Below are 71,093 nucleotides of genomic sequence, written 5' to 3'. Positions count from 1 at the left end.
CATACGCACAGGCACTAAAAAGTAGGTTTTCATAATATGACCCCTCTCAGATGAAGCTTGTTCCTCCGTATCTCCAATCCACACTGGGATACGAGCACTGCTGTTTGAAGTCCGCGATTGTGTTTCTCTCCAGCTTCTTACATTAATAATTTTTGAATTCATGCAGGAATTGTGCTCTATTAGCTTTGTACTCCTCCTCTATTTGCATGGATCACAATCAGCTGAGCACCCAAAGTAGATTTTTCTAATTTATCCCTCAAGTGAAATGAGCCCTTAGGTGCCATATGTCCTTTGTGTTTAATTACATTGAGCAGCAGACACAAATGGTGCTTTTCTTTCTGTGTCTTCTTCTTTTCAATCCTCCTTCCCCTTGTCAGCTTCATTCTAAACACAGTTTCAAGGTTACCACACCAAGCCCACCTGATTGATTTATCAGATGTTTCCCTCCAGACCTCCACCTCCCCTCCCTCTATCTCCTCTCCTGCATACATTCTCCCAGCCTTCTCCTCTGTCGTTATTCTTTTTCAAGGTTTGTAGGGCAGCTCGTCTGCTGGCGCTCCTCAGCCAGATTACTGTGGCAGGCTGGTGTGTATCAGATTGAGCTCAGCCGTGTCTTTCCATTGTTCTGAAATATTACAGTGCTCTAAAAACGCCAAGTAGGTCAAACTGGAGAGCTGGTAAAATCTCACAGAAATGAGCTAATCATTTCACATTAAATGTGTTGTGACTTGGGTCTGACGATCAGGCTGCAGGGAACAAATGCTGTCACCTCAGCACTACCTAATGAGGGACCCAGAGAAAATAAAAAGAGAGAAAAAATTTTCCACCACGTCATTGCTTAACGACATCGTGGTATTTTAGAAAATTAACAAGCTGTCTTGCTGTGTGCTTCAGACTTGTTCAAACATGTTAAATCTTTCATTTATTTCGTTACTTCTTTGTGGCTCCAGCCATGTAAATTTAGCTTGCAGCGAACAGCAATTGACAGCTAACAACAGCAAAACTGTCCAAAAAAGGTGAGTTTCCAAACTCTCGAGCACGTCGTTCAGTAGAATCTGCATTTGTTTTTTATCTAGCTGTATGCTCAGTAACTCACAAATACGCGGTTTAAGCTAAATACAAAATAACCACGACGCTTTCGGTTCTGCAGTGGTGTGAAGGAGCCAAAACAAGAGTGCAAGCGAGTCCATCAACTGGTTCTACTGGGCGTGAATGACCACAGAACAAAACTTCAGAGAAATCGGAAAACAAAAATCAAATTGATGCATGTTTCTGTCCATTGCTGCAATGCGATACCAAGTCACATGCTAAAGAAAAGCACAAAGCCTCAATGTAAAAAAAAAATACAATGTGCGAGACGCGATGTTTCAGCACGAATAGCAGACTCTTAGCTGTGGAACACTGGAAATTCCAGGTTTCACCTCTGCCATAGTTTATTTGTTCCCACTCTAATTTGTCACATTCAACTTTTACCAGCGTTCGCTCCTCATATTTTGCATTGTTTTTGATTTTCTTTTTCATAGATTACATTTCCAATGAAACTAAGTACATTTAAACATATCTAGAGTTACCTTGTCACTGTTAAAGTGTCTGTAGTATCCATAATCATCTAACTGGGATTATTAAATGTGTCACAGGTGACAAAATGTCGATAAAATGGTTGCAGGAAGAGTAGAAGCTTTCTATTTGAATGGACAAGAGTATAAACCATTTTCTGTGCTGATTCCTGGGAGCTCTGGGGAGCTGGTGACTTTTGCCAGAGAGAACAGCAGAGCCATTTGTGGATGCAAGAGGATGGAAGCTCTCCAGTAATGCTGCCAGCTTATTTTAGCTGCAAATAGGAAATATCCAATTTGCACATGGATATCTCTGGTGCAGTATCCATGGTGCCTTTTTACATGTGTGTTAGCAGGATGATGGCAAATTTCGTTGAACCTGGTGGAGAGGTGGAGCACGGGCCAAGAAAGGAACCATTACAGTTTAGTTTGGATGTGTTAGAGGGTGGATACACAAACCAGTTTTGCATTTGATTGAGATCCCCGGTGAGGGTTGTTTCACTGTTACCAAAGCTGTCTCTTTAACTTGCTTTCGTGATCATAGTTTTCTCTCGTCGGAGTCTTTTGGCCACAACAGAAAAAAACCCCGTTTTCAACTGGCCAAAAAAAATCTGCCAACATCAACTCATATCCTGCTTTTGTGGGCAATGGGGAAAGAATTAATCGGCATTCACTGCCAGGTCAAACGACCCTGCAGGGGACATGGCTACAGTATTTAGCAGCCCCAGCGCCAATCAGCATAGTCATTTGCAGCCGGCTTCAGGCGGACCCACATATGACGAGTGACCAGAGCTCAATTATATGAAAAAATTGAGCTTGTTGTGTCTGCTCGAAACTTCTGTTACCATTGTCATGTCGACTGCAGTTCAATTCATCTGAGATCAAGCAACCGCAAAACAAAGGCACTTCTCATGTCCTTGTACTGGCGACAGGAAAAATTGGCTTTTTAAAGCACATTTACTCGTGTCAAGTCAAGTCGAGTCAATTTTATTTGTGTAGCGCCAAATCACGACAAAAGTTCTCTCATGACACTTTGCAAGCAGAGCAGGTCCGGCACCAAAATCCTTCAATGAATTTACACTCAATAAATTTCCATGAGCAAGCACATCCTGCAACAGCGGCGACGAAAACCTTCCTTTGAGCAGGCAGGAACGTGGAGCAGACCCAGGCTCAGTGGGGACGGATGTCTGCTTAGACTGGATCGTATTTGGAATACTTCTGGGTTCATGAGTGTGTGCAGTTGAGAAGGGGTTAAAAAAAAAGGAGCTTTTCAGGAGTAGAACTGCAGTTAGAGCCTCCGAACTGAGCGAGATCAGCTGATTAGTCTGCTTCTCCCAGTCTCTGACAAACGCTTGATTGACATTTCGGTCAATCTAACTTTTCATGTTCTAAAAATAAACACATTGTTCCCTCAAGTATTACTTTGCCCAGTGGAGTCTAGATTCTTGCTGCTGATGTTCATTTTGATGATGGGACCAGTCAGCTATGTATTAGTACATGGCAGCTTGTCTAAAGTACAACATAGTAAACTCAAACAAAGACACGTCAAGCAGTAGCTCATGATATGTTTGATTTCTTAAAAAAATGGAAGCAAGTACTTACTCTTGTCTCATTTCCATTCAGTTTCATTTCGCTCTATAATAAGGGGTGGCATGGCTCAGAGGTAGAGAGGCCGTCTAGCAACCGAAGGGTCGCTGGTGCGATCCTCACTTCCCCTGGTGACCATGTCCAAGTATCCGTGAGCAAGATACTGAATCCCAAAATTGCACCTGATGAACCTGGGATGGACTGGAGACCTGTCCAGGGTGAACCAAGGGGAGGTCCCGAGCCTTAACGGATAAGTGGCATAAAAGTGGATGGAAAGATGGATGGCTCTTTAACGGTTATATAAAGAAAAGGTGGAGCTCTGCGTTCTCAGAGTGCTCTCGTAAATGGACAGATAAAAATATTTGTCTAGTCGTGAAATCCTGCTTAGATTAATCAGGATGAAACATTTCAGGACAGGATATTTTTCCATCCTTCTGACAACAGTCTGGCCTGAATAGCATGCTGAGCAAAATTTGTGTTGTGCTATAAATACACAAAAGAATCCTCTTTGGTCCAATGACTCATTGGGTTCTTTTGATGAACTCTTTGAAAAACAGTTTCATGTGAGAAGTGTCACTTATCCTTGATAAAAATAAACACAGGTCACCCGTGGACAAGCACACTTAACCTCTTCAGTGCCATTGGTGAAAAGTAAAAAAAAAGCAACATAGTATTTGATTGTGTGAGGTTCAAGCACATGTTTTCTCAAACTGATGAGTGACAGAGTTTCCAATCATCACTTTTCTGATTTCAAAACAACATTTCACAAGACATATTACAAAGGGAAGCATGAAAAAGATCTGCAATTATGATCTTGTCAAATAACTGAAGATCTGGATCGCTGAGAGGCTTTTTTTTTGGGGGGGGGGGGGGGGGGATACCTCTGGTTAATCCTTATAAAAACCATACATAAAAACAAAGGTAGATTAATTACCCTGAACATGGCCCGGGCTCTTAGGGTTAAAAATTGTTTCTTAGGTTTTTGGGTTTTTTTTTATGTTGGCCTTTGTTTTTTTTTGTTTTTCCCATAGTCTTAACACAGATGTATTTAGTGGCCTTTACAGTATGTCAACCCCCCCCCCCCCACACACACACACACACACACACACACTACAGCTAGCACCGATGATAACGCTGTCAGAAATGTTTCAGGTGGTTTGGACAGTGGACGCAGTCTTCAGCTGATGTTTGCGTTCAGCAAAGGGGGGGGGGGGGGCGACGACAAAAAAAGTCATAAAAATGAAAATAAAACACTGGTTTATTGTAATGGAGGGGTTTGGCGTCCCCCCTGACGTAATTGTGCATGCTGGGGGTACACATGCAGCAGTTTGGAAGTCATGGCAGTGTGTTATTCACCAGTCTCATTTAATTCCGTTTGTTGAGTCTAGTTCTCATAAAACACCATATATTAGGTCACGGGATTTTCAGCCTTGGTGGAGGTTTGCTGTCTCAGAGAGTTATTAGAATTTAATAACTTTGGGTTTTGTGACAATTCGAAATGTGTCGAGCTGCTACCTTGGATTCTGGGAATTTGTGAGAGAAGCGAGATTTGAATTAGTACTTCACTGTTCTCATCAGACCAGGCCATGATACTAAGAGTGTGTTTGGTGTTTGGTAGGGTTTGTACCCGGGCTCAGACGAGGGCTGGCAGGTGTACAGCACAGCTTCAGATCCTGACGGCAGGTGTGTGTGCACGGTGGTTGCCCCAGCACGAAACCTCTGCAAACGAGACCCTCGGAGTCGACAACTACGCCTGTTGACTGAACAGGTCAGTATGGGGGTGTGTGTGTGTGTGTGTGTGTGTGTGTGTGTGTGTCTGTGTGTGTTTAAATCCCAGTATGTTTCAGTGGTCAGCATTGCAATGCAACAGAGGGCGAGGCAGCGTACTGGAATGAAATATTCACTGGACTGTCTCTTTGTTTTGACACTTACAGCCACACGCACACACACACACGCACACACATGCACACACACACGCACACACACAGAGGCTTCACTGACAAATATATTCCTGATACATCAGACATTGACAGACATGTTTCTACATTACAGTTTAACTATTTTAATAAAAATTTGTATGTTTGAACATATGTATATACAATATATATATATATATATATGTATGTATGCTTGCATGTATGTATTTATGTATTTATGTATGCAACTTTGATGTGTGACTGTGTGTTCTTGTGTGCATATGTGTGAGTTTTTGCATATGACTGCATAAGCACATTTCCGTAATGTATATATGCAGCCTGAGAGGGAAATAAAAGTGATTTATAGCAGAAGTTGATGAATTATTGAACACCTTCAGGCCAGCAAACATTTCTCAGAACACGGCACAACTGCAAGGCCCCCCTGTCAGGATATACATCCTGTATTCTCACCAAAGTAAAAGTCAACAGCACAGGTTTTATGACTCTTTCATTCACTGCTGGTGATACATCTTGTATTCTCTTCACACAAAAAGAAAAAGAAACGGGAAAGATTCATGAGCACAATCAGAAATAAATTCCTTGCCTCGTTCTGTTCCTGTTGAGAGGCTTCTGTATTTATGCATCATAATTCAGCGCGTCTCTGCAAGTCACACCTAGATCCCACTGTGTGTGTATGAGTGTGTGTGTGTGTGTGTGTGTGTGTGTGAGTGGGTTTGTATACGTCTGTTTATGTGTGGTGTGCTCTGAAATTTCCTCTTGTATCCGGCCTTCCCAGCATGTGACACTGTGGTAAATGTGTGGGTGGGTTTGTGTGCTGTGAGTGTTTGTTTGTTTGTTTGCATATCACTTCTGAGTCATTTTTTAATGAGTTTTTTTTTTCCCCACTCTTGTTTTTCAATTATCTATCAAAGGAGTTTTGAAGTATCTGGTAGCAACTCAGGACAGTTAATGAGATGAAGTGCTTGTTTCTGTAGAAGTCAACGCACTGTAGGTGAGAATTTCATGTTTAAACTGTTCTAAATGAACCCACTTAATGTCTGTCACCTCTTCAGTCAGAAATAGACAGACGCCCTTCTCTCTTTTGTGCTGCATTGGGAAGCTGGAGACACAGAGATAAGCTGGCTGTTTGTTAGCTTGTTAGTTGATGGGCAGGCTAGCAAATGAAGTCATCAAAATAGGTCAAGTTCAGGATCTTGGTTGGTGCAGATGTCAGCCATGCTTAGGAGTTGCCGTCTCGCTTCAAGTCGTCAGCGAACGTTTTTGGGGTAAAAAGAAAACTTGATGACATCTGACAAAGTACGCTAACCTGCCATCCTGCTTGTATTCATTGTGCTGAGCTAACTAGCTGTTAGCTGGTCTCTGCTCCCAGCTGCAAGCACAGAGAGAAGTGTATCTGGCTTCTTGTCTGGCCCCACCAAGGATGGCATTTAAGCATATTTTCCCAAGGAGTTAGCTCGTGACTTTAATCATGGGCTAGAACGTTTCATCAGCCAGGGTAGTTTGGGGTTTGCAGCTGACATTTAAAAACTACAATTTTTCAATGGTGTAAGAAGCACAAATGAAATTCCATCTCCCCACCATTGTGACGGGATAAAGGCCAATATCTTCCTGGTAGGAAAAAACAAAACAAACTTTACATCTGCATGTCACAATGAGATCTAGACAAAAAAAGAATATCTAATGTAATTTGGGGAGAACTACTGTAGCCGTTTAGATGTTTAAGCCAATACCCCATCAGCCATATTGGTAGGAAAACAACAGGTGTTTGGAAACAAATAACAGGTGGCAGTAATCAGGCATAACAGCCAAAACCATTCACAAGCATTTCTGACAATGTGGAACACAATAATCACTCATTATAGGCCCTGAAAAAGCGAAGGAAAAGCAAGTAAGTACTTAAATTTAATGGCGAAGACTTGGTGTAACATTAAGTGGAGTTTATGGTGAGGGTAAATCTTCACTTCAATGTGTGTGTGTGTGTGTGTGTGTGTGTGTGTGTGTGCTTGTGTGTATGTGTCAGGTTCAGAATGTGAGCCAGTCCATGGAGGTAGTCGACCTGCGGACATCCAGAGACCTGCAGTATGTCCGAGACTCTGAACCACTACTGAGAGGAGTGGATGGACGTTTACACACTTATGTGGCCAACCCCCGCACTCTGACAGCTAAGGGACTGCAGGTATACACTCACACACACACACACACACACACACACACACACACACGTACACACACGCGCACACACACACACACACATACACACAGCGTCAAGACACCCAGACACGCACACACACAGTGTAGCTGTTTGCTGTAGGGAAAGCATAACCTTTGGTGTGAAAACATTGATTTCACGCATGCCAAGCTGAAGTTTCTTGCCTGCTTTCAGACACGCGAACATCCTTCTGAAAGGGGATAAAATTTGTCTTGAAGCTGTCAATTGGCCGGCTTCGTGTCCACTGTGTGAAAGTGTCACATAGCCTTGTGGAGAAGGTGCCTGAAACTCTGCAGCATCCCTGCACAATCCCAACGTACAGCTGCTCCTTCCCTGACGATTATCAGATATGACTTGAAAATTGAATGTATAGGATCAAACCTCGATAACACTGACGCAAACCTTCTCTAGTTTGAATTTGAAGAGGAGACGATGAGATTAACTCACTGGGTAAGTCTTGGCTTTTATTGAGAGGAAGCTAAATGTATTTTACTTCTTAAATTAGGAGTAGTAATCGCATCAGCTTGGGTGTCTTCTGTCATGACGCCACTGGCAGGCATCAGCTCCAAAGACAAAACATCAGGCGAGAGGAAGATTATCTCAAGGGCGGCAGAGAATGATGGATCTGAGAAATGAGGAGGGAATGATCTTAAAAGTTAAATCAGCTGTGAAAGAGCTGATTTCATGCTTGCAACTGGCGGCTCAGGATCCATAATGACACAGAAGTGAAAGATAATAAAATGTACATGGCCGACAACTACAGGCAGAAGCGCTGATCTGGGGATTTGTTCCGTTTCTGGAACTCAAGGTGAAAACTGGGCTAAATCTAGCGAATGAGTGGATGTTTGTAGACATTTAATTTACATGTAACAGCTGTTTCAACAGAAATGAACTACATTTAAGCTGATTGTTGGAACCTAATCACACTCATGAGGTGGTTTTTGCCTTTTTTCAAAAAAGAGTAAATGCACAAAATGGGAGATAGAAATGCCAAATACACGCTGATGAAGCGAATCTGCAACCTGCGTGACTGACCAGCTGCTTCCCTCTGCCATTGTAGTTCCCAAACTTTCCCTTCATCTCCTGACAGAGACAGAATGTACAAAACTCACTGGCACCACAGGACAATTAGGACTTGTCCAGCTGAAGGTAATTCCTCAACAGTTCTCTCCATATTTTACGATTAAACGGCGGTAAATGGCTAAAACAACAAAATACGCACTATGTAGCTCAGTTTTTTTAGCCTCACAGCTGGAAACAGCTCCAACTTACATTTCCTCTTGTTGCACTTCTAAAATTCTCCTAAAATTCACTTGTATTTTGGAAACATGACCGTTGATGAGGTTGTGCAGATCATGTAAAGAGGAGGTGGGGTGGAGGTGGTTGTGCGTGACGGGTAGGCGAACCAAAGCAGCTTAAATAAGGCGTCTCGAATGACATTTTCCAATGGGCGGGCGGGCGGGGTGGGGGTGGGGGTGGGGGTGGAGAATCCACTGGGCCGTCCCCTGACTTGGATCATCAGCCGATCATCAGTGATATAGCCGGGTTCAGCTTGACTTGCTGGCCTGCCCGAACTAATGCGATGGTTCACAATGACAGCACTACAGCTGCAATCTTACCCTGCTGTCCAGGTCATCTGGCAGACTTTTATCAAAGGAACTAAGATTGTACTTACAAACTGAGACTGTACTTACGGCTTTATTTTGGCAGTCCGCCTCAACAGACTCTCAACAGCTGCTCCAAAATCCTATCAAAGACAAACTCAAACAGATAAGTATTTAGTTAGCAGAATAGTTCAACGTTTCTGTGAATATTTCTCTTTCTCTCTTGTTGAGACTTAAATTAGGAGATTAATACTCCTCTCATGTCTGTATGCCAAAAATGAAACTGCCGCCAGCAGCTGGCTAATTTAGCTTAGCACAAAGGCTTGGAACAGGGGGAAGTAGTTCAAAGGTAACCAAATCTGCCTTCCAGTGCCTCTGAATCTCACTGATTAACAAGAGGCAAGAGGGAAACTGTGTAATTCCAGAAAAAAGCAGAACTATCCCCATAAAGTAAATACTAAAACACACATAAATGAATAAATGGAGTAAAGAAACAATTTGATAGAGAAAAGTATCCAGTGCTTTAATGAATGTGATGGACAGGGGACTGGTAGGTGGTACACAAGCACTCTTTACGTGCCCATATAGAAAGCATTACCACCACCCCATAAATCTATTACCCCTTTCATCTTTTGCTGAGCATCTTCTTAACAACATCATAGGGCTTTAGGGGGTGTGTGTGTGCGCGTGTATGCATGTCAGTGTGTGTGTGTGTGTGTGTGTGTTTGTGTACACATGCGTGGGTTGTTCCCTCAGGGAGCCCACAGTCACAAGCCTTTGCTCTGAGAGGCAGTGCTGCTGAATATTCATGTAATATGCAACTACAGTAAGTTTATCAATAACTTAACAGTATTTTCATCTCGGGGGGGGGGGGATGAGGGGGGTCAAACAGAGATTAAGACTCTAAACAGACAGGTGACAGATTGAAGCGAAGAGGGAAGGAAAAGGAAATAATGAGATATTTAATTGCACACTGCAATTTTTCCCTGTGGGGGGTTCGGATGAGGGGAATTAGCAATGGAAAGGAAGGTCAGGGGGAGGTAAAGGCCAGGCTAAAAGGGAGGGGGGTGGTTGAGAGGATGTAACGGGACGCAGGAGATTTGAGAGATGAAGGAGGAGGCGTGACAGGGGAGGAATTAGGTAAAGTTTCTCTAATCCATCTAACATGTTCTATGAATTGTTAAAACTGCTTCTAATACATAACTTATGAATGGATTGAAAAGGTATGCAAATGATGATAAAAGTAAAGGGTTGAAATTAAGGACCACCCAAGTGGTTTAAAAAAAAAAAATCCCCACTGTGTTCGTCTGACTCTGAAAACAGTCAAGGGAGGCGTTTTTAACTGATGTCTGAAGTATTTGGTCCTGATTTCAAGATCGCAGCAGGATTAGACGCCTAACATCCCTGACTGACTGCCAAGTCTGTTTCCTGAATGTGATGTTGTGTTGCGTGTGACGGTGTGAGATGATCTGAGGAGAACATACTTTTTTTTCCCCCCCCTTGCTTGACACTTCCTTTAATTCTTTCCTTCTATATTAAATTCAACTCCCTTGCTACCTCGCAGATAGTTTTGAAGACATCCAAGTGTCAAAGCGAACAGGAGTTTATAAGGATAACCTTTTACTCTCATCCTGCATCGCAGTGATAAGTCATACACATACATTTTACACTAAATATTGATCTTTCTTCAGGCAGATCTCTGAAAAAGTCGTATTATCTCCGTCCACGCCGGCTCAAGTGTTAAAGCACTTTTAAAACGATCAATTCTTCTTGGTCTTCCCTGGTGGGTTGAATCCAGGGCGGCTGGACTTGGTAGTATATTTATTTCACCCCTCATCCAAGCAGATTTTGTCGAGGGCTGTGTATCACTCTCACTTCTCAGCATGTTATGTTTCGAAGCATATTTAACTTCTGACTGACTGACGGGGAGTCGTAGGTATCGGCAGTTATTGGTCTTTGGAGTCGCTAAAGCTGAAAATACACAGGGTTTTTACACAGAATTCATGCCAAGTCTCTCCTAGCCTGCACCTGTCTGCACTAGTTGAGGCTGGTCGGCTTTGCACACAGAAATCTGGACATGTATGAGGGATACAGATGCTAGGCATAGTTGGGTCGTGTATCTGTGACCAAACCAACTGCAATCGCGTACCATTAACAGCCAATGAAAACGGGACGCTTTGTCATTAGTTTGTGTTTTTATTATTTCTAACATCTCATATGTCACACCTGGCCTGCATAGCCTAGCCCACATAACATAACCCACATAGCATAGCCTATGTAGCCTAGCCTACATAACCTAACCCACATAGCATAGCCTACATAGCCTAGCCCACATAACCTAACCCAAGTAGCATAGCCTATGTAGCCTAGCCTACATAGCCTACACTTCATAGCCTAGCCCACAACCCTTCCACCACTTCCTCCAAATCTGTATTTCCTCTTTTTAAATTTTTTTTTAAAAACATTTTTCAGCACAGGGAGGAATGCATACAAAGACAGCTTCTAGCTCTTATGCCTCAATATTTATTCACTTCGCACACCTTTGTTCTCATGAGATTTTGATTCTGATTGGCTAAAGTCGGAGTGACAGGTTGTGCGGTCTTCGATGCCTAATCTTAAATGTGTGATCCTCAGTTTTTCTGTGGTCATGACAAATCTGCTGCAGCCAGTCAGTTAGCGTTAGTTAGCATCTTCTCATAATCTGTTAAGATCTTGAGTTGTCATCAGGACATTAAGGCAATGAACAAACAGCAATCATCAGAGTATTTAGAGTCACATGGGGCCAAATGTGATAATGTTAAATCTTCTAAGAAGGGATGAAATGATAGTTGGCCCTCTGTTGGACATCTGAGCAGAGCAAATAATTAGTGAGTGTGTTTTGTTATCAACACAGCAGCGTCACGGCTACTTGGTTTTCTGCCTTTTGAGAAAAATGAAATAGCCTCTTTCTCTACTTTCTTTGCTTACGTAGCACAAATTAAAAAAAAAAAATTTCTGGCTTTCAGCGTCGACAGCACAATTTCATGAAAAGACCGTCTTTTTAGGGGAGATCTATAGGTCTAACAATCTTTCACATTTGGCCTCAGCTCACTCCAACAACTCTGCTGACTGTCATTCCAACAGCCCACAGCAAACGCACAAAATGGCACCAGTGACCTTGATAACAAAAGCACCTCCACTCAAGCCCTCTCGGTCAATTTGAAGACATCCCTTCCAGCGATGAAATGTCTGCAGTTATCACGTTAAATCATGAGTAAAAGTGTCTTTACAATAGATACACTTGAGCCGGCCCAGATGGATATAACAGGATATAGTTTGGTGTTGCAGGTCCAGGATCACCAACCACATTTAGTCAAATTCAGTGCGACCCTCTCAGATGTACTGCTCTCAGGCTTCATCCTCTGTTGCTTCCTGTGGGATTGTGCTGCATTCCCACACCAGATGGGATAGCCCCTCCAGCATGTTCCGAGGGCTGCATTTCTGCTTCCATAACTTGGTTCCTCGCTTGACCCTCTTTAGCGTGTCTTCCCAGCAGAGTTGCAAGGGTGGAGAAAGATTATATGGCAACACCTTCCGTGTCAAGTGTGTATGAGGCAACAGGTAGGGTAACAACAGGTGTGCTGACGAGCTCCAGCTCTGATTATAGCTCTCAGGGTCTGGAACAATGTGAGCAATAACATAAAACCAATTGTTAAGGGCTAGTTTTAAATTAGGACCCAGAACCAGACTCGGGAGGCAGATGGGGCAGTTAAGAGGTAATTTATTGCAACCCAGCTGTAATTTAAGGCAGGTAATTAAAGTCCAGCAGACCAGGTGGGAGAGATTGGTGAGATTGGACTGGGGAAGGCAGGCAGGCGGGCAGGCAGGCAGGCAGTCATCTGTGGCGTGGGCCGGTCAGGTGACACAAATCGATCTGGTGTTGCAGGGTTATGTGAGCAATAGTCCTCTGGGGGGCTCGGAGGACTTACGGAAATATGCATCAATATCGAGGCATGGAAAGTTGGGTGAATTTTCAAAAAAGGAGGGATTTTAGAGCTGGACCCTGACAACCGGTGGCTGATGGAGAAGGGATGGAACCCCCTAAACCTGAACTCCTTCAGGAAAACCAGACTTAGGAAGGTCTCTGTTTGTTGTCTTGTGGGCATTTGTGACAAAGGATGCCTTTATATTTATCAGTCCAAATTCGTACATTGCTCTGAGCCTTTTCACGTAGGAATTACAACAAGCTCTGTTCAGTTCTTCCGTGCTCTTCATCTTTCAAGCCAGGGTTCAAAAAATGCAGGTCATACGTAGCGGCCATTATTTTTTAGTTATTATTAGTTATGTGTTATTCATCATAACACTATGTTCTGATATCCTGACAAATACAAACCTGCATGCATAGACTGCATCTATGATTCCTCTCTCTGAGCTCCTCTGGGAACCTCCTCTTTCCCAACTCTTGTGAGAGACATTTACTGTAAATTTCCGGGTCACACGCTAGAGAACAGACGAGCAAGGACAGCAGAGACATAATTAGCGGATGGGAAGCACTCTGAGTCTACTCTTGGGTCTTCTTTCAGTTAAACGAGCCCAGAATCCATCCACAGAAGTCCACAGAGTATCCTCATCACACACATAAACTAACTCAAATGGCTGTGAGGCAGCCAGTTCTACTCTGAGTTACCTCACCCGAAAACGTTAAAAAAAAAAACCACATTAGTGTTGACTCCCTCCTCTCTTTCGCTCATTTTTTCCTCCCTCTTTTTAGGAGTTGAAAGGACAGATGTCCCAGTTACGGCCCCTTCTGTCTGTGGTGGAACAGTACAGATTGGACCTGCAGACACTTGCCACCCTGCGACTGGAGCTGCTCAACCTGTCAATCATCCTGACAGCCATTCAAGAGGAGATCGGAGCTTATGACTACGAGGAGCTTCAGCAGAGGGTTCTGCTGCTTGAGACCCGGCTCCACAGCTGCATGAATAAACTGGGTACGTGCCGGACGGGCAGTAAGTCCCGGTGATAAATGGAATAGCACAGTTTTTATTTGTGCTGCCTTCAGCAAAAACACACGAGGTCGTGTTTTTTTTCCCACATGGATTTCAATTATTTATTCAAGTACTACAAAAATAAAGTTATCATCAGACTTAGAAATACACCTCTGTCCTGTGTCTGAATGGAATCAAATACAGTGCAGCGTGTTTGGCCAGATTTTTCCAAATAAAATATGTGTCATATTTTTGATGATAAAGGTGCATAATGCAATGGAAGCACAGGTGGGCTACATTTATTCGGTTCTTTATGAAACCGCCCTATTCATCTGTAATTTCTTATTTGGTAAAATGATGTTTTATCATTATGAATAAGAAATACTGTAACAAGGGAGAAAAATGGCACATAAAAACTAAATTAAAACGTGTAATACATAAAAAACCACAGTATTTAAGGCCAATCTCTTAAATGTAGTATAAATGGCTTAGAACATAAAGCGTCATTGTAGGAATTTTGGCACATTAACAGTAGTGGTTATTTTAGAACACTAATGTGATTTTTTTTAATGATTTTTGCATTGAACTACGAGGCCATGAAGGTGTATAAGACACAATCATTTTTTTAGATGGAGGAAAAACGGAACAGACAGAACGTTGCTGTCTAGTTGCATTATGGGAATTGCAGGCTCCGCTGTTTTGTTGGGTTTTTTTTTAAAGTCTGTCACGATAGCTTAGCTGCTTTCCTACGAGGGCCCCTCTAACAGAGGCCATAGCAAACATGAACCCCTGCACTGATAAAACACAGTGACTCACAGAATTGAACAGTTGATGTAGTACAAAGCAGGAAAGACCTTTTTTTTTCCCTGTTCAAATAACCACAGCAACACTATTTCATTTTGCAAAACAAACACGAGCAATGTGTTCCTCGAACATGCAGGGATTATTAAAGCCGCCTGAAATTACTCCGTACCTGCTTTTCAAGGACACGAAAATGTCAGATAATGGTTACGTTGAAGGATATTAAACTAATTTGATGAAGAGGAGGTTTATGTTTTCCAGTGGACGGGCGCTAGACTGACAGGGTCATGAACGAGGATAGAAAACAAACCTTGTTATTGAGTACTCACACACTGAGCTTCTGGATGGACGATGCAGAGGGTAAATATGCCGCAGCAGCTCCAAATGTTGCTGTGGGTGTTTTGAACAGTTTTTTTTTTTTTTTTTTAATGCCGTGCCTCTTATGCTCTGCCCGTATGCTATGAGCTAGAGGCGTTATGGTTTTGGGTTGTCCATCCGTCCATCTGTTCGTCCCGTTCTTGTTAACGCGATTCCTCAAGAATTCCTTGAAGAAATGTCTTCCATTTTGGCATAAATGTCCACTCTGACTCGAGGATGACCTGAAAATGATTTTGACGGACAAAGGTCAAGGACACTGTCACCTCTCTTGTTGAAAAATATCTGATCCATTCTCATAGCCACCATATCACAGGTACACTGAGGACACTTCTTAAAATTTGGTGTAAATGTCAACGGAGATTTGAGGGAGTTCTGAAAAGTTCCGGTGGTCAAAGGCCGTCTTGACTGGCACACGCTGCAGAGTCATACCGCTGCAATGCAGTATTTCTCAATTCTGTTGATATTTGTCCTTGTAGTGACTGTGAATGTGGACTGACTGAAGCTCTCACTAAAATATCATTTGCGTTTAATAAATGAATAAAATTAGAAACCCTGGACTCAAGTTGTTGACAAAGTACGGTTGAGGAATCACTCAAATGTACTTCTTTAAAAGTTTGATAAGTGGTCAGAGTCAGAGATAAACAGCCTCCATCGCTCCTCCTCAGTTCTGTTCTTGTGGTGGGGAAACATTTCATGCTCCATGCTTTATTTTGATAGATGTCATGAACTGCAGGTGATAACAAGCTGTGACCTCAATAACCCACATTACTCACTGCAGAACATGAAAATAAAAACTTTTCCTTTGTCTTTTTCATTTTTTTTTTTCAATCTTCTTTTCATCATTTGTTAACAGGTTGCGGTCGTCTGACAGCAGTTAGTGGCCCGATCACAGTGAGGGCCTCTGGGTCCCGATTTGGCTCCTGGATGACTGACGCCATGATTCCCAGCTCCGACAGCAGGGTAAGTTAACAGCGCATGTGTGCGTACGTGCGTACGTGCGTACGTGCGTGCGTGCGTGCGTGCGTGTGTGTGTGTGTGTGTTTCTGACAAATGAAGCAGGTGTTGTCAACTTGGTCACAAGGCAGCCACGCTCTGTATTTCCTAATGTATTTCTTTCTTTCCGGCTTACTTTTAACATGACTTCTGGGTGCACTCTCTCTGTCACTACATGTTTCACCCATTTCCAATACACACACACACACACACACACACACACACACACGCTCTGTTGAGGGAGCACACATTAAGTTAGTTGTCAAGGCGACTGTCTCCCAGTTGCCAGGTGTGATTTATATCGCCATGGTGACCCTTGCCTGTTCCCCATTAGAGCTTCTCCCCAGTGATAAGGAGCTATACACAGCAGCAGTATCCCAGTTATCGCCGCTGTTTCCCAGTTACAAGCGTGACGGTTGTTACAGTAATGAGGTTATGAGTCAGGGCTCTCTCTTGTCTGTTTGCATCTTTGCGCGGGGTTCCAGAGACCTCAGTACACTGCATCTTACCAAAACACATGCAAATCCACAGAACACAAGGACAAAAACGTTTCAACGTGAAAGACGCGCACAACATTTGGAAAATGCACTGCAAATTAAACGGCACACTTTGGAAATTCAAAAAGAAATTTTAAAAAAATCACAAATGAGTTCATTTTATTCGGTTTAAATAAGTAATTACATTGAATTTGTGTTGTGTGGTGATAGAAGACTAAGATGAGTGTTGGCTGCACTCTTAAGTGTTGGTTTAGCCTGCTTTGTCATGCTTGGATGGTCCGGGTGAATACATGTAATTGGCTGCAGCGTGTCTATCAGTTCCTCACATACCAGCGCTCGGAAAGATTCAGTTATATTCAGGAATATCTCTTAGCAACAACCAAGATGCAGTCAAACCCTTTGATTATTGTATGTACAGTACTGAATGTAATCCATCAGCGCCTCATCTTCTCACTCTCTTGAACTCAGCGTCATAAATTATGTATTTGTGGTGTCAGAACTTTGGGAAATAAGGTGAGCTCAGTAAGTCCTCTATTTTCAGTCTCTCTCCTGAAAACCCTGGTCTCCCTTAGCGTTGGAGTCTGTGGGGAAAACACGTAATTCTTTCTGCTCACATAATCACATTCTGGATGCAGCCTTTTTAAATCCTGTGATTGATGATTTTTTTTTTCAAAAGCATGAAAAAAAAAAGTGAAATAAAAACTCACTCTGAGAGATTATGGCAAGAGACTAGACTGGGAATCTAATTGTAGAATTACGCTCATAGTGTAAAGGGAGGTGCATAATGAATATTGCTGAAGAATGAATACTTGGAAGTGTATGAAGCAGGTCCACTGTAGCGCCGTACGCAATTCATGTGCTGATATTTCAGGTAATTTCTCCGCTTAATTTATTTGATGCAAACGTGTTGACATACAGTGGAAAAGAAAAGAGCCTCATCAGGCTCTGACTCTGTGCGACTGACTGTTAGGATGATCACTCTCACGATGAGAGGTTGAGATAGACTCATGTCATCATGGCTGCCAAATATCTTAATGTGATCACTTTCATTTCTGGTGTTATTGCATTACTGCCTCTGCTGGGAGCCCATCTCTAATATGGTCGACCACAAACATTTAGCCCTGTTTAATCTCCAGTCTTTCAATAACGCACTGTCATTCAGCATTTCCAGATATTTCCTCTTCCTATCTGACATTATTCTGTTTTTTTTTTCTCTTTTTTTTTTCTTTCTTCTTCCTCTCTCCGGTTAAGAAACTCACAAGCCTCTTAAAGTCCTCTGCTCAACTCCCCCCAGTGGTTTTTCACCTTCGGAGCTCTCTTAAGGGCTAAGATGCTTTGTGAATAACTTGTCTTCGCCAGCATCTCGTCTCAACTCTGAGAGGAAATCCTTCAAAAATATCAGATTTTGTCCCTCCGAGCAACTCTGTTTTACCCTGGAAGCTCTGTGAGAACAGCCCCAGGATGATATTGCCATTCTGGATCTCTCAAGCGTAATCTCAAAATATCACATTCCTGTATCATTCATCTAGTTCCCAATTTGTTCACAATGTTTAACTGCAATTGTTTTGACTGATACGAGTATATGATTTGTAATATTAGGGGGAATATAAATTTTTGCAATATCATTCTCTTTTTTTTTTTTTGGTGTGAAGATCTGTATTAAACAAAGTTCTGTCTGAATACCAGGACACCAGAATATTTGATTCAAAATTGTATTTTTGACCCAAAATTATACATCAACTAATGCTGCGCCTCCCTGTGATTTGCAAATTGCAGTGAGCTATACTGCTGTTTCAGTTACATTGCAATTAATTGTGCAGCCTTATCATATTCATTATAACCTTGCACGATAAGAAGTGGTGTGTTCGCCGGTCAATTAAGGAGTGTCAAATAACAGTATCATTATACTTCGATCATTCCAGTATGGATGTCCCACCACATCCTGGTCTCCCTAATCACATGAAGACAGTGAACCCAAGCGAGCCAACAAATAAGTCTCATATCAAGTGACTCATTTTGAATAATTAGGAGATACAACTGTCATTCGCCGTCATTTGCTTTATTCATTCAGACGTCCTCACTTCTCAATGTTGTCCTGAAGAAGAACATCTGTGTTCACAACCACGTGAAATAACCGCAGTTTACCCTTTTTTCATCAGCATCATTTAGTTTCTGCTTCTTCGGGTGACATGGCAGATATTTTCCCTCCAACAGAGAGCGTGGGTAGAGGTACTTCTGAGGCATGATAGGCTGTAGGTTTTGTGTTTACATTTCAGCACTGGCATGGAAATGACACACACACTTGCTGCTCTAAGGGCTCAGTGTCAGTAGGATTCCCTGGTGCACTGACCTCTGACCAGCCTTCACACCTGGAGCGAGCTGCACTGAGCGCTGTCTATTCATCTGTAAATATTAGCTGCTAGCGCTATTTAGAGTCATCCTCCTGCTCTAACTGCAGCCATGATGCTGCTTCGGTTGTTATTTAGCAGACGCGAGACAATCCTCTGACGGAGAAACATCTGAACCGTCTAAAATAGAAACCCTGCTGAAACCAGGCATGGGGAAAATGCTTCCTGTCAGTGAGACTAAATTGAGGGTTTAAAAGAACATATTAGTGCACAAGAACAAATTTGTGCACAGGTACATTTAATGAATGAGGCCGACTGTGAGTAAAATCCTCCTCATACATCCTTTGGTATCCATGACTACAGTGTCTACAGTCTACAAAAGGTCCCGATTTGGCATTTATGAATTGTTCATGAACTCAACACCCGTGTGTGTGTGTGCGTGTGTGCGTGTGTGTGTTCCTGTACTATATTTTACACACCTGTCGCTGTATCTGAGAACAGCTGTTGAGGCGTGGAGATCCCCTGATCTGTCAAGACATCTCCACTGATAGGGCGAGAGACACAGCAAATAAGACTTAATGGAGCCTGCTGGTGAAGAGGTGAGAAGCAGGAAAATGAAAGAGAAGGGGTGGACAGAAAAAAGGCAGAAACAAAGAGATGCAGGGGTACGTGTGAGAATGATAATCAGATAAGCAACAGCCGGTGAAGACAAGCATGACGGGATGAAGGAAGCGAAGGATGTTGTGAAAAATAAAAGAGGAGGATGTGACAGGTCAGGGCTGGCATTATGTGACACGTTATAGCACGTCAGAGGTGGATAGGGTTGGTGGATGAGTAAATAAATGAGTCGATTAATTATAACTCATATTCAGTCTTTTAGGGTGTGTGAGCCAATTTAGCCTAGCCTAGCCTGTCTGAGGGCCCTTTAGCCCCATGGCTATGCTAGCAAGGCTAAAATAAATGCTAACTCTGCTAGATATGATGCTGGAAGCCTGGAAGCAGATGGCGGTAACAGTCAGGACCTGGTCTTCAGCTGATGATGGTTTTATGATGATGCTCTCCTGGCCGAGGTTTCAACAATTTATCCATATTTGAGTAAGTTACGCAACATTTTTGGTGTTCTTTTTTGGACCCAGAGGAAATGGATATTGGCCTACTGGAAGTGCATCCACAGAAGCCCCTCCCACAGCCCTCCTCTGCTTCTGATTGGCTATTGCATTGAGCCTTAAGGAGTGTGGAGTGACATAGATCATGGTCAGCGCCAGTTCGAAGAAGAGAGAGTGGAAATAAATGAATCTTTTTTTTTTTTTAACCAAAACATATAAGCAGGAGGCCTCACGACTGCAATTATGGAAGTTGATGTGAAAGTTAACTGCTCTTAAAGCACATCAATTTGAAAGCCCAAGAGGCCTCTAGCTACAAGTTAAAGTGATCATCATAACATCAATGATTAACGTTCCACATGAAAGATTTATGCAGCTAACATTAGCCAGCAGTAGAGATGCTGCTCCCCCTCCTAGCTGTCCTAGATCAAACTGGATCAGACGAGTTCCAACAATTTCAAATGTGGCGGCTTACTGGTGTTTTCTCACAGCACGAAGGTGTGGGGTTTGCACGCGTCTGCGTGTGGGATTTCTATGGGTGCTCCACTTAGGAAGTCAACGCTCCTGTCAGTGTCCCCGGCTAAGGCGCAGGAAAGAAGAACTGGGGTACTGCTCTGTAGGGGATGGGTTAAATGGGGAGAGGTTTGCCTCAAAGGCTTTCTGCAGGATAGTAGAACACAGGGTAGAGGACCTTTGTAACATGTGGTTGACATTGTGAAAGGTTCCACTGAGCCAGAACTATGAAGCTGGTTTCTTAGGGTTCATTATTAAAGGTTAGTTAGTTACCATTTACTAATTGCGTTCACATTCATTTTGCATGCTACAGCAAACAGGGCCCTGTTCTCTATTTTATGGGAGTCGTTGCTGCTGATCTTCCTGTCGTTGGATTTTTATACTCATGGAAGTACACGGAGGTCCCAGAACAGGGCAGTGCAGCGTTTGTTTAAAAACGTGTGTGTGTGTGTGTGTGTGTGTGTGTGTGTGTGTTATGAGTCATTTATTATTATGTTCTAATATGTTCTCAGAGTCTCTATCAGTTATGAGCCTATTAATCGTCCCTCTTTTACAGCTCCCCTACTCACCCTGCTGACAAAGCTTTGATTTTTAGCTGACTTTAATTAGCTGGGTGAAGCAAGAAAAAAAGGCAAGTGTATGTGTGAATGTGCGACTTAAGCCACTTTTAGGGACACAAACCACACTTGTGACAAGTTAGTTAAGGATGGTCGGAACAACAGGGGACAAAATCTGTGTCCCCAATCAGTAAAACCCTAATTCTTCTTGGCGTGTTTCTTGTCTAATCAGCACCTGGAGTCTTTTCCTTTAACACGGGATAAAGGACCAGGTGTTCTCCTATTAAAGTAAGAAAGATTCATCAGATGAGCTGGTGAAAAGAGGAAAAATGGATGAAAATGAACTATCTATAAGAAAAAAACATAAAGAAAAGGCAAAGTTGAGGGTGGAGAGAGTTTCTTTGTTCAGTCTGCGCTTCAATTAAGCACGGAGCTGCTGGAGGCCTTCAGAATCACTGCAATCAGCTGCCTTTGTCTGAATGTTTGTTTTGTCAGTGTGGACTTCAAAATTACCTCTAAAAATGTTCTCTCCTCCTCTTCTGTCCTTCTCTCTCACTAATTCCCTCTCTCTCTCTCCTCTCTTCTCTCAGTACATGGTTTATTCTCAATTCCTTTCCCTCGCCTCCTCTCCTGGCGTCTCTGTCCCTCCCACTTGAGATGCCTGTGGAGGAGGCGAGGAGGAGACACCAGGCAAAGGACATTTAACGAAATGAGACATCCGTGCATCGGAGTCGTCATTTTAAAGAGATGTCAATTAAATATGAGGAATGGCGCCGTTGCATCATCTGTCTGCTGGTTTGTTCCAGCCCACAGCTGTATTTTATGCTCTCTGTCAGATGAGCGCTCATGACAGCTTATATGTTTACTTTTGATTTAATTCACGAGGCAGCGTGACAAGAATGTATGGACGTCATGTACATGATTTATTTTATTTAACACACAGCCACGTGCCCTTGCTGCAGGCCGGAGAATGTCCCTATTGATACAGCACCGATGCTCACGCCTATTTGTCCTTATGACATCATATCACAATTCCAGCAGCAGCGCAGCCCCTTCAACAATAATCAAGTGTCATTGAGGACTCCTAACAAGACACTGCACAAACGGTGAGAGGAAGAAAGTTGATCTTCTTCCACGATGGTAAATACTCTACGGTCCTGTCCTCTCTCTGCATCAGAGAAGGTCAGCGGCCATCAACCTGTCTATCGTGATCGACTTGCTGATCCTTGAGACAATTAAAGCACATCTTTAACCCTGGAAGTTTATTAGGTTCAATTTACTTCCATGTACTGTAGGTACACCAGTTCCTTTTGTTTATCATCTTCAGTGTTGGCAGCAGTGCACACTGTCTTTACTCATGTAGCAATGAGATACTCTTGTTTAAAAAAAAAAAAAAAAGACTGTACGGATTCAACCCGCTCAATTAAAAGTAAAGAAGTACTCGGACTCTCGGAATAAAAGTATGGAACGTTGATGTGTGTCCGGCTCTCGTTCATCCGTGTCATCACCCGTGTCGACCCTCCTTCTCCTGTCCTGTCACAGCACCGACATCACACTTCATGGTTTCTGGAAATACATCAACAAAAGAATACTCGCTCATGGCTCCACTAGAAAGCCGCCTCTGTTCTCTTTCAGACAAATGACACACTGGGATCGATTTGCAGGTCACAGGCAGGAGGACGGAGGAGACGAGGAGGCACAAATTAGGGAAATGAGAAGAGCATTCACCCTTTTTCAGAGGGAATACCAAGTCTCTCTTTTTTGCTCCCACTAACTGGCGCTCTCTGCCTCCTTCCATCCATCTCACCTCTCGTCCCTCTCGGGGTAATTAATCCTCCATGCTGTCGGCACTCAATTTTCCTGCCTCTCATTTCTTCTTCCCACATCTTTAATTTGTTCTGTGTCCATTTGCTTCTTCAGTGTTTTTTTATTCTTTCAGCATCATCCCTTCTCCTCTCTGACCTATATTCACACTTCCTCTCATTATCCTCAAATGATCTGCTTTTACTCTTCATCAGATAGTTGTTTCCACTCAGCTCAGGCTTGGAGAGGGTGGACATGACTTCTACCTGTAGAAAAAAAAGAAGTATATTTATATGTGTGTGTGTGTGTGTGTGTGTGTGTGTGTGTATATGTATATATGTGTGTGTGTATATATGTATGTATATATATATATATATATATATATATATATATATATATATATTTGATTTAAAGATCATAAAAGTACACTTGTAAACAACAACAAACATGGCTATTGATGAGACATGACAAAAATAGAGCAGTGAAATGATTAATTGAAGCACGGGCAGCTAATTTTAAAATGGCAATTAATAGTAATTAGGTCAGAAAAAAAACCAACAACTAAGGAAAAAGAGACCTGGATATTTTCTTGACTTGGAAAACACGTTGCAGGATGCAAACTCTCGTCAGGTTTCCCACCTTGCAGATGCCTCCGTTGGTTTCTGTACAAAAACCTAACCAGGCTGGAGGCAACATAACAAACAGCACCAGTGGTGCCACTGGACTACCAGGGTTCCCAGCGCTACCGTGTCTGATAAACTATCACCTGTATCCAACAGCAGGTGCAAGAAACTGGGCAAGATGAAGAGTACTACTTCATTAAAAACCAAGCCTTGCATGTCAACATGGAGTAAAAGAAAAACAGATCTAAATATGTCTAACTATCTTTGTGAAATGGCTTTTTCCAAAATTAAACACAGGGTCACAGTTTTCCACGGATGATTACGTCTCCAATTACTCACCTGTGAACACACGGAGAAGTGTGGAGGGGAGAGTTGGCTGGCAGGATGCTACATGGTGGGGACAGACATACCGTACAAAGCTGGTTCTAAAACAATGGCATGATATTATGAGGACAAAACGTAAGGAATAATCATCAGGTGCACTGACACTGGGTGTGTTTTTGCGTTGAACTATGTGCTGCATGATCTCCTGGCCGTCATACCTTAACAACCAGGTTGAAGACATCACCACACCTGATAAAGAGATTGCCCAGCATATTCAGCTTGTTTGTTTCACTCTTCTGCTTGCATGGATCAGCAGTGATTGTCTCTGTGATATATGCAGGTGTTTGTCTCATTTCCTCAAATGATGTTTTATCGTCTACCTCTAGTCACGATAGAACCACCACTGTTGTTGCTTTTATGGATTGCTCTCTGTAACATATCAAGTCTTTGGACGTTAAAGCGGTCAGCAAGGTAACGTGTTTCCAAAAAGTAATTCTCCAAACCCTGTTTTCATTTCTTGTCCTCACCAGGTGTGGTCGTTGGATGGCTACTACAAGGGCAGGCGTGTGCTGGAATACAGAACCATGGGAGATTTCACCAAGGGCCAGAACTTTGTGCAGCATCTGTTGCCCCACCCTTGGGCAGGAACTGGTCACGTGGTCTATAACGGGTCACTCTACTACAACAAGCACCAGAGCAACATCCTGGTAGGACTCAAGCTAGAATACCAGTATATACCAAGGAATTAGTAGCTCAGTTATCAGGTGTCCTGATCAGATGTGCTTTTCCAGGTTCAGTATCATTTCCGCTCTCGCAGCGTGTTGCTCCAGCGGAGCTTGAGTGGAGCAGGATACAACAACACCTTCCCTTACAGCTGGGGAGGATCGTCCGACATCGACCTGATGGCTGATGAGACGGGATTCTGGGCAGTTTACACCTCCATCCCAAACGCTGGGAACATAATGGTACAGTCTGCATGTGCATGTGTGTGTCTTTTATTATACCTGTAATTAAAAAAGGGCTGAGAATATTAAATTGATGTTTTGTTTTTCATTTAAATTCAGGACATTTATGTTGTATCCATAAATAGGGAAGACATAAACCTGATGATTTATTCATTGTACTCTGAAGCTACTGTTGTCAGCAGCTTTGCTTTACATTCCAGAAGTCATAAACCTGCACAGTTTTTAAAAATCACTTACGACACTCTCAGAGACGCAGTGCTTCATTGCATAATTTAATCTATCATGATTCTAGTTTTTCAAACATGATTTAATATCTAGAATGCAGCTAATTTGCTGTGTTAGGTCTGTAGTCTACAGCTGCTCGCATACATCTGGAGAACAAAGGAGACGTCATTAAAAAAACGGACACATTTTTAAAATAGCACCACAAACATGGAAATTACATAAAAAATGAATCTCTACATTCAATGTGGACATTTTTAAAAGCCCCCTGTAAAGTGCATAAACTGTTTTTTTGTTGTTGTTTTTTTTTACACTAACAGCTTTTGGTTGATCACAATATGCTGACAAACAAATCTGACCACTGTGTCAGTCTTTCTGATGTCATCCTGAAATGGTTCAAGTCCTACCCTCATCGCAGAGACGGTTTCATGTCAGTTAGCAGATATTTTTCATTGCACCTCCCAGAAACGTGTGGCATCCCACAAGGATCTGTTCCTGGACATTTGTTATTTAATCTGTTCAAGCTTCCTTTCACTGATATCATCAAGATTTTTGCATGTCATTGCATGTCACATGTATGCAGATGACACACAAATATATAGCTGTGTCGCCCAACAATAAATTAATTATAAAACTCACACTATAAACATATGCGTTACATAAATTAGACATGATTTTTAATACTCGCCTTAGATAGATAACCAAATCAGCCTTTGACCACCCTGGAAATGTCCCCAACACCAGAGACCTGATGCTAAAACAAAAGAGAAACGCTCATATGCTTTTATACCAGGCTGCCTGAATAACTGTCTATAACAGCTCTCAGACACCATCAGCAGGTGCCGAACAGCTCAGCTAACTGCAATTACTTCATATTACAGCATGACCAATATTGGATTTGGAGTACAGTACATCAATCTGTAGAATAATGTGTCTGCTAATCCGTACAGGAGGAAAAAAAAAAAAAGTATAAATCCTACATGTGCTCCAACATGACATTTCCACATTGGTTGACTGTTAGCAGACTAAGCTGTGGATGGATTGTGATGGAATTTTGTTGAAAAGAAATTCAACAATTTGAATTTGGAATCGATACGGATCTTGAACTGATCACGTCATATCTGATTTCTTGTCGGATGTATGCACTCTCCATGTTCCCTCTAGGTGTTACTATCAGCATTTAAAGCCAAAGAACTTCATAGATGTTCCATAATATTTGTCTGTTGCTATCTGTGACAGCTTCAGGCAGCATGGCTCTAATAGGTGTTTTTGATTTTAAAACATTTTGTGGTCTGCAGGTAAGTCGTTTGGACCCTCGCTCGCTGGAAGTGCTCCAGAGCTGGGATACAGGTTTTCCTAAGCGTAGCGCAGGTGAAGCCTTCATGATCTGCGGCACGCTTTACGTCACCAACTCCCACCTCGCTGGGGCCAAGGTTCACTTTGCCTACCACACCAACTCCTCCACATACGAGTACACGGATATCCCCTTCCACAACCAGTATTCCCACATCAGCATGATGGACTACAACCCCAGAGAGAGAGCGCTGTACACCTGGAACAACGGACACCAGGTCCTCTACAATGTCACGCTGTTTCACGTCATCCGGAGTGATGGATAGATCGATGATGGGGAGTGGTCAATGGAGGGAATACTGCAACTTAACACACACACACACACACACACACACACACACAAGTGCGCATACATACACACACACACACACACTGACCGTTCAACAAGAAAATGAGCGTTTGAATTTCTTCAGGACGGCGAGAGATCACTGAGCTAATAACTAGATACAATACATGGTTGTCAAACACAGTCTAAAGGTCATAGACAAGAGTTTCCATCAGAGCAGGGATGAAAATCAACTGCCTCTGCCACAGGGACTCTGAGAGAAGCAAGTCAGACAGTTTGAGCTCATCCATATTCTGTTACGTTTCATTCCACTCATGTCTCAGAAGTTATTTTGGAAGTTGATGTCGAATTGTTGAAAAACGCAGCTTGTGAACTGAAATTCAACTCCCTTCAAACATGGAGTTACGACAACATTCCTGATGGAGATGTTCTGGGTTTGTGATGTGATTGTGGATGTGTTCAGTCAGCATGGTTGTTCATTCAATAAACATTACTGTCAAACCTCATTAAGACTCTGTTGTTGTCTCTGTGTTGGTGAAGGGGAATGGAAAGTTCCTCAACTTTTCCTGCGTTTTTTTTTGTTTTTTTTTTAGGACATTGTGTGTCCACATAGGAAACATGAATTACTTAAATCAATCAATAATTAATGCAAAAGATTAAAAAGGCTTTCTCTTTGAAGCCAGCAGTGCCAGTATTCTTGTGAGCGATGATGTTTTGATTGGTTCTCATTGATTGAACTCAGCGGTGTTCTGGATCAACTGAGCTCATGAGAGGATGTTCTCATTAATGCGGGTCAAGCTGCAAAGGTTAGAATGCTATTATGAGCTGAAAATGGATGTCGCCATCCCAGAGAAGAGTAATTACCGAGCCCAGCAAACTCACCTGAAAACACAAATAAACATGCTGAAGCCACACGCCGGGCATCCGTCAAACACGCGAAGGACATAAAAAGAAGCAGACGGGAGAGATGAGGTGAACAGTCAGTCGACAAAAAGCAATGGCTTATTATAACGAAGCTTGGCTGTATGTGGATCTAATTGTAGGAAGACAACAAATGGTTATGCAGTTGCCATGGCAACTATGTTGATGCGCTTTAATGCATCAAGTGGAGGTCACTGCTTTGACAAACTTGCCTCCTCCACTTATTTTCTTTGAGACTTCCATGCGCCTTCAGACACTCGTCGTTCTGATTATCATGCTTGGTTGCAGACAAAAACACAAACAAGTGGACTCCAATGATACCTGAAAGGGTAGCACTGTTACTGCTGACTTCATTTGTGAATTATATGTTCACGTCACTAATACACAGAGAAACACTTATTGGGAATTCTATTCGGAGAAGGAAGAAAATAACATGTTACTGGGATTTTCATCTCACTGGCGGAATGCCCAGTTGACCATCTCCATCTCACGTACTTGCAGAACCCCTCATCTGTGTGAGGGGCTGGATGAACGGGGTCCTGGACCAGCCGGGTCTCTGTGAGGTAGACCATGTATCAGTTCCTGATATCCAAAACTCAAACAATTTGAGATGACGGCCCGTCGTATGGGCACGAGTGAGCAGGCTTCCCTGAATGCACCAGAACCTCAGTGACACAGGATCTGGGGTCAAAGAGGTCTGGACAGGGGTGAGTTGTCTCCTGTCTAGTATTTAGTGACATTGTAGGTGATTCCTGTTGCCTGTGAATGCAGACCGAGGGGCCCGAGGATTTCAGAAGCCCCTGTTGTGTTCATAGCCTGTTTCCACAACCCTGCAGAGACCAAAAGACCATCATGATGTTCCATGTCGTCCTGTGTATTTCAATGTCTCCCAATCACTGATTCATTATGGATTTTTTTTGTTTATTTCTTTTTAGCCAGGTCACTGAACAGTCAGCTTATGGATATTCTGATTATCACTGATTCCTACTTAAAAGCAATAACACAAGATAACCATTGAACCCAGAATATGAACATTTCAGTCTGTAACTATGGATGTTACTATACCGAAAAAATTTAAAAAAAAATTGGCCTTTCAAGTATACTCATGTATGTCTTGAGCTCGCTACTACGTTTTTTTTCTCTCTCTCTCTCTTTTGAATTCTCTGTGACTCCAGAATGCAGGAAGAGCCAGCTACATATATTTAGCCTGAGGCTAATTTTTGGGTGAAGCGACACTTCAGTCTGAAGTTTAACTTCAAGCTCTCTTCAGCTTGCGTTTTCATTCCAGAGTGTGACGAGTCGAGCACTGATAATGTAATGCTCTGTTAACGACAACAGTTATACAAACATTTTAACAAGTTCTTCTTTTCTGCGTTTAGGTTGTAATGAAAGGGAGCACTTCAATGACAGAACTGGGTTACTTCAATGCATCAAGGTGCAGGCACATTGTTCTTCTGTTCAGCCTTGAACAAAGACAACAGTTGATGCGGGCAATAAGTTGAGTTGCGCTGAGTGAAAATAGACTGTAAGATTCGTTTGTGAGCGTTGCTGCAGTTTAGAGTCAGGCAAAGTGAAATCATACACAACAAGGTGAATTTCCCAAGACCTGCCCCCCAGAAACGGTGGTGTGTGCCTGTATGTGTGTGTGTGTTAGTGTGTGTGTGTGTGGGGGGGGGGGCATATTTGATTTCATCTGCAGCTGAGGGGAACAGGAGACAAAGCAACGACTCACAGGACAGAAATGACACTTTAGCAGCATTCAGTCTGTTATTTGAGGTAGGGAAGGCAACTAAGGTGGGATTTCGGAGTTCCTTTGCCAACCACAGCGTCTTGTAGCGCCGCAAAATGCCAGTAAACCTAAACAAAGAGCTGAAAGGTACTAAAACGCTGCACAGAGCTGAAGGAAAAACACTCTAGGGGGCATCTTCTCACCTGTAGCTTATCTGAATCGCTACATTCAGCATCTTCTCTGCTTTCCTCTCACACATTTAAAACGTCAAAACGAAGGGGTGAATCAAAAATATAACACAGTCCGCAGTAAATACTGGCAATGTGATGTGATATTTTACTAGTTATGTTTCCTCGACAGACAGAGACAAAACACTTTGTAGCCGGCTGCTCTGCTCATATTCAAGATTATTTTTACCTCACAACTTAGAAGTGATAGTTTACTCTTGGAAAGCCTTCCTGGCCTGCATGAAATGCCTGATTGTTGTATTTGATGAGTTTTTACTGTTGCTGTTGTTGTGTTAATATATTCTCAAACCACCCAAACTCTGGAGGGAAGCACCCCAAACGAGACGTATGTGAGGACACCGCAAGATTAGGAAAAATTATTCTGTGATACTTTTAAGTCAAACAAACAACAGAATTATCCCAAAAGCACACTCAGCTTTTCCTCCCACAAAGTTAATGGGATTTTTTTTTTACTGTCAGTGGTGTCTCATTGCAGTCTATTGCACCCGGTAAAACACAAGTCTAGCATTGCAGTTTGTGATGCTATCCTTGCAGACATGTTACATAACAAGCTGGCACATATTGTGACAGTGCTTTCTGGCACAAGCCAGCATATTGTTGGGTTTTCTTTGCAAAAAAACAAACTCCATAGACTCTATGAAAACACACTGCATCCCCTCTTTCCCTCTGGTCTTTATCTCCCTCTTTCTCTCTCACTCTCTTTCTCTCTCATCTTTATTTGTCCCCCCCTGCTGTCTTGGCAAGGCCTTAGTTTGTTTGTCCCTGCTGCAAAGATCCTGTCTCTCCATCTATCACCGCCATTGGCTCTGATTCTGAGCCTCGTGGAAGTGCACCTCCAGAAGACCCGCTGGAGTCTCACATTGGATATATCTATACATATATACACATGCATACATGCATACATACATACATATACATGCATATATACATATATGTGTGTGTGTATGTATACTCTATATATACACATATATAGAGAGAAAGAGTGAGAGATCGATAGATAGATAGATAGATAGATAGATAGATAGATAGATAGATAGATAGATAGATAGATAGATAGATAGATAGATAGATAGATAGATAGATAGATAGATAGATAGATAGATAGATAGATAGACAGATAGATGATATATTTATAGCTGTGCAAACCTTGCAAAATGCTACTTAGCATGGAGAGGACACTGGATATATCATTTTTACCTTTTTATTTATTCATCTCTATCCGTCCATCTAGCCATCTAGCCATTGGCTTTTGTCTCCTGGGCGGATATCAGCCTGATGAATAATTTACTGCCATTAAACAGACCACCTAAGGGGGTTGGAAGAGGGAGGGAGCAGAGACGACGAGAAAAGGTGCAGACTTGACTAGAAAATGAATTCCTGATATGGTAGCGGAGACAAAAGAGGAGCAGAGGGATGCAGACAGCGGGAGACACATGGCCTGTGATCATGTTTAATTAATGATGGATGGAGTGGTGTATTAAACAAGGACACAGGCTGAGAGACTATAGCCTGGGAGGGAGACACATGCGGATGGGGGGAAGGAGGTCAGGGCGGTGGCAGATACTTTGCTCTCCCTTGTTGTACACACACAAAAAAAAGTGGTGTAAATGAGAGAGGATGTGGGGGTTTGAGAGAGAGAGAGAGATGTTCCACCCGGCTCATCTGCTGCTCTATTAATAGCAGCCAGGGCACATTGGGGAGGGGACACCAGCCAATTAGAATCAAGCGACACCACCAGTGGTAAACCCTCACTCACTCATATGCACACACATTGACAGAGCTGTCACACTGGCTGTTGTCTTATCGCCACCTGGATCGCGTCCTCACAGTCTTTTTGTCTGACGGTTTTGCTGCTGATTAACAACTCCCCACTCAGGTGAAGTGGCCGAGCTCGGCGCAGGAAAGCTGCAGCAAAAGTTGAATTTCCCTCTCCTGAGCCCGAGGGGCTATGATGCATTTGGGAATTATGTGGCAGCAGCAGCAGCAGCCATGTTTTGAGGAATGAAGTAACAAATTGGAATACAACCTCTGTCATACACACACAATGTTGTCTTTTATTCATTCGGCTGGGTGAAAAATGAAAGGAAACCAATGTTGAGGGTCTACAGAACGGTGTCAGAGCTCCTTAATATGATTTTTCAATTTTTTGCAGGGGGGAAGAAGACAATCCTTTCAGTAGATCTAATTTTTTATTCTCGCAGCCCAATCTCATAGAAATGCGAACACAACCCCGCAACCTCTTACACTGATATACACCGGAACATGAAACTTCAGTTATAATCTACTCACGCAAGTTTTTAATCCATAAAAATATGCTGGAGTTTCATAGGTAATGAAGGTGTTGCAATGATCTCCAAATGATAAAAGTGAACAATGAATGTAATAAACAACATAATCAGACAATGCAATGATTCCACTCTGCTCATCAGCATGCGGGGAAGGATGCGATGACTGAAGTGTCGTGTTTGGGTGAGCTGTCTCTTTAACGGTGCATAACTGTATGAAGTCCTGGCGCAACTTTTGTTTAAGTTGCACGTATGCCATTAAAAAGTAACATCACGGTGGAGATGTGAAATCTCAATTCAACACGATAATGGCTGGAAACGGTTTCGTAGTTTAAAACTCTTTATCTTAGCTTTACATCCTAACAACAACTTCTTGTATTCACCTTCAGGGTTGGAAAATAATGTTTTATGAAGTGTCAGTATAGTTAAGGTCGGCCAAGAACTTGATTTAGATCTGGAACTCGGTTAGCTTAAAGTTATGAAGCTTGGTGTTGTAAATGAACTTGAGTAAGTCTCGCTGAAAATCCAGTTTTGGTTTGCACAAACCAGCTCAACCTGCTCCTGGTTTTCTTCCCATGGTTTGACTTCATGTGCCTGCTGCAAAAAAAAAAAAAAAAAAATCCTATTTATGTTCATTTGCATTGTTTGTGCGGTGCTGCCACATGATTTGAATTTCATGATGTTCCTACACTCAACTGTGAGTTTGTACGTGTGTCTCAAGATGCGTTATCTGCGAGATCACTTTGGGTAATTCACTGTTTGGTGTCTTGAAGATGCTGTGTTGCACACGTTTGGTCCAAACTCTCCTGTGGCTGCTCAACTGGGTTCCCACGTGGTGAAAGCGAAGGTCACTGCATCTGATTATTTTCATAAACGAGCAGAGAAACAGATTCACTTGTTCAGGTTTTCGTGTTTGTAACCTTTCTGTATTTTTTAACACAGGTTAATGATTTTTGATCAACTGCGGCTGTTAGAATTCCGGCGTCAAGGTCGAACTGGAATTCATTTCCTTTCTCTCAATGTACAGCTCTCAGCGTATGACGCATCATAATTGCTCTCCTTCAGGAGTACAGCACTGACCACTTTAAAGAAATAGACTCTAAAAGGGTTGTAAATGGGGGTTAAATAAGCTATTACAGGAAACACATCATCCTTTTAGTTTTCTAAATGGGTTTTTTTCTTCACAAAACCCTAAAAACCACCAACATCAGTCAAGAGGTCACCTTGAAAATTTGGGCCTGTTTTGTCACCTGTTACAACGGTTTAGCACACGACAGAGTTTGAAAAGCAATGAAACTCTAATGACAATGTAAATGTTATGCGTTCATAAAATAAACTACCTACAGATTGCACTGCGAAATGGCCACCGTAATTGACTGCGATATTGTCCTCCCAGTGATGATGAAGTTGAATTCTGTGTTGGGCATACAAATATTCCAAGCATGTGCTTAGAATACAGCTCGATTAGTGCAGCGAGCTGACGCGTTTTCAATACCACAAAGAGACTCTGGGCAAAGACAGACCATCACATCTACAATAAAACCTACTGTATGAACTGCAGCTCTACAAAGTAAAACGTTCCGCAATTTTGGAATGCTTACATGCTAATTATTGAGCTTGCTTATCATTTTGCGTGAACAAAGAAAACTGCTTCGCTAGATTTGTTGAAAACTAACAAAATCTGACCACCAGCCTCTCTGGAAACAACACTTTCAAAGACACGTGCAAGATTTCTTACTCTAAATTAAAATCTTATCGAATTAAATTTAACTTGATTATCACAAAGTTGATTAAATTCTTGATGTGCCTGCCAAGATAAGTCTGCCAGTTCCTCCTGAATTGCCCCTTCTTTTATTTTCTTCACAAAAACTGTGCAATTATTGTTCTGCTGGAGGAAACCATAACACGGGCAGAGTTCACAACGCTGTGCCAAGTGTTAAGTGGGGGGGTTGAAGTCAATGCGAGATGTGATTATGCATACGACGGAAGTTAAAGGGAGCAGGAACAGGAGTGCAGAGCTGGCCAGATGATCTACTTTGTTGTAAACGTTTATCCCCGGTCCCTAAGGTTACCTTTCAGCCCACATTATTGATTCTCTGCATTACTCTATCCTCTCTACCTTGTTCCCTTTCATCCCCTAATTTGATCGCCCTCCCTCCAAGTGTCTCTTCATTTAGATGCCGTCCCCTTCACCACATCCATCAGAGCAGTGCCTCCTCTCCTCTTATCTCATTACTTTCTAATTAGCCTCAAATGAGCCCATAGGAACCAATAACACGCCCTCACTCACGCATATCAATGAGTTTCATACACACATCACTAAAGCCATTTTTTAAAAATGTTTTATTTGTGTGTGTGTGTGTGTGTGTGTGTGTGTGTGTGTGTGTGTGTGTGTGTGTGTGTGTGTGTGTTTTACATGCAATGACGCACAGCTAGGCAATCTGGTCCCCATCAACCATTTATTATTATGTTTAATATGTTTTCAGAATCTCAGTCAGTTATGGGTCCATGAATTGTCCCCCTTTTACAGCTCGCCTCCTCACACTGCTGATAAAGACATGAGTTTTGGCTGTCTTAAATAATCAGTTGGGTTAGGAAATAGAAAAGGGAAGCGTATGTGTGAAGGAGCAACTTAAGCCACTTTTGGGGACACAAGCTGCATTTAATCAGGGCGGTCTGTGCTATTGAGGACAAATTCTGTGTCCCCAATTGGTAAAATACTGATGTAGGCGTCTTTCATAAAAATATTTCTTCAGAAAGTAAATGTTTTGCGATAAGAATACCCAAAAAATGTAATTTTGTCTGTGTGTGTGTGTATGTGAGTGTGTGTGTGTGTGTGTGTATGTGTGTGTGTGTGTGTGTGTGCATATGCGCGTGTGCGCGTGACTTGCGTGGCCAGCTTGTATCTCAGCTGGACACAGGAAATGGGGAATGTATCATCAGGAACAGATGAAGGTGCAGCCCGCTATCCCAGGCAGAACTATGTACAGGGAGGTGGCTGGCAAACACACACACACACACACACACACACACACACACACACACACACACACACACACACACATACACGCACATACACACACACACACATACACACACACACACACAGTGTGAGTGTTACTATTTTCACGATGACATCATGCTCTCCCCAGCTACTTCGAAACTTAAAGGGATCGTTCAGGTTGAAAGGGTTGTGGGAGGTACTCATCCATGGGGGGGGGGGGGGGGGCGGTCATACTCTCAGGAGATTCAGGTCTTCAGGTTACTGTACTTGTATCAGAAAGCACTGCTGTGTAGTAATACAGTGCACAACAGAAATATGGAGCAAGTGCTATGGATGAAAAGGTAGGGCCAAAATAAAGGACTGTCCGGCGGTAAAAAGTGAATTGAGGAAAATGTTAGAGACACAGACTCCATGTGATCTGATTTAGAGTTTTTAATTGCTTATCATTTGTCAGTTAATTTCAGATTTTCTGCAGTCAACAGTAGCATGTGCTGACCTCCATCTGCTGAAGTTAAGACCCCCAGTTCCACCAATCCAAGGAGCGAATCAACCATCTCAACTCACTCACTGACGTTGCGTCTAGCTCGTTGCCGTTAGTTAGTTAACGCCACCTAGTGGTTAAAGGAAGTAAGCCTGATGTAACAAATAATTAGTCTGCATCAAAATCGTTGTGTCAGCAGCACTTGATGTACAGAAACACACTGTAATCTACAGCAAGTGTATGTTCTCCAGCGCCACCTTGTGTCACAGGAAGTGATATTTGCACCACAGTACATTAGTCTGCAGCTTCCATGGCATCGTTCTGCCCCACAGAGCAGCCGCACACTCTGACGTGCACGAGGTGCCGAGGTCCTGCGCATCGCTGCGTGTTATAACATTTGGGTTTGTCTCTCGCCGGCGGAGAGATGAACTCTCCAACTGCCCTCTACTTTCTGTTTCATTTCCTCTCTGTCAACAAAAGGTGTTGCTCCGCGGACTAACAAACTCCCCCTGAAGGCAATAACATGAATGAGCATCTAAATGAAAGGAAAGGTATTATGCCCACATAGCAATAAAAGTCAACTAATAACAAACACACACAAACAAGTGCAGATCCATTCATGTGCATTCACCCTGAGTCAGAGTGCAGCTAATGAGATTGTTTTGTTTTGCTTTTATGTAACTTTGCACAGCTATAGACTCTATTATTCTCTGTTTCCAGCTGCAGTGTTTTTGGCATTGTTGTTCCACTCTGTTTTAATTGGAGTGTGTGAGTGTATCGAGTTCTGTGCTTAAACGTGGCGGGAGGGAGCGTATATTCGTCAGCTGTGAGTGACTAAGACAGGAAGTAACCCTGGCACATGCTGCAAGTGCAGCTAAACAAACACTCATACATAAAAGATGAGCCCCCCCCCCAACACACACACACACACACACACACACACACACACACACACACACACAAACACACACACACACACACACGCACACGCACACACACACACACAATGACTATAAGTGTTTACCAGAGTTTACTGACTAATCTTCATTTTATTTGCCAGCCTCCATGTGTACATTGGAACTAAACAAACAAGGCTCATTGGTTCCACTTATTTTAACATGTTTGTGCACCTGAATGTGTATCCATGTTTATTTCTGTTCCTTCTTTCCTCTCCTCACTTCTCCTGTCCTCTCCTGTCCTCTCCCCTCTCCTCCTCTGCTCTCAGAAAAATATCTCCAGGTGTTTTATTATCACTCTGACTCCATGTCCATGTATGAAATATGCTATGCCATCTCCTCCAGCTTCAGCTTGGCCTGTTTGCCACTGTGTAATGAATTAAGAGCATCTCATATTATGTGTGTGTGTGTGTGTGTGTGTGTGTGTGTGTGTGTGTGTTTGTGTGCAAGCAGGCCATGGTGAATCAATAATTTCTGGGGAGTGAAAGGCAGTGAAATCTCTCATCTTTGTCTCGTCACACAACGCTGCATCTTTCTTTTCATTTGTGTTGTCTGCTTATCTGTCCGCCCCCCCAACATCATCATCATCATCATCACCATGTCCCTCTTTTTTTCCTCATTTAGCCAGAAGCAAAGAGTGACTTGAAGGGCAGTGGGTGAAAACACAAATTAACCACAGAAATCCAGTGAGTGACAGAGGCGGAGAAGAGAGGGAAATAGAAGGATAGACCACGCAAAAAAAGATGGGAGAAAGAGATTGTCTCCGATATCGATCTAGTAATCCTTGTGCTCTCAGGCGATTTTAATCTCTCCCCCCCCCCCCCCCCCACACACACACACACACACAAGATGAGGAAACTGGGAAAGAGAGGAAGTGGTAAAATGAAGGCTGACGTCAAGAAAGGAGGAGCAGTGCCATCCAGTGGTGTGGATAAAAAGCTGCAGCACTGAGAGGCCCCCACCCCTACCCCATCCTCCCCATGATTCCATTGATAACATCTGTTAATGTGTGTTCCTCTGAGGGGGTTTGTGAGTGAACTGCGATCACTGCTCATTCATAACTACACAAACCACAAGATGCTTTTCAGGCAGGCTTTGGCAGCGAAGCGGCAGGAAGAGTGACCATATGGTCATGACGCACTCTGACCTTGAGTGTAATATTTCTGGTGTGAGACAAAAATACACATTAGGCAGTGAAACTCATTTGCACCAAATTTATGCCACCCAAACGTTTGAAATGATGTGCAAATGTTTATTTTTTGTTCTTTAGTTTGATAAATGGCAAGGTTTTTTTTTTCTGTTTGAATGGAGGGTGTGTGAGGAGGGGTTGTTGTGTTTTGGGTTCGGGCCAAGTTTTTCCCAAAATAAACCTTGGAAAGTCCAGCGAAACTCATTTAAAGTGCCCCTCTGCTGAAGCAGTCCATTTGACCCTGAGGGTTGCTGCCTAGTTGCCTCACTGTGTACTGACAGGGAACCCTGAAGGCATCATTTTATTGTGAAAGCATCTTGTGAGTTTTTTTTTTTTTTATTGCTTTTATGGCACATTCTGTGCTGTAGCCGTACTCAAGGCACTTTACAGTGTTGCCTGTTTGACCCGTTCATCACACTGAGGGTGCAGGCTGTCCCGCAAGGTCCCGACGAGCTGATCAAAAGCTGTTTTAGGGTTCGGTGTCTTGCTCAAGGACACATCGACACGGGAAGTCACGACAACGTAACTTCCAAATGTTTGGTGTCAGCTAAAGTTCCCTAACAAGCTTCTGCATAGCTTGAAAACTCCCTCACACGCCTGGACTGATGATTGTGATGCAGACGTGATCTGAGTGTCTCCCTGGCACGACGTGCTCACGGGAACAAACCAACCTCATCCCTGGTTTATGGAGGTATTCACTGTTGTTTTATGGTCCAGCATGTGATGGGAGGAACCACACTGGCCAGGTGCACCCCCACTCTACAAACCCTTCCCTTGTTTGGTTTGCTCGGTCGACACATGCTACATCGTCTCACATCACATGTTTCACACATGTAGTTTCTAATTTGACTGGTTACATTTCTTTAGATGGATACAATGAGGCTCTGCGTTAGTTTGTGTTCGTTCACGACAGCCTGCTGTTCCTAATGAGTCACACACCAATCACAGCCATTCTTTCAACAGAGCCGTCTATTTAAATATGGCTCCCTCCCTACTACACTCGTGCTGCCACACACACACACACACACACACACACACACACACACACACACACACACACACACACACACACACACACACGCTGCTTTGGCCAGGCTGGCCTCCTCCACGCAGCATCCAACTCTTGCTTTGGGTTCCCTGGTTTAGCTTAGCGTGCCGCCTGGCAAACCCAGGGAGCATCTTAGACTGGAGCTGTCAGCACCTAGCTTCATTGGATTCCGTTTGCTACAATATATGGTTTAACCTGTAAAAAATAAATGCTCTGAATTATTCATTATTTCACCTTCAGCCTCTGTCTCCCCCCCTTTGGCAGGCAAAACTCTGCAAACCCTTCCCAGAGGCTGCTATATTCACGCCCAAAAACTTGGAACGAGACGTTCATTTTCTCGCTAAAATGGTTTGGTGTCCATATAATTTTGGCTACACTTCCAAATACCTAGTTCAAATATTCCTCTCACAGAAACCCATTTCCTGCCCGCCTTTCTGTTCTCCAGCTTTGCCCCCGGCTCCGTTGTCATGACCTCAGGAGTCATTTATTAAAGTGGATTAAATGTCGACAGCAACAGACTTCCCCCTCTCTGTCTCTCCTTCCATCCCCGTCTCCTCAACTTTCTGAATTGATACGCCACCGGATGCCTGACAGAGAAACTGGCATTAAAGGACAAGAGAAAAGTGAGAGGGGAAAATCCGAGCAGAAGAAAGAATCAACTTTTCTTTTGACCTTTACTTGGTGTGACATTCAGGAGACATTTGGAGGGTTTGATTTCTTATCTGTGTTTGATATGAGCCATCAACAACTGCTGTTAATGTCACGCTGCTAGCAGCTCTGCAGGTAACTCCATCCTAAACCACTCACTTCCACCGACTTTCTTAAAAGTGAGTTCAGAGAGAAACAGAACAAGTCTTTCTACGTGTGTGTGTTGTATTTGAAGAGATTTTACACTTTCAGAGTTTCCCTTCATTTGCCACACTAGCAGCTCGAACCAGCAGCGTCTCCACGACCTCTAACCCAAGTTACAAGGATTGTTTTATTTTTATCAATACGTGATGTTCACATGTTTGCGATCCCAACAGAAATACCCTCATAACTTTGGTGATCGTGAGACTTTTCCTCCAGCAGCACGATGACCGTAAATCCTCCGAGTACCTCAAAAGCAATGGGATGAGGAGGCCCAAGACTCAGAGCCCTGATACTTTACGCAACCCGGCCAACTTCCCCTCTCGCGCCACCATGAGGTAGGAGCCGCAGGGCAAAAAGAAAAGTTGTTGCGGAACTTCACGATTCCCTCCAGATGAATTCAAAATCTTCTAGCGACTCCAAGAACTCCTCCCAGGGCAGTGTCCTGATTTTGTGATGTTACGCTCAGGTGTTTGATGCAGCACGGAGCGTAACCCTGAGTGAAAAGGGACCCGCTTCTTCCTGCTCCGCGCGCTCCAGACATAATTGAAGGCATACTGACTAAAGCTTTTAAAGAGACCATTGGTCTGTGCCAGGCTTTGTGTTTGCTGGACACACGGTGTCACTCTGGTGCTGTTCGGCTTCCAGGGCTTGAGGGGCGTGGTCTCAACAGGTGGGCCGATGTCATCTGGAGAAGTCTGAATGTGGAGTCTTGTTTCTTTGGAAGAGAGGAGGAGAATGTGTGTCATCACTCCAGTGATGGACTAAGCAGCTACGAGGGGGCTTTACAGGGCAGTGATTTCACCCTCTGACCCGTGAACACACACTCACATCAGTCCAGATGTGATAAATGTCAGACATGACACAAACACCACGTAGATCTGGATCTATGACTTTTGTAAAGCATTACTTTTGTAACATTTGACAGTAATAGATTACTTTTAGGCAGTAATGGAATTACAAATAAACTTTCAGTGCTATTAAAGTTAATGTCAAGTAAAATTCACCCTCTTGTTCTTCAGCACCATTTTCAGTTCAGTCTGGAGCGACTATGGGCCCGTCAGAAGCTTCACAAGCCAGCCTGGAAATTCACTTTTCTTTACAGGATAAAGCCATAAACATACTGGATGACTTTTTTGAGCTTTAGTCCATTTGTTTGCGTGCTGAAAACTGAGTCATGTGATGCCGTTTACCAATCAGAGCCGTTACAGGAAGCAGAAGCCTCGGTGGGAGACTTGTGATTCAAGTTTTCAAGTTTTTAAAATTATTTTATTGCTATCATTAATATTACCACAGCACACACACACATATATGTATATATACATTATATATATATATATATATATATATATATATATATATATATTTACACACACAACATATTCAGATGCATATACACAGGAAAATCTAAAAAAAAAAATACTGTGATATAAAACATTTGCAGTTATTTTGCTGACAGCAACACAAAAGTCGTACAATCAATAAATCATAAATTTACACGGACACCAATACTGCAAAGTGACTCATTATTTTCGAATAAATGTGACTAGCGATGTGTCATATATTAGGGTTTTGGAAGCCTCCCAATAAATATGATGCATCACAGCATTAAACAACGTCTGGTCCCATTTGTTTTGCCGGACAAGGTCATAACGTAAACTTGTGTCGACGTGCTGAGAGTCCTCGGCGGTTCACTTCCAGACAACTGACTATGTGTTTATGCAAAGTTTCCGTTTACAGGAGCATTTATGATGAAAACAACCTCCAGCTGCTTCTTTAAGATTAAACAAACTCTGCTCGTAGGTTTATCTACCCGCTCCTCCCCTCTCTCTCTCTCTCTCTCTCTCTCTCTCTCTCTCTCTCTCTGGGACTCAAACTTGTTTCAGGAAAAAGCGCCTGAACATATTTTCTCTCCGGCTGGCTGTCCGTGCCAAGGAGAAGGCGTAGACTTCCTCCAAACATTTCCTCCGCCATCTCCGCTGTCGAGACTTAAAGTTTTGTGGAGTCCTCCTTTTTTTTTTTTTTTTTTTTTTTTTGTCCTCCCCCACCTGGCCTTTTCCTTTTTCTACCATAAAGCAGCAGAGAGGATTCCTTCTTCGGACATCTGGAGGTTTGCAGACATGGACTGGGGGACCGATCTGTGGGTAAGTTGACAGTTGACACACATGATCACGGATCATTTCACTTAACATCCCTAAAGAGTCGGAGGACCTGTTATTGTTGTCGAGACTGTGGACGGACACACTAACACAAACACACACACACACACACACACACACACACACACACACACTAACACATACGGGACTGCTGTTTTCCCACCGTAGGCCTGTGTTAAGTAATGTGGAGCAGGATACAACACAACAGGACTGTGTGTGTGTGTGTGTGTGTGTGTGTGTGTGTGTGTGTGTGTGTGTGTGTGTTCGCGAAGCCTTCAGCCAGAGGATTTCGCAACTGCTGCATACCTTAACTTAAGCAGAGAGGAAATCGTGCTTTATTGCTCTTCATAGCCAGCGCTTGCCCTCTTATCTCCACACTCTAATCTGCTGTAGCCTGTCATACATGCTTCAACCTGACCTTTGCTGTGTGACAGGAAGACTTCCGTCCTCGTAGAGGACATGGACGCTCAAGTGTGTCAGTGGCAGGGACAGTCAGACTCTTCATCACTCAGTCAGAGACTCTTCATCACTCACACCTCTGTGGATGGGGCTGCAAGTTAAGAAAGCCTCCACTTAGTCTGGGAGGGATTGTTTCCAAATGGTGGCAGGAGTCCAGTGGGATGTCTCCAAATCGTTTTGTCTGCCCACTCCTTCAAAAAAGCAAAAACGTGACATTTACTAAACTAGGGGGACCGTATTTTGATCACCTAAAACCAGGACACTGGACTCTGCAATGAGAAACTCCAACGATACTCAAAGTTTACTCAAAGATGCCTTATGTTTTCAATACATTTAAAGTATGCCTCCCTCTGTACCATAGAAAATTGTTATATTACAACAAAAACAGGACAGGCCAGGAAAGCAGGTTCACAGTAGTACTGCACTGGAAGTATTACTGCTAGCTTGTTTTGGGTTTGAATTAAAGTGTTTGTGATTTACTAAGTACATGGCTGGATAAAGAAGGCATGGATTATGTTGGACCATGCATTTTTTAGGTTTTAATTGATTTTTTTTTTTAAAGGTTAGGCTGTTGCTTGGTTGCTGTAGCAGTTGTTAGCTATCAAAGTACACGTGGCTGGCTCTTTCCACGTTCAGGAGTAACAAATAAGCGTTGCAAGAGGGAGAAACGCGTTAGTGAGCTCAAGAGATCTGTTTGTGCGTGCCGTCCACTTCTTTGGGTGAGTTGTCCCTTTACCTGTAGTGGAACGGCTAAGTTCAGGAGTCTTTTACTCGCAGGTAGCAGCTTTAACCTCCCAACAAGCCAGAGCAGGACGTGACGTCTACAGAAGTATACATAAAGCTAACACTCTATAAATCCTGCAGCTACACATCCTAAATGCAATCATACATAAATGCAAAATGTACAAATATGCCAGAATTAATAATAAGCAGTGATTTCTAAAGAAAAAAACCTTTGCGATTCATTAATTCTGCTGTTAGATAGTTTCTCATTGATACGTAGCTGTGGCTGGTGAAGTGCTAGGAAGAGACTCGTGAGTAGACTGAACCAACGTGTAAGCTGGAGCCTGCGCTCGCTCACGAGCGGTAACTGGTGGACCTCCAGTGATGTTGAACAGATGTGCGATGAAGACGAATGTGTCACGCATCAGGTTTGTCGTTGTAGCCTGGCACGTTTGCCTCTTGAAACTTCTTCATCTCCGCTTCTGTGGTTTCGAACAGTTGTTCACTCGAGTCTGAGAAGACTTACAGAGGTCAGAGGTCAAAACCACCTGCAGCTGTGCATAAGATGTCAAAAGATTCCAAACCTGAGTTAAGGAGCAGTTTAGAATGAGTGGAATATACTGGATCGCACCAATCATGCTGTTGTTGTTGGGCTTTTTAAGGTAAAGGTTCATTTTTGCAAGTATCATTTTTGTGAATCCCTTATTTTCAACGTGTCATGCCAGGAAAAATCCAGACAAACACCATCTTTTCAGCCACGAGTCTGCGTCAAGTCTTGAGTGAGAGACGAGTAAACATAAACATTGGCAGAAAAAAGTAACTCCGTATTCCGACCATCATCTGATATAGAAACAATGCCAAATACATTTAAATGTGGATTCAGAATCAAAATTCCAGCAAAAACACGTGAAAAACAAGTCATGCAAGAAATGTTGTTAAAAAACAAAACAACTTATTTTAATTTTTAAGTCAGATTGAATTGATTAATAGAATAAAAATGAGAAATTAAAAAGGTTTACTTGCCAAAACTTTGAAATCATGTAATATGAATTCATTCCTAAGCACACACAATCTTAGTGGTGGATTTATATGGAGCTGGTGCAACCAAATCCTGTTGTTTTTTAGTTTATAATAAGATTGAGTCGTGATAGAATTTGACCTCGGACCAGCCTGGATCAGGATCAGTGCTCTGTCGCAGCGAGGGGTGGGACTAGCTTGACTGGTTCCAGCGCTCAGAGAGGCCCCCGGGACTGTCAGTCACAGGGCGGCGGTTCACGCTGAGCTAACGATTATCTCATTCCTCAACTTGCTGTCTCTCTATCACTATTTCCTGCTCTCACAACACACTAACATGCAGATTTATAGCAGGAGAAGAGATTTAAACATGCAGCAGTGTATCTTTCAACGCTTCGTAAGAGCTTTAAATCGTCCATCAACCACATTTCTTTGTTGGCCCTCTGATTTCCTCAGTCCCGCTCCTTCCTGGTTTGGGATTTCTGTGCAAAACATCTATTTCACGCCATTGTCTCATGTTTTCTACTCCTGTTCCTTCCCTGCCTCCTCCCTGCTCGCTCATATCCAGGACATAGCTAAGTGTGTTACTGAAGGATCTCCATTTAGCCCCCCCCTCCCCTCTGTGGACTTAATATCTATGTCTCTGGTTCCAAAAAGGCTCTGCAGCTTCGACACTAAAAAGGTGGAGTCGCTCTCTGTTTTTCACAACAACAGAACCACCCCGTTACTGAAGTGTGTGTCTGTGCTCTTAACAATTTATTTGGTTCTTGCGCTCGCTTCACTAGATGAAAGCCAAATGGAACCTGTCCGACAGGTTTGAGTGTGTGTCAGTGTATGTGATCTTTGCAGGCAAGAGTGTGTGTAAAGAGAGAGAGGAATGTTGGTGGCTGGCGCTCCATTCATTATCTACTACAGCTTCTTGTACAGTGCCTGCTGTGTGAGAAAGGAAAATACCGTGCGTACGCTGGTCATGACGTGTTGACATTAATCTCTTTCCACGGACACACTGAGAGGACTCGCCTCCCTTTTGAGGACAAAAGCCCCCCCCCGGTGTTGGTAAAGGTGAGGGCTGAGCAAGTAATGGTGACGCTTTCCAGGAAAATGGATGCGAGTCACATGAATGTCGTGTGATGGCTGAAATATAACCTGATTAATTTTAAATAAGATTAGATGTAAAAATGGAGTCGATCCAGTGGTTCACCGACAGAGTCGTATTCAGCACGATCCAGAGAAATGGGTCTATTTTGTAAGTGCTTGTTAAAGCAGTTCTACTGTCTCAAACAGGGACACACCATATTGGATGGTTTTGCAGGTATAAAGCTGCAGGGGCCAATACCAGATATTTAGCAACGTCAGAACTATCTGTAGAAGAACAAGTGCATGTTCTATTTACGTACAAAAAAACACATGTAAACACTGTATGTTAAAAAAGTTTCTCTTTACCTCACAACATTTGAAAAAGTCGTAAAAGTTTGATGATGAGCGAAGACGAAGAGACTTCAGCAGAGCTGGGCTGATATAAACATCGGTGTGGATATCATATTTATTTTATATTTGCTAACTTAGTCTGGAAAAGCCAGAAGCAAACACAGGTTGTTAAGATGCGATAAGTGTTCTCCTGCCATTTGCTACCAAAAAAAAGTGTGAAAAAAAAGCTCATTGCTCCAAAGGTCCCAGGTTCGCTTCATTTTTTAAAAATTGTTTTTAATATTTTCCGCTTGTAATTAGCAATGACAACTTTTCATTATATTTTATTCTTAAAACAATTCATCCATAACAGATAAACCCCCTCTCGCACACCCTTTCACACCTCAACATACAAACACACACACACACACACACACAACACAAACACAACAAGGTGGAAGAACAAACTTTACCGGATGAATATTTGGCCAAAAAAACCCCTCAAAACCCCAGACATTAGATAGTTTAAAAACAATTATAGGAAACAGACACACAGATAATGAATTGGTTTGCAAGTTCACTTAATTAGATATTGTTTTAGATTTACATAGCTGAACAATAACACTTTATGTCAGCAACCAAAATGTGACTGGCACACTGTAACTCCAGTGATACTTACTGTGGGAGCTTGGAGCGACTCTCATGAGCCTCTGAGGGGGGCTGGAGGGATGTGTTGTTGAGCTCCTGTGTCCCCCTGCAGCTCCGAGGGCTGATGGACCTCCATTGTTCACCTGAACCACCTCGGCATCTGTTCGATCACTTTAACATCAGAGTCATTGTTCCACGTCAAAGAGCACAGACAGTGTTCCGAGGTTTCACCGTGTTCTGGAGAGAGCACTGTGTCAGAGGCCTGTTCCATGACAGGCGTCGCCAGTGTTCGTGTGCATTTACATACATGGATAAACAGGTATTTTGTGTGTGTGTGTGTGTGTGTGTGCAGGATCAGTACGACGTCCTGGACAAGCACACACAATCAGGGCTTGACCTGGTGGAGCGTTACATCAAGTTTGTGAAGGAGCGGACGGAGATCGAACAGAGCTACGCCAAACAACTCAGGTGGGTTCGCCATCTCTCTGATAGTTGTTTACAATTTCATGCTTTGGGATTCTTCACGTTGTTGTGTCCTTGTGCCTCTTTTGACAGGAGTCTAACAAAAAAATATGCAAAACGAGGGAGCAAGGATGAGCAAGACTGCAAGTGAGAGAGCAACCAATTTTGTCATGTTCCTATGCGTAGAGGACCATTAAATATTGGTCTTTCTCCTCCTGCTTGTCTCAGATTCAGCAATCACGGGTCATTGCAGGAGATCCTGAACGAACTGAACGATTACGCCGGCCAGCGAGAGCTCATCGCTGAAAACATGATGACCAGCATTTGTGTCGAACTCACAAAGTACCTCCAGGACCTCAAACACGAACGCAAATCAGTGAGAAAGGGAGGGAGGGAGGGAAGTGTGGCAGATTGCAAATTGACGTGGAACGCTGTGACATAATTTTGAACTGCAGCGCATTTACTGCCACCTCTTGCTTCCCCAGCACCTGTCGGATGCCAAGAAGGCCCAGCAGAATTTAGAGAGCAGCTTTAAACACCTTGAAAGCGTGAGTCATGAGTTGCTGCTGCCAAACATCTACCGTGGTTTGAATTGTTAATGAAAGGATTGTTTCACCCAAATGATTGACATGTCCCGTTTACCTCTGATAGTTTCTCTGTTTGTTGTATTTTCTAAAATTTCTCAACAACTTCTTGATGGCATCCTGGACAGGAAGTTGTAATTTGGTCATAATCTTGCAAACTGTACAATATTTTTGATATACAATGCTTGATAGTACAATGCTGTATTAATGTCTGTAATTACTTGCATCTGATTGGATGTAAAACATTATAAAATTAACCATAACATTAAAGGCTTTGACAGTTACAAGAGGCTCACAACCCAGGCTGTGGGACTAAATTTAGGCTGAGTACAAATTAGTGCCTTCCTTCCATCCATCCATCCATCTTCCTCCACTTATTCCTATTAAGGGTTGGGGGGGGAGGTTGGAGCCTATCCCAGCGGCTACGGGCGAGAGACGGGGTTCACCCTGGACAGGTTGCCAGGTTGCAGGGCCACATATAGACAGACAACCATTCACACCTACGGTCAATTTAGAGTATCAATCAATTTAGAGTATCAATCAGCCTCGTTTGCATGGAGTTTGCTTTGGACTGTGGGAGGAAGCTGCACAGAGAGAACATGCAAACTCCACACAGAAAGATCCCGTGCTCCAGCCGGCCTTGAACCCAGAACCTTCTTGCTGTGAGGCGACAGTGCTGACCACTGCACCACTGTGCCGGCTGTGTTCCTTATATTATTTATCCTAAATAAAAATCCTTAGTGTGGCGTTTGCGTGTTCTCCTTGCACGGCTCTCTGTGGGATCACTAGCATCCCTAAAAAACACGCTAGCATGTTAAACTGGAGATTGAACTGCCTGTAGGTGTGTGCTGGTGGTTAGCCTTGTGATGGACTGGCGCCTGCCTGTGTGTACCCGCCTCTCCCTCAATCACAGGAGGATGCTTGTAGAGATAATGAATGAAAGAAAATAATAGAACACCACTTGATAAACCTCGGTGCAGCTCAACATTTCATTATTGTTAGTTTGCACTGTAATGCAAAATCCAGCCTTGCTTCTTTATTGCATCTAGAAGGACTTGATCTCAGCAACTGGATTACTACATATTCAATTCATTAAGTGTAAATGTGTGTGCGTGCACGTGTGTGTGCGTGCATGTGTGTGTGTGTGTGTGTGTGTGTGTGTGTGTTTTAATGCCTGCAGACTAAGAAGCGTTATGCCAAGGAGTGGGCGGAGGCTGAGAAAGCCACACAACAAGCAGAGAAGACAGAGAGCGACCTCAATGCAACCAGGCTGGATGTTGAGAAAGTAAACACACGTTACCATTGATAACGCATTTTATTCTTTGGCATTTTAGATGTTTTCAGACAAAAAAAACAAACGAAACCAACAAAAACATTTTCTTTTCTCTCTCCTCTACTGTGCGTCTTGCTCTCTTTCCCATATTATTCTCCTACTTTGCATTCTGGTTTGCATCTCCTCACTTCTCTCCCTGCATCCTTTCATCTTCACCTCTGGCTTCTGTTGTTCCATCTGTCCTTTTTTCTGAAGGCCAAGAACCATTCCCATGCCCGCACACACACAGCGGAGGAGTGCAGGAACGACTACGCAGCGCAGCTCCAGAAGTACAACAAGGAACAAAACTACTTCTACTACTCAGAAATACCCCAGATTTACAACGTGAGTCAGTGATGCTTATAAACAAACATAAACACAGTCGGAGCGCTCACACACCTGCTGATGTGGTTTAACACAAACCAAACACGCTCTGTGTGTGTGTGTGTGTGTGTGTGTGTGTGTGTGTGTGTGTGTGTGTGTGTGTGTGTGTGTGTGTGTGTGTGTGTGTGTGTGTGCGTGCGCACGTGTGCGTGTGTGCACGCGTGCGTGTATTGAACAGAAACTGCAGGACATGGACGAGCGGAGGATCCGGCGGCTGGCAGAAGGCTACTGTCAGTTTTCTGACATCGAGAAGAAAGTGCTGCCCATCATCTCTAAGTGTTTGGAGGGAATCTCTACAGCAGGAGGGAGAATCGATGAGAAGAAGGCAAGTGTTGGATGCTTGTTTGTACATGGCACCCAACAGTGTGAGTGCTGCAGTTATGGCCCATTTTTGTGACCCAACCTGGACGTTAGCGTCAAAATGAGCTCCCTCGACTAAAAGCTGAATGTGTCTTCCTGCAGGACTCAATTCTGTTCATAGAGCAGCACAAATCTGGCTTTGAGCGCCCCGGAGACTTGGAGTTTGAAGACTACACGCAGGGAATCAAACCAGCAACTTCTGACTCCAGCCTCAATCCACCCAAAGTGCGTGCCAAACTTTGGCCTTTCAGCAAGAAGCACAAGGTGAGCGTTATTTTTATTTGCCCCGATTTAGCAAGAAAAATGCAGCGTCTCACGGACAAGAAATTCACCACCTCCTCCAGTTCTTCTACTCCTGCTTCTACATTTGACAGCCTGAAAATCCTCTCCGTCTTGTTTGGCTGCAGCTCATAAATCACATGTCGTATTAGAAATAAAATAATTGTATCATATATATATCATACATGTATTTATATTTCTTTAAAATAGAAATACAACGCAATTCAAAGTAGATTGAAAATCACAGAAGAATGTGGCATTGACCAATTTAGGCTGCCGTATCTCAAGTTCAGTACTGTCCACAATACTAGAGTCAAATCCAACATGTGGATATTTTCAGTGACGTCATGCTCCTGCATGTGTTAGGGATCTGTTTTTCAGTCTGGCAGTTTAAAGAATGATGTCATGGCTTCTCTAATCTGTTTGTTGTGCATCACCACCCAGCTGCTTTCAGGCTTTTTTTTTCAGTTTTGAAAGCAGAGAAGAGAATTTTCACAGAATAAAATCAGTGAAGAGCAACAGATTTTTCCCCTCCAGTGTTGGTGGGAAGGTTCGGGTGTTTCCTGCTAGTAGTAGCCAGCATAGCCTCCTGCAGCTAGCCTCAAGCAGACATGAGCAGTTGCTTTGGCTAAGCTTAGTTCTTTCCAACCACGCATCCCATGTTTTTCATATTTAAGGTTCTTCAGTGCCAGCTGATGCCGTCTCAAACGGTATCATTTTAAGAAAACTGTTTATTACCACTTTTTCCCCAACACCTGAAAAGTGGTCCCCTTGTGGACCCCTTCTAGAAAGACATTTTTCCTTTTCAAAGCAGGAAGGGCAAAAATATAATTGCAGCATCAGTGATGGCCGCTTTTAATTCACATGAGTCGGACCAATGCCTCTTGTATTGTGCATTCCCAGATGAATTTTCTGAGAACAATTAACTGAGCTTTTGTTAATTGTTTGTGTTTTCCTGCTTGGACAAGTCAAAGTGCTGTGAAAAGAGCACATAGAGGGTTTGAGCTGGACTTGTTGCCCTGACAACAGTCCCCAGATACATTTTCAACTTGATGAGCTCAAAAATCTAGACAGGGCTGCACAAACACAACAAAAACCTAGCACACACACACACACACACACACACACATCCTTGTACTTACTGTGAGAGCTTTCATTGACGTAATACATTCCCTAGCCCCTCACCCTAAACCTAACCACCTCAACTGACTGCCTGACCCTAAGCTTGACCCTGAACCTAACCTGAACCTGATTCTAACCTTGACCCTAAAACCAAGTCTTGACCTTCAAAAAGCCCTTTGAAGATGTGAGGACCGGCTAAAATGTCCTCACTTTCCAAAAATGTCCTCCTCACTCTGTTGGTTAAATGCATATTTTAGTCCTCAATATGTAGCAAGAATGCACACACACACACACACACACACATTCCTCTCTTGCGTTAGCCCACCACCTTGCTGCCCTCAGGGACAACTGATTCCAGTCTGCTGCACAGACTTGCCCAGGAACTCCTGGAGCTTCTTCTACTCTCTCAATGTCTTTTTCCTCTTCCTTTTTTGTTTCTCTTACTCTTTGTTCCTCCACCTTTTCTGTCCTCTCCTCTTCAGTTTGCCCCTCCATGTTTCTCTCCTCCCTTTCCACCCGGCATCCTCCCCCTCCACCTCTCTCTCTCCGTCTCCAAACTGCAGAGCTCCCCTCTCTCCAGCTGTCTGAGGGAGTTAAATCGCTCTATCAAACCCAGGATTTCCACTTTTAAGACTTTATACAAATCTCGTTTGGTGAGTGGTGCCTCTCTCTCAGCTCACATCAGCAGCGACCATCATCACCTTCCTGTGTTCGTCTCATTGGTGCTCTTCATGTATATCAGTTGTTACTGTGTCCCTGTGCTTTTGTAAAAAAAAAAAACAGTTATTCTAAAAACCTGTGACTCATGTGGTGTGTTTGTTGTTCCCGTGTCTCATGTTGAATCTCTGTTTCTCTGTCTAGATGTCACATGCTGAAAAGCGCATGGTAACAGTTGTTATGGTCACATAAAGAATAACCTATAGAGGTGTGAATATGACAGGTGCTGGAGTCTTTTCAAGGGGAAATACTTCTTAAAGGGTAACTTCACTCTGGATCTGCTGCACTGGCCTCTGAGTATTTAAGATGGTGAAGGTCCGGTCACACCAGAGTGTAGGACATCTATTCTGCGCACCGTGAAAGTGAGCTGGTAACGGCTGGTAAGACTCGCTGAGGCTTACAGTTGCTGTCATTATTGATCAGTATATTTATTTTTTGTTTTATTGATTGATCGTTTCACCCATAAACTTAAATCCATCCCTGAATAACCGCTCGCAACCACAAATACAACCAGATTACAGCGATAAAACACACAAGCAGAAAATGTGAGGAGCTGGAGAAGCTACAACCAGTGGAGTCTTTCCAAAACAAAATGAAAAAATGGACCGTACATTTACAACATTTACACCCATTGTGTGTGTGTGTGTGTGTGTGTGTGTGTGTGTGTGTGTTTGCATGAAGGTGTGTGTGTTGAATGGACATTTCAATCCCTTGTATCAGAAAGCCCTCATACCGTGGCTGATTCTGATGAAATGAACCCATCTTGTGGTGAAATGTCGGTGATGTTGAACGCTGGTGTGAGCGGGCCTTCGCTCTGGTAAACCTCCCCCCACATCTGTGATGCTGCACAGTTTGTGGAGGGGCCGTGTCAAGACCGCCAGCTGGCCATGCAGCAAGATTGTCTTCCTGAGTGCAGTTTCGCTTTAACTCACAACATCAAGTGGCAAAGGACTTTGCATTTCTAACCATGAGAACCTATAACCTTTAATCTGTGATGTCATGGGCCTGTAACGTGTCTGAAGGCAACCAAAGCAAAGAATCACAAAATATCTAATTCATCTTTTGAGCCATTATCATGTCAAACAGACAATAACCCGTTTTTTAAAGTAGAAACTGTGGCCATTTTAAAAAAAATATCATTCTACTTTGTATATGGCTAAACTTCTTTTGGCTCTCAAACATGTTACGTAAACCGGCCTCTCATTTGATTGCGGCCATGGCATCACAGAGGAGGAAGTTTCTCATCAGGTAGGTACCAGCAGTGTGGTTTCTCCTCTGGTTAGTGACGCTAGTCGAATCCTCTTCATCCATGATCACGTGTGCTGCTTCTTAGAATCAACTCACTGCTTTCATACCTTCAGCAGGCTTCATGTATTTTAATCAAGTGGTTCTGTAGTGACGTTTCTTTCACTAACAAGCTCCAACTGCAGTATTCGTCAGAATTGTAAAGCAGGTAATTAGAGCTGGGAAAATCATGTGAGGATGCGGATGAGTGACATCTAGCGGCGATGATGAAGTTGAGTGTGACACGCGATATGTTTTTGTGCTGTCAGCCGCCTCCTGCCGAAGATTTCTCTCACCTTCCTCCCGAGCAGAGGAAGAAGAGGCTGCAGGCAAAGATTGATGACATCTCCAAAGAACTGCAGAAGGCGCAGGACCAAAGGTGATGACAACAGCAGCAGACCTGGGAAATAACATAGTTACGCCTTTGTCTGAGCGTTCTGTTGGAATTCCGAAAAATTGGGTTTATAACGTTTAATATCCATGGAAAAACAAGCAGATGATAGTTTATCAGCATTGATATCATAAGAAACAAGTGATCGTATTTAGATCCTTGCAAAACCTAGCTGGTGAAATGAACGCGACATCATGTTCAACCTCAAATCAGTGACAAGAGCGGATAAAAACATTTATAATACAAAAAGTTGCTTGTTAACAAATACTGCAACTTTGGCAGAAGCTCATTTTCGTGTGCATTCTTTTCCGACAGCTGTCTACAGCCTGTTTGTGCTGCTAGTATAGGGCATTTTTCTTGTCTTTTCCCATAATTCCAAGAAGTAGAATTTTAATGCAGCACTGAAGACAGTAAAGTGCTTTTAACTTTGTGGTAACAGCAAGAGAAAGGCCCTCTCCCATTTAAACATGAAAATGACCCAATTTACAAAGCACTCCTAAAAATGTCTGGCTATCCGTCCTGTCCTAATCACCAGGGTCCCCCAGGAGACAACCGTTCTTTAGAAGTGCTTATGTTCTCTTGCCTCTCCTGTCTGATCTCAGTGAAGCACTGGAGAAGATGAAGGGCGTGTATGAGCAGAACCCTCAGATGGGAGACCCCTCCAGTCTGGAGCCTCAGATCACCGAGACCGCCCAAAACTTGGGACGTCTGAGGGGGGAATTCACCAAATATGAGGTGAACGGACACGCTTACATAATAGTGCACGACAAAACATAGCAAGGTCGTTGTGTATCTATGAATTCATACTTGTTTCCAACAGACGTGGTTGTCAGAAGCAGTGGGGGGAGAGGAATCGTCCAACACCAACAACAATGATACTCAAGATGAGTGAGTAATAAAGGAATAGTTTCACATTGTGGAACATGCACTTCTTCACTTTCTTGCTGGGAGTTAGATGAGAAGATCGATACCGCTCTCAGATGTTTATCTTGCTCTGTCCCACTTGTTACTGCCTTATCAGATAGAAAAGCATATCAGTGCACCTGATTGTAGAGATTGAAGCACATCATCCCTGGGAAAACTATGGTGCTGAACACGTGTTACATCACTCGGGTACCGAGTTTGAAAGAAGCTCACCCTTGCTCCCGCAGGCAGCAGCAGCTCTGCAGTTGACTAAGACAACATTGCAGTTAAATTGAACTTCAACTTTTTGACCTACATTTTGTTAGATTAACATAAAATACAACCTCCTACACCCTGCAGTACTCCAAATTGCCTCCAGGGGTATTTGCTCCCTATGAGAGCTAAGCTAATCGAAGAGGCTGCAGGTGGAAGTCTTGCACAGTCACGAGTGGTGTTATTCATCTCTTGGCACAAAAGCATGACAAATATGCTAAAATTTCAAAAGGTTTAGTTCACTGTGATTTTTTTGTTGTTGTTGTTGTATCAAGACCCACAACAAAATTGTATTTTTATCACTGGAATACGCGTCTCTGCAGTGTGGAAACAGCCAACCAGTACCAGAACATCTACACAGACTTCGATGATGAGTTTGAGGACGTCGGAACTCCCATTGGCCAGTGCACAGCGCTGTACACGTTTGAAGGTAGGTTTTACTCTTCTCTCAGTTTGAACAGTCTAGCCTTTCAATGTGCTCTCCTACCTTTTTTGTGTGTTCATGTGTGTGTGTGTCTGTGTCCAGGCAACAGTGAGGGCACCATTTCTATTACAGACGGAGAGCTGTTGAGTATAATGGATGGGGACAAAGGAGATGGATGGATGAGAGTCCTTAAAGCCACTGGAGAGGAGGGATTTATACCTTCATCCTATGTCAAACTCGAGATGTAACACATGCCAACATAAGGGAAAGCCAGAAAAGAGGTGAATACAAAGTTGTCCTGGATAATTGGAGCTGCTCTCTGTTGCTCTTGTCTCTGCTGGTATGACGAGGTGAAACCGGCGGTTCTAAAGCTTGTTATCAAGGCTCACTGCAGTGTCATCCCCTCTGTCTCTGCTCGCTGCTGCAGGAGAAGCCGTCCTGTCTGATCTTTGTCAATTTCAGCCCTCAAAAAAAAACAACTAAACTTTTCAACGAAGTTAGTGACACATTTAAGAACAAATCATGCAGCATATCATCATCATGGTAGCCTCACGCTGCGTTTTTCTTTTTACTGCCAATATATCCATCCACTTGACTTTCCCACTGCCATCTCTAACAACCTGCTGAACTCTAACACCAGCCCTGGTCTCACTGCCCCCTTCTTCCTGATTGGAGAATGTGAGTTTTTAAATGTGACGCTTGTTTTACTGACGACTGGATAAAGAAACCACTACTCTAGGGAGAGCACAAATTATAATACCATGTTATCCCTGTATACTATGATGCTTCTTTTAAAACAAAGAAACTTGTTTTGTGAATTTTATGCAGAATGGGTTAAAAAAACAACAACCAAAGGAAGAGAGCGAAGGCAACACATATCATTTTATAATACTTATGAAAATCTGTTAAAAGTTGCAGCCTGTGCACTTTGAGACATCAGAGCACTGACTAACATCATATAATGTGATTGTGCATGGAATACGAACGTGAATACCCAGCAATTTGTTCCTTGTCTACAATTTTCTACTTTGCACAAGACTCTGGAGCGCCCCCCCCCCACACACACACACACACACACACATACACACACACACACTCTGTTTATTTTCTGATCCTTCAGACTTCACTCTCATTTTTAAAATATCCTGACAAAAGTCTGTCTGAAAAATCTTTACTAGCTGTCTGTCTTTATATTTAAATGAGTTGTTTGCCAAAATGCAATTAGAACTTTGATAGCTGGAGGCTCATGTCTGTTGCGTTAAGAACGGTAAAACAAATTGTTTTAGCACTTAAAGTCGGATAGGCTTCTTCTTCTAAACCCCCCCCCCCCCAGCTCATTCCCTTCTTCTCTCCTCTGCACTATTAAATGTTTTCTCAACATTTAAGGGGTATTGTATGATCTGATTTTAAAAAGAAAACTGTATGTTTACATGTATCTTTTGAGTCATAAACTGAAAAGTAAAAACTTGTCTTTTTGTTTTCTTGACTGCATTCTTTGAGAGAAATATTACAAACAATCATTTATTGCATCAGAAACACATTTGAACCATAAAAACTTATTTCCAGTGTGGCCCTTTGCAGCAGCCGATCACATAAAGTCTCAACAATGTTCATGCTGCTCACTTGGAATGTCAAGTATCAAAGAAATATCAAAAATACACATTTGTTGAAGTAAACAGAGGCCAGTACTTTAGGGTAAACAATTCCCTAGAAAAGGACAGTAAATGCGACGCAGCACTATTCACAGTTATGGACTGAAAGGACCCAGACATTCCACACATTACACCAATTTTTTATGAAATCGTTTCTTGACAGCATCACACATACTGAACAGTTTCTGTCAGATGCTGGGATTAAAAAAAAATCTCTTCACTCCTCTGAGTTGACAAAGGTGCAGACTTCACCGTTCACTCAGTGAGGCTCAGGTTAGTGGCTCAGCTTGTACGGGGGTGATCTCTACAGGTTCCAGTTTATCTGAGAGAACACAAAGGATTTTGTCAAACTTCTCGTAGCGCTCCTTCCTGTTGGCCTCTGCTCCTGACTGACCCCAGAACAGCCGCAGGGCAAACTCTGTCCGGAAAGCCTCCAGCAGCTCAGGGATGGGCTCCCAGCCTCCTGGTGAAGAAGAGTGAGGGACATTTGATCTGATATCTCAAATTAATCATGCAGTTTTATGTAATATCACAATGTTTAACAGTTTAATTACTTTCCCCTATCTACATCCTGCCAGAGATGATGATTAACCTGACATCGCTGTACATGCATGTGTGTACCTGTTAGCAGAGTGTGCGCGTGCTGCTGATAATCCTGCGCGTGCAGCGCGGAACTGCGTGCTGATTGGAGAACGTCATAGAGGAGTTGACAGCCTCGCTCGCTGTTCTCAACGGGGTCTTCACCCTCCATCACCATCAGCAGTGGAACCAGGTGAGGCATGGCTATGGCACCCTGGACCACTGAATCTGAACAACAACACGGACACAGAGACGTGCTTCTGACTACGCGTTTGTCTTGTTACCTGGGTTTTTCCTCCCTTGAGCTAAATTCAATTAATTTGATAGATGATCGACACAAAATGTGATCAGAAAAAGATAATCAGCTCCATCAGTAACAATTAGCTGGTTGTGTTTTCTATCGTGGTGAACATTTGTTGGTCCATTTTAGCTCTAGGTGAAAATAATTTGAATTTATTTTTAGTTTTGGATGGTTGATTGAATAAAGCACCTAATTTAAAGACAACGATAGGAGCACTAACCAAAAGCTTTGGATTAACTTTGCTTGCAACTGAAAGTGCAGGTAGAAATAATTAAGCAAATTAGTAATAAAGTAAGGCTAATTGAAAATAATTTGAGTCAGTGGAGGCTATATGTCTCTCTGTTTCCTGTCTTCACCTGAAACTATCCTTTAGGTATAAAAGCACACATTTATCGCCTTTTTCTGTGGACATTTCACTGTTAAAGCTCCGCAACTTCGTCCTACCCCCTGGTGATCCTATTAGATCGAGAGTAACCGCAACTGGACGTCAATATCTCTCTGTTCTTTAAACTCAGCACTCACCCTCTCCCTCGTTCAGCGAGTTCATGAAGGGCTTCAGTGTCTTTTCAAATAAAACAGCACTCTCTGTGTGGTTTCTCCTCAACGCTCGCCATGTCATCTCCAGTCGCATTATCTGTCCGTACAAACAATACCAGAGTGTTGAAAAACAGCCGGTTTCCATTAGAATAGTTCTGTACGATGCAAAATTCTGGGTGTTAGAGATGACTTCCCCACCTGAGGCATCTCCAGAGCCTTCATCACAGCTGAGAAGGAGTAGAGGTTGTGGGCGTGGTCTTTCAGGGCCTGAGCCAGTGAGATCATTTTATGTAAAACTGTTGCCCTCTGGCTCACGGTGCCCGTGCAGCCCAGGATGTCCACTGCCACCCCCAGGGCTATTAGATGATGCCTACATGGAAAAGATGATGCGTGTGTGATCACTGATCAAGAATGTTTAGGGAAGGTTTTTTTCAGTTGTGTCATTTCTGGTTTTATTTCACCAGCTTTTGCGGTATCTGTCTTTGTGAGAAGTGCAGCGCATTCATTATTTACCGGTACCATTCTATCGGTATACCAATGCAGTAAAACTACATGGCAGTTAGTGATATTCGCTGAATCAAAAGTGACATTTGAGATGACAAAGCAGCTCAGAATCAGTGCCCCAGTTACTCGAGATAATCTAGAGAACAGCCTCCGAAAGAAACACTTGCGTGAAAGCTTCCTCTTTTACTGTGAAAAATAAAGTAAAAATGAGACATTCAGCAGTACCACAAAAATCTGTTCTCCTCTATTGTAGGGTGTTGATGTTGGGAAGCAAAGATGGATGCCTGGACACATGAAGCCAGGAGGTATTTGTATGGTGAGATAGTAGAAACCACAACTGAGAAAATCTAGCGTATTGAATTGACCTTTTAAAAGCCCAGTGTGTAAGATTTAGGGTGATGTCATGGAGCTACAGTAGCTCAGATCAGGTGACTTCACTCCGGATGCCACTGAGATCCAGCACACTGGTCCTTTATCTGAACACCCATCCATTAAGTGGCTCTTTGCTGTTGTACATGAGATCTCTACGTACCTCTCTAACAGGTCTTGTCTTAACTGGTGCCCGTGAGGCAGAGTCACAAGCTCCAGCCCTGATCCAACTCCCATAATCCTTTTCTGCTCATTCGTCACTCCGACAATGCGAGCGACCTGCAGCAGCACAGTAACGACAAATCGATGGCCAGTCAACATCATAAAACATATCACAGTCAGACTCGTTTCTGAAGGTATGTTTCTTGTGGGCTACCTGGCAGTCAACACTGAGCATGTGCAGAGCCGTGGTGTTGGCGTCTGCGCGGTTGAAGAGTTCTTTCAGTGCCAGCAGGACGCTGGGTTCCAGAGGTCGGTTGTTCTCTGGCAAGAGCAGCGACTCAAACTTGTCCAGCTGAAAACACGAGCTGGACTCCATCTGTGACGGTTTGCAAGGGAGGTTCGTGAGCCACTAGCATCAAGATATGAGCAGCTGTCTCTCAGCCCTAACATCACATACTTGTTTCCTACTGAGAGCTTTTCTCAGGCTCTTATTAAATGGCTGTTATCACTCTGACACCTGGTGGCAAAAGAGAGTCATTCACCCAGGAGCCACCCAGCTTTGACAAGCCTCACACTCCATCTTGACTGGACCACAGAAACATGGAAAACTGATCTTGGCTTTAGTATGTTGTACAAATTCCACAACAGAGCAGCTAAGACAGCTGGGGACTGCTGAGGTCAAGTCAGGGTTGTACATTAATTCATTAGCTATATTGCTTATCCTATACAGGCTTGCAGGAGGCGAGGCACACTCGCGACAGGCCACCAGTCAGTCACAGGAAGGGCATACAGAGGCAGACAGCCACACACACCTACAGGCAGTTTACCAGTTAATCTGACATGCTGACAGGTTCTAACCCAGAATCTCCTGCTGTGAGTGCAATCCACTGTACTCTGCATCAAGTCTGCAATTTTTTTTTTTTGTCAGAGTTACATAATATGCGTTTATGAAATAATTCTGTTAAATATTTATTCAACTTAATTGCTAAAAATACCAAAAATAGGATTCACTACCGAAAGAAAAAAAAAAACGCAACAGTCAGACTGCAGAGACTGGAGCAACTACATTTTTCTCATTCTTGGATAAAAACAAATCAGTAGATGTTCGGCAGCCCAATGATGGATCGCACAAGTCAACTCAAACATTTTCCATATTACGGTGTTCGAGGAGAATTGTGAACTATAAATCATATTTTACACAGAATTAATACAAACTTGTGGACGTTGAAATTGCCAGTCATGCGTTTCGTCTTTGTCGGACAGGAGACGCGAAGCTGCCTCGCTCTTCTCTGCCTCCAGGAAGCCAAAGGAAGTCTCTGTTAGCCGCGCTCTGCTCTGCCACTTCTCCTCAGCGCGTAGTCGGTCCACATGACCTTTCTTCTGTGACTGAGGCACCTGGACACAAAGGCAGGTGGATAGAAATGTTCTTTGAAGAGTTTACAGATAAGACTGCTGGCATGAGGGCAGAGAGATATGAGAATGGAAAAAAGAAAGCTTTGATCAGCTAAGCGATGAATGACGTGTCGATTTTTTTTTTTTAATTTGCATTTTACCTGGACGACCAGCACATCATAGAAGGAGGAGGGGTCCTCATCTCGGTCTCTTGGTGGAGGAGGCACAGCGTTGGGGAAGATAGTGGAGATCCTGAGAGGTTTAGGAGGAGCCCGGGGATGCAGCTGCCCATCTGAACCCCGCAATGTCACGCCACCACCTACCGGGACAGAAAGGAGCGCTGCATTTGATGTGTACAATCTCATCAATGAGAAATGTGCGATCAAAAAGAACTTCTGCTAGCAAAAACTCCTGCATCTTCTATTTGGGACAGACGGCCTCAATCTTCGGTTGGTTCAGACTTTTTTCCCCTCTGAATTTGTTTTGCACATGAAATCTGAGCAAGGCACCAGAGGCTTTATGAGAGATTTGAACGTTTATTATCTAGCAGAACTAGCAGACATGTTTTATTTGTTGTTCTTTCTTGTGCCCTCTTACTAATGCTCTTCTTCCCTCTGATATTCTTAAAAGGAACACGGCAACTTTTAGCTTAACGACCGTTAAAGTTTGCGGTGGATCTTGCGATTTTCACATTTTTTTTCCACAGTGTGAAATCTATTCTGTAAGTGAAGGCACAGATCATTTCAGAGAAAAGTGTTTGACATTGAGTCAGCTGTCAAGGAGGCTCTTTGTGGAGAGGAGCGGAGGATATCTATCTGGTTGGCTGGCTATAAAAATGGTCGACAATAAGCTCATTCCTCAAAAAACTTGGTGCATTCTTTAATTAGGGGACTTGAGATTCATTCAGAAATAATGGAAGAATCGAAAACACAGCCAGCTGTGATTTAAAAATCACAACAGTTTAGAAATCTGGCAATTGTTTCAATGCGATTTCTGCTAAAGGTACATAAATGCAACATATAGTACATAACAGTATCTACGTGTGTGTGTGTGTGTGTGTGTGTGTGTGTGTGTGTGTGTGTGTGAGAGAGACACCTGGATTGCAGGGACGTGTGTGTCTTGGTCGCGGACTCAGCAGGGGTTCACTACCCGTACGAAACACCGGGGAGATGGGGGCGGGGCCAGTGTCCTCTAAAGGAGTGTTCTGTGGAACACCTGGAAAACATCAGGAGGATAAAACAGTCACATCTCATCTGATCTGTGTTTTTTTCCTACACTCTCATACCATTCTAATATTTACGGAAATATACCATTGCCTGATTATGCAGCGAAGGGCAGCCTCAAGATGGAGGCTGACATCAGCTAGACGGATGAGAGCTGTTATGGAAATGCTGTCATGTGCTTCCTTTTACTTTAGGCACTTTGAGCTGACCACTAACGATGGATCATTCCAGACATTCGTGCCAAGCCTGACACACAACCATGCACAGAGCTATGCTGCTGGTGTGGCTAAAAAGTCATTTGAGGCCTACTGATATTCACTGTTGCAATAATTACTTCTTAGGTGTATTCATCCATCGTCATCTTCCGCTTATTCCTACATGGGGTCGCGGGGGGGCTGGAGCCTATCCCAGTGTCAACGGGCGAGAGGCGGGGTTCACCCTGGACAGGTTGCCAGTCCATCACAGGACCAACACATAGAGACAAACAACCACTCACACTCACATTCATACCTACGGTCAATTTAGAGTATCCAATCAGCCTAGTCCCCAATTGCATGTTTTTGGACTGTGGGAGGAAGCCGGAGCACCCGGAGAGAACTCACGCAGACACGGGGAGAACATGCAAACTCCACACAGAAAGATCCCGTGCCCGAGCCGGGACTCGAACCCGCAACCTTCTTGCTGTGAAGCCACAGTGCTGACCACTGCACCACCGTGCAGCCCAGGTGTATTCATTTTTAGCCATAATCAGCATGCTGCCATATTTTCATTTTCTATCAACAGATATCAGCTCAAGTGACAGCTGATGATCACTGCTGGTTCTCCTGGCAGCCAAGACCGAGAGAGAATCCATGTGACATAAAGGATAGATAGTGACTGAATGAAAAAGTTGCATGTTAGTTTAAGTACCAGTTCGAAGGTTGCTGTCAGACTGTGCAGACTGGAGCGAAGGTCTCCGACCCACGTTCTCCAGGTTCGCAGGCTGACTTCCACTCCTGCCACACATAAAAATAACTTCATGAACATGTTTATTTGAATTTGTTTGACCACATACAATGTTGCCCCTTTTTAGCTACAATATGTAAGTGCACTTCTACATACTTCCTCCCACCTTAGCAGTGGATTGATGACCTGCAGCATATCGCTGTGTGCCGAGCTGAAGCTGAGCCTTTTGCTGCGCTCAGAGTGGGATTTCCCCTCTGCGCCTCTGTGTTTGCCCTCTGCATGCCGCTCAACGATGACACGCAGAGGAAGAGTCCGGTTGACTGGGTGAAAAATCACAGCACCTGAGGCCTGGGAGATGGGTCGCCGCCCGCCCACGTAGAACCGAATCAGAGCGGGAACATTGTCAAAGCGATCCTCTTCAAACTGGAACAGCTCCCGGGAGTAGCCCTGTCACACAGATTCAGTCACACACACACACAATTGAAGCAGACCGTTTGAAAGCTTTCACTGATCATAATTCTGTATAAGGAGATCAATAGATATCAGAAGAAGATTTCGATGCGTGTAGCTGGGGTGTTGGACTGTGGAGGGAGGAACACATTAACGTTTGTGGCAGATCTGGATCGCGGGCCAGAACCAGTAACTGTTTCTCCAACTCTCTCTTTCAGTTGATCAATCACTGTACAAACGAGGCTATAGACCTGCAGCTGCTTTACGTTGGGTAGCGCTATGCTAGCTGTTCCCCACTTCTCAGTCTTCATGCTAAGCTAGGCTAATTGTCAATCTAACACAATCATTTTTGGGACTGCGTTGCATCGTTCTGAAGGTTGTGTCGGATGTTATGTACATTCATGGTGAACAGAGTTAGCACCTTTCAATATAATTAAAAAGTCAAATGTGTCAGGAAATATATGTTGTTTTTTTACACAATCAAAAGGTAAACTAAGCTCTCACATTACAGAAGCCTAATCCACATCGCTGTGCACAAGCGGCACTGCGAAGTTTATTAATCAAACTAGAAGGGCTCTCTGTGGGTCACATACCTCCACCAAGGACAGTGACAATGTTGTTTTTGCTATCTTAAATGTCTCTCTCTAGCCCTCCACCATGTTTCATGAGAAATCAGCCAGGTAGATTTAGTGTAATCCTGCTGATGGACAGAAGTCGGGGAACAACCTTGGCGGAGGTATTAATGCCACTGATGGGTTTTTTTTGTGTTTAATCATTTATTCTTCAAAGAATTTGAGGGATACTACAATAACAAACGTCAAAAGACCAAAATCTATTTCCAAATCAAAGACGACCCCCCCCCCCCCAAAAAAACGAAGATTGATGAGAAGTTGACAGTTATTTTGATCTATGCAGACGCACCTTTTTGGGACGCAGAACCACTCGTATGATCTTAAAGTGCAAAGGCTCGTTCTTCCAAAAGCAACTCAGAACGTAGTCGCCTGGGGCAGAACCTGAGGCCCGGACCAGGAAGTCTCCATCCCTCTCAAACAGAGACTCTGCAACCTTGAGACAAGTAAGCAGTTTCAGTTTTGGCTGCTAAGTTGCGAGACCACAGTGCATACAACTTGTATAGTCAGCATAATTTGGCCAAAGTGCAAAAGTGGTTCATTGATATGCATGGAAATGTTTCATAGACACAAATGTTGGTCTGGGAGCACCTCTCGGCTGAGCGGCCCGTGGTACCACGCGTGGCTCCTCAGGTCCTCAGTGCTGAGCTTCAGCTCCTCCTCCAGCTCCTTCTTCAATGAGTCCATTTCCCTGCGACCACCAAACACCTACAGGACACACACAGCAGCAGCAGCAGCCCAGATGTGTTACAATAGAGGCAGAGCAGAGGAGAGGCGGTTTACTTGACCCCCTTACCTTCAGCTGGCTGAGGTATGCGCTGACACTCTTCCTCTTGCTGAAATACAAGAAATCAAAAGTGATTTGGAGCTGCAAAACCTAAGGGAGCGACAGATGACGCTGCCATCTTTTCCCTCTGAACATGAGGAGGACAGAGATGGAGGGCCAGTGCCAAAGACTGGCTCTGACATCAACAACAGACAAACTGACAAAGTTTTAATAGCCTGCCTTTTCCCCTCCTTCCTTCCTCCCTCTGCTTCCACCTTCCGGCCTCTGTAACCACAAGGCTGAATGATGAACAACACCGCTAACTCTAAAATACCTCAGAGGCAGCTGTCACATGAACAAACACTCGCCGCTTTGGAAAGTCTGAATCTATGCCGGCCTTTCTGTGTGAACGTGGGTAAACAAAGTGGAACAAATCATGAGTTCAGCAATCACTGGAGGGTCACTGTCATGACCCTGGACGTAGCTGTTAAGATGATTCTCTGCACAAGTCAGCAGTTTATCAGGTGCATGTACACACAAGTACAACAAGAACTGAAACAAATCCTAAAGCTCTACATGTATAATGTTCTGAGTTGGAGAGGCGCCGATATATTCTTTATGGCCTTTTCAGAAGGAGTGGTATGCGATGCTGATTCAATAAACTTGCCTTTTTATTTTTCATATCCTATTGAGAGATTTTGCAATCCAATTATATTTTCTGCAAGAACGGTTATTCAGAGAAAACGCAGCTGAAAATCGAACTTGAAACACAACTTTTGATTTATCATTCACCGTGAAAAAGTAAATGGATGCACAAGACAAAGCAACAGCCAGACACAGTCATCCAGGTAAGTCACAGTTTTGAGTGTTGTTATGAGGTAAGAAGGTGCAACATCCTGTTGGAGGGGCGTTGGTCAAAGACACTGAAACACCTGTGCTACATGCTAACCACAACCTGGCATCATGTAAGATAAACTCTTACATTTATCTCAACTGGGGGAGGGTTGTTACCTGCAAAGTCAACGGATACAACCGTGGTTTTAGGACACCTAATGAGTCTGTCTGTCCTGAAGTGGAACACTGACTTGTTGCTCACCCTGGAATTGTGCAACACTCCAGGTAAGACAAGAAAAGAAACGCTGGCGACTTTTACTTCAGCCTGAGAGAGGAAAGCGGGATTTAAAAATGCTTGACATGTCGGAACAAATATCTGCTGTTAATGATGACTAATACGTTTTTGTTGTGTTTTTTTAAAAAAGACTTAATTTACACGAAGTCAAACAAAACAAAACGAAGAGCTTCGAACATCTCGCGTTAATTCACAAAGTTATTTAAAGTTAAAAGTTCGCTCGCGGCGGCCAACGGACCTTCCTACCTGTCAGTCCGCTCACAGCCGTCTCGTCTCGGACATGTTTTACAGCTTGTGGCCCAAACGAACACCACCAAACAACAGCTGGCAAGAACAGTCCTTCACTCCGGTCCCTCCCAGACCCGTTCTTCCTTCCTCCCCTCCTTCCCTCTCTCCCTCTCTCCCTCCCCTCGTGTCCTCGCCCTCCTCCCAGCTGAGTGTTTCATGCGAGTTCCCACAAGTCGACCCGAGCGCTCCCCCCCTCTGCGCCCCGGTGCAGCTGAACCACGGTCGCCGCCATCTAGTAACATTCTTTGGATACCGACAAATCCGTGCTGACTCATCACCTTGCTGCAGTGAAGATGGTGAGTTAATCCCCCCCACCGAGTGGCAATGCGAGGGTAAACCCTCCATGTGTTTTTCATCAAATATTTCCAGCCACAGAACGGACTTGGCATCAAGTCTGAAAATTGTTGCAAGGGCAGAACCCCACACGCAAAATGAGCGTAAGTCGAGCTCAAAACCATTAAAAATGGTAATGACTTTGTACAACAAGCCCCTGTGCCAACTTTTCCCCTCGGAGTACACGCACATACTGGGTTGTTGAAATGCAAAATGGTTCCAAGGTCCCACTTTCCCTTGATCGAATCTTAATTAAGCTTTTATAGAACAAGAATGACTTAATACGACATGTCAGTGAATTAAACACGAAAAAAGTAGGGATGCACAGTGATATAGGCAGATATTTGCCATGTTTATTATATATATATATATATATATATATATATATATATATATATATATATATATATACACAATGTAACCATCTGTCTGATGGATGATGTTTATTTTGGCTCAAGTCCCCTTCAGTATCACTTGTTCTTTATGATGAGGAAGTAGTGCAGTTACTGAATATTTATGAGCTGCTCCAAATATGTTGTTAAGAAATAAAACATAGCTTTATAATGGTGATGTGTTTTTTTTTTTCAGTATGAGCAAATTGTGAACATCACAAAACGGTTTATAATGATATTATCGACATAATTAAATTTCGATTATTAGAGGTTGGTGTTTTTCATTGATGGGGGTGACCGCTTAAAACAGTCAGAGCCAGAAGAACTCAAATGTACCATGAGATAAGAAGTCAGAGCTCAACTTCAGCCGATCAAGAGAATTTTGAGCAGAAAAAACTGATATACAATATCATAATTAAATGATTTTAAATTTTGTATGATAGTTATTAAGTGGTGCAGTGGTCAGCACTGTTGCCTCACAGCAAGAAGGTTCAGGGTTCCCCAGCTCCAGCTCGGGGTCTTTCTTTGTGGAGTTTGCATGTTCTGTCTGTGCCTGCATGGGTTCTCTCTGGGTTCTCCAGTCCAAAGACATCAAGAGGGGACGAGGCTAATTGATACTCTAAATTGACTGTGAGTGTGTTGTCTCTCTCCGTATGTGTTGGCCCTGCCATGTACTGGCGACACGTCCAGGGTGAACCCCGCCTCTTACCTGAAGGCTGCTGGGATAGGCTCCACCCCCCGCTACCTTTAAAAGGATAAGCGGTAGAAAATGGATGATAGTTCTTATCATCGTAATCTTTATCCCAAACTGTCTTGCCATAATGTTTGATTCGACCCTCGGGCCCCACACTGAGTAGCCCTGTGCGAATGCCTGTACTTTTGGACAGCGCATTCATATTCATCTCAAGTGCAGCTGCAGGGGTGTTTATAGGTTAGAGCCAGTCGGAGCAAAGAGCCCAAACAGAGATCCACATACTTTGTTTACAACCAGAGAGACTTTCACCATCCTGCTCCCAGTGAGCGATGAGCTGGATGTGCCTGAACTTGACAGGCTCAGATACACTGACACAAGCTGTCGGCTGTTACGTTTGCAGAAGATGTGCCTGTTGAAAGACGAGCATGCCTATCGGACACAATAATTACCGACAGAAACAAGCTTTGACAAATAGGGAGGGATTAAAGGTACTATGTGTAAGCTTTAGCTTTCAAATTCGTTCATACTCCAGACGCAGCAGCAAGCTGCCATTTTATTTGGGGTGGGTCCACCAGATCTGGTATTTGCTTCATATGAGAAGGACTACTACAGATGGTCAGGACCACAAAGTGGGAGTTGGGCCATCCAAGTGGTCGTGTGGGACAAAAACAAACATTTTGAGTTTGTTTTTACACATTCCGTCAGCTGTCACAGTGCTTTAATTTGTTTTAGCATGATTAATTGAGTACGTGAGAGTCCAAGTATATCTGCTCCTTAGAAGCAAACAATGAAAACTGTTTTTTTTTTAAACGGGGGTGTTTCTATTGTTTTTTTCCCATCGGCCAATCGTTTTCAGGAATGATGAGAATATATTTCCTTCCATATTTGTTCTTTTAGGCCTCAAGACTACATGTGGACTGATATATCGCCAGCTTGACCTCGATCTGATGCAGCTTACCGCATTTTTTGCTCAACTGCTGCACCACACCCAAAGATCTTAAAACACACTTCAAATAATGGTTGGAGTTCTCTTTTAAAAACCAAAAGTCTTTCACTCTCATTCTATGAGGGCGGCAACATAAACTAGAACATCTCCACATGTGAAGCCAAATGCATCGCCTCATGTTTTTAGGGTGAAAATAAAAAATATGTTATCCTTGGGCAGTTTGACTGAACTGGCCCTTTAACGCTAAAAGTAAGCTGGCATTGAACCCAGTTTTCTGTAAAGAACTGGACTTTAGTTTACAAGATAACAACTTGCGCGCACACACACACACACACACGCGCGCGCGCAGGCCCTCGCCAGTCAGTCCTTGGGAGGGAGGAAGGCAGCTGGAATGTAATTTATTTATTATGCGAGTCAAGAAAAAATCATGCTGCTCCCCTTTTCAATGAGAATGTCGCTTATTGAGGCATTTTTTTGTGTATGTGCGTTGTGTATTTACAGAGAGTAGTAGTAGTGAGCAGGAGTATTTAGAGAGTAAATTATGAGGTAGATTTCACCTGTCTGTGGTTAATTATTAGTGAACATGAATGGAAAATTTGAAAAGGTAGATTTTGCGCTTACTCTCTCTCTCTCTCTCTCTCTCTCACTCACACACACACACACACACAGAGCGGGCGCGGGGGTCTGCCTACCTGCTCTTGCTCTCCTGGCAGCCATCTGTCACACTACTATTGTGGTCCTCATTCAGTGGGCGGAGTTGTGAGCAGGAAGCAGAGAGGCGGTGTTTTTTGTCAGCGCGCTGGAGGCGGGGCAAGACGCTTTGGCGAAACAGATCCTTTTTCGGTTTGACCTGTAGGAAGTTACAAAGACTCTCATGTCACTGCTGCCAGAGCTGCATTTGATGCGACTTCTAGACTCTGTGGTCAGACCAAATCCATAGATGATCCCAGGGAGTACTTCCGGCTCACTCGACGCCCCGTTTGCACACCTGAGCAGACAGAAGCAATAGATTTATGATTTGGAAAATGCTTGAATTAGTTGTCTTGCTTGGAGTTAAAGAGGAGACCGATGTAAAGACACGTACCACTCTCACATCTGTCCGTCAAATAAGACGATGCAACAAGAGATATCATTTATTCATGAAAGAGCTTCAGAGGTTAAATGAGGTTTACGGCTGCGCGCCAGTTTTAAATTCACGCCGTTACAGTCTGTGTGTGGTGGGTGGTGGTTGTCTGAGAGCACACAACAATCTGCAGTGAATCAAAAGAACTTGAGACCACTGAAATCTGACAGCCCACATTTCAACGGCAAATCTGAATGCGTGTATAATCTGTGTAAGTGTGCGCAGCGGGATGGAAGTCTGTGTTGAGTTTCATGTCCACGATATCAGGATGGGACCGGCTGCAGTTGTTTCGGTTTGGAATACTGTGAGGAACTGATAACTGGAATGAAATGTTGGGTCAAACATAGTCTTGATTTAAAGACAAACATTGCCAATTTTGCATTTATTTGTTCAAGCAAAGTTATTAGTATCTGGGAAAGAACTCTTTTCATGGCAATAAAGAGTCTTTATTTCTATAAAACAAAAACTTGATTAACATTTTTTGTCTTTCCTGATGGCTTTTTATGAATTTTTATGCTTTTTTTTTTAAACAATAGTTTGTAGGGTGTTATACTTTTGGCTGATTGCCCTTCCTCTTTGCATACATAAAAATTGTCCGTCGGCTCCACGTGAACTAAATCATTGATTTGAAATTTGGTAATTTGATGAAACCAATCAATTTGAGAACACGTGAATTTAAGAAAATTTGAACATGTAAACTTCACTCTGGGTTTAATAACCTGTTTGCATGTTATTTTAATCCATGTTATGGGAATCAAAGTCCAAGCCCACATTATTTTAATCAGTTTTGCTTTTGCTAACCGTGCACATGGATCTGTAAACAGTCTTCATGTCTGCACACGTCCACATTTGAACAGGCATCGCATATTCCAAGTAAATCTGATGGATCTTGATGTAAAGCCAGTTTTAATTTGATTCATTGTGTTGCGTGTCAGATGTTTCACAGCTCAGTGTGACATTTACAGTTTGTGAATCTGTGGCTACAGTTTGCAATCTGCACACTGTTTTTTTTTTTTTTCTCAACTGAAACTGTGTGTGTGTGTGGGGGGGGGCAGTATAGGAATGAGCAATGTATAAACTCAAAGAGTAATTACTGAAACACAAGAGATCATCTTGGAGACAGATTTCATACAGAAATGAACCCTGAGCCCTCTGCTGACACTGTGCTTTGGTGCTGTGTACTCAGCCCTCAGTCTCCAGGACATCTGGAGATCTGCCACAAAACAAAATGATTCCACTTAATTATGAGTAATCGCGCATCACCTGAGTGGGGGTCCAGTTTCAGTCGGTGTCTTGAAAGCTGACTGAGGATGATTTCTCTGTGTGTTACGTCCTCTATCCCCGCCTCCTTCAGCTCTCCGTCAGTGACATTCAGCAAACCCTGCAGAGGGAAGCGTGGAGAAATAAAAGTTTTCTGAGTTAATTACAGCACACAACTAAAGCCGGACCAGATCGCAACACACACACACACACACACACACACACACACACACACACACACACACACACACACACACACACACAAACAGACCCTCATTCACATACCTCCAGTCCATAATATTCACTCTCCAGTGTCTTGGTGTACTGAGGCAGGCCAATCTGTCTCAGCCACCAGGCGATGGAGCGATTATTCATGTCTGAACAGCAAAGTAAGAACAGTTACAGATTACATACCAGTAAACACAACACACACACACACACACACACACACACACACATGCTTCTACATGTTTGTGTGCACAAGAGTTTCTGAGAAAAGTAAGAATGAAATTAGTTATCTGACATCAACTAACTTCTGTTTGCCAGGCACACAATCAGAGAGCCCTTGTTCTGTTTGCCTTGCAGCAGCTGGAGTATGTAGCACCTACCTGTCTGGAGGATCCACCGAGGCACGCTGGGATTTTCTCTCTTTCCCACTTGTGATGTTTCTATCTCATAGTGAATCACTTTCCCTCTGTTTTCCTTCCGTCTTTGCAGGTCATCTCATCTACTGTAGGTTGTCAGCGCACCCATTAATTCTGTCTGTCACTTTTCCTTTGTGGTAACAGTGCAAGCCCGCTCCCCCTCAAACCTGCAGGGTCACACAAAAAGCCAATCAGATTGTACAGTGGGCACAATGGAACCCATGCAAGACAGCAAATCACAGCCCAGGAATTAGCATGAGCTCCCAGCAGGCGGAGAGCACAGGTCCAGACAGTTTCCAGCATGTCATGAGAGAGAGAGAGATCAGAGTTCAGAAAAACAAGAAAGGGGGGGATATGAAAATGTAAGGCTGTTAGGCAGCTGTCAACATGTCAAATGTAGATAGGCATGCATGCACAGCTGTGAGTCTGCCAACATGTCTGCCTCTCCAGGTAGGACATACGTGTCTGCAGGGAGGGCATTGCAGTGTAGAAGCCTGACACCCAGTGGCCTCCTCTTAGAACTACATGATATAA

General features: G+C 43.3%; 3 protein-coding genes across 9 annotated transcripts in view; 2 read left to right on the top strand and 1 right to left on the bottom strand.

The window, feature by feature from the left end:
• The window catches only part of LOC147257829 (noelin-2-like), a 30,436-nt gene extending 2,995 nt beyond the window's left edge, over nucleotides 1-27,441 (top strand). The window contains exons 2-8 of the mRNA XM_086210259.1: nucleotides 4,762-4,911; nucleotides 7,101-7,256; nucleotides 13,644-13,863; nucleotides 15,893-15,999; nucleotides 24,331-24,507; nucleotides 24,592-24,765; nucleotides 26,286-27,441. Coding sequence (XP_086066385.1) covers nucleotides 4,762-4,911; nucleotides 7,101-7,256; nucleotides 13,644-13,863; nucleotides 15,893-15,999; nucleotides 24,331-24,507; nucleotides 24,592-24,765; nucleotides 26,286-26,606 — 1,305 coding nt within the window. The 3' untranslated portion in view covers nucleotides 26,607-27,441. The remainder of the gene's footprint in view (nucleotides 1-4,761; nucleotides 4,912-7,100; nucleotides 7,257-13,643; nucleotides 13,864-15,892; nucleotides 16,000-24,330; nucleotides 24,508-24,591; nucleotides 24,766-26,285) is intronic.
• A 13,762-nt stretch (nucleotides 27,442-41,203) lies between these two features.
• Nucleotides 41,204-55,679, top strand: trip10b (thyroid hormone receptor interactor 10b). 3 transcript variants are annotated; one of them, XM_086212011.1, is made up of 16 exons: nucleotides 41,204-41,480; nucleotides 46,099-46,214; nucleotides 46,302-46,355; nucleotides 46,437-46,584; nucleotides 46,694-46,756; nucleotides 47,973-48,077; nucleotides 48,321-48,449; nucleotides 48,667-48,813; nucleotides 48,951-49,112; nucleotides 50,732-50,902; nucleotides 51,111-51,134; nucleotides 52,520-52,629; nucleotides 53,244-53,376; nucleotides 53,462-53,529; nucleotides 54,141-54,247; nucleotides 54,344-55,679. In XM_086212011.1, exons 1-16 carry the CDS (start codon nucleotides 41,457-41,459, stop codon nucleotides 54,487-54,489), a joined length of 1,707 nt encoding a protein of 568 aa, XP_086068137.1. In that variant the 5' UTR covers nucleotides 41,204-41,456; the 3' UTR covers nucleotides 54,490-55,679. The 3 variants fall into 3 exon arrangements, with proteins under 3 accessions (XP_086068137.1, XP_086068138.1, XP_086068136.1); XM_086212012.1 differs by lacking the exon at nucleotides 50,732-50,902 and having other exon boundaries at nucleotides 41,205-41,480; nucleotides 54,344-55,678; XM_086212010.1 differs by lacking the exons at nucleotides 50,732-50,902; nucleotides 51,111-51,134 and having other exon boundaries at nucleotides 41,324-41,480; nucleotides 54,344-55,677.
• Nucleotides 55,680-55,746: 67 nt separating this feature from the next.
• On the bottom strand, nucleotides 55,747-70,707 carry sh2d3a (SH2 domain containing 3A). 5 transcript variants are annotated; one of them, XM_086212005.1, is made up of 19 exons: nucleotides 70,524-70,707; nucleotides 70,201-70,292; nucleotides 69,919-70,036; nucleotides 68,462-68,520; nucleotides 68,225-68,382; nucleotides 63,781-63,820; nucleotides 63,576-63,692; nucleotides 63,277-63,420; nucleotides 62,072-62,352; nucleotides 61,870-61,955; nucleotides 60,833-60,952; nucleotides 59,899-60,056; nucleotides 59,561-59,740; nucleotides 58,560-58,721; nucleotides 58,347-58,462; nucleotides 57,509-57,680; nucleotides 57,296-57,407; nucleotides 56,515-56,700; nucleotides 55,747-56,356 (listed from the first exon to the last, which is right to left on the bottom strand). In XM_086212005.1, the coding sequence occupies exons 2-19, from the start codon at nucleotides 70,288-70,290 to the stop codon at nucleotides 56,163-56,165; spliced, it is 2,493 nt and encodes an 830-aa protein (XP_086068131.1). In that variant the 5' UTR covers nucleotides 70,291-70,292; nucleotides 70,524-70,707; the 3' UTR covers nucleotides 55,747-56,162. The 5 variants fall into 5 exon arrangements, with proteins under 5 accessions (XP_086068131.1, XP_086068135.1, XP_086068132.1 ...); XM_086212009.1 differs by lacking the exons at nucleotides 68,225-68,382; nucleotides 68,462-68,520; nucleotides 69,919-70,036; nucleotides 70,201-70,292; nucleotides 70,524-70,707 and adding exons at nucleotides 64,847-64,909; nucleotides 65,126-65,171; XM_086212006.1 differs by lacking the exons at nucleotides 68,225-68,382; nucleotides 68,462-68,520; nucleotides 69,919-70,036; nucleotides 70,201-70,292; nucleotides 70,524-70,707 and adding an exon at nucleotides 65,126-65,253.
• Nucleotides 70,708-71,093: the final 386 nt, after the last annotated feature.

The sequence above is a fragment of the Aulostomus chinensis genome, chromosome 8 (assembly GCF_037954235.1).
Source record: "Aulostomus chinensis isolate RoL2024-O1b breed Wild chromosome 8, RoL_Achi_v1.0, whole genome shotgun sequence".
NCBI classification, from domain to species: Eukaryota; Metazoa; Chordata; class Actinopteri; order Syngnathiformes; family Aulostomidae; genus Aulostomus; species Aulostomus chinensis.
The sequence above is the reverse complement of the archived record's forward strand: the minus strand, read 5'-3'. Positions and strand labels throughout refer to the sequence as shown.

Coding starts and splice junctions, on each gene's coding strand:
- trip10b (XM_086212011.1), top strand. CDS start 41,457: ATGGACTGGGGGACCGATCTGTGG. Junction 48,814..48,950: donor GGAGAATCGATGAGAAGAAG/GCAAGTGTTGGA, acceptor GTCTTCCTGCAG/GACTCAATTCTGTTCATAGA. Junction 53,377..53,461: donor GGGAATTCACCAAATATGAG/GTGAACGGACAC, acceptor TGTTTCCAACAG/ACGTGGTTGTCAGAAGCAGT.
- sh2d3a (XM_086212005.1), bottom strand. CDS start 70,290: ATGAATAATCGCTCCATCGCCTGGTGGCTGAGACAGATTGGCCTGCCT. Junction 60,057..60,832: donor CACACGTCCCTGCAATCCAG/GTGTCTCTCTCA, acceptor CTGTCCCGGTAG/GTGGTGGCGTGACATTGCGG. Junction 57,408..57,508: donor AGGCTCTGGAGATGCCTCAG/GTGGGGAAGTCA, acceptor TTGTACGGACAG/ATAATGCGACTGGAGATGAC.